The following is a 72,089-nucleotide window of genomic DNA, read 5'->3' on the forward strand; positions in this document are numbered from 1 at the left end:
GTGTTTGTGTCGTTTCTGTGTGTGTGTATGTGGTCTTTTTGTGTTTATCGTCTCTGTGTTTGTGTCGTCTTTCTGTGTGTGTCGTCTGTGTGTGTATGTCGTCTCTGTGCGTATGTGGTCTCTCTGTGTTTGTCGTCTGTGTGTGAGTGTGTCGTCTCTGTGTGTGTGGTGTCGCTATGTGTGTGTCGTCTCTGTGTGTGTTTTGTATCTCTGTGTATGTTGTCTCTATGCGTGTGTTGTTTCTGTTCATGAGTCGTCTCTATGTTTGCGTCTTCTCTGTGTGTGTTACGTCTGTGTGTGTGTGTGTCGTCTCTGGGTGTGTGGTGTCTCTCTGCGTCTGTCGTCTCTCTGTGTGTTTTGTATATGTTTGTGTGTCGTATCTTTGTGTGTGTCTTCTCTCTGTGTGTGTGGTCTCTGTGTGTGTGTGTGTCGTCTCTGTGCGTGTGTATTCTCTCTTTTTGTGTGTTGTCTCTGTGTGTGTGTCGTCTCTGTGCTTGTGTCGTCACTATTTGTGTGTCGTCTCTGTGTGTATGTTGTCTCTGTGTATGTGTGGTCTCTGTGTTTGTTGTCTTTGTGTGTGTGTCGTCTCTGTGCGTGTGTTTCGTATCTGTGTGTGTGTCATCTCTGTGCGTGTGTCATCTCTGTGCGTGTGTCTTCTCTCTGTGTGTTTGTCGTCTCTGTGTGTGTGTCGTCTCTGTGCGTGTGTCGTCTGTTTGTCTGTGTCGTCTCTGTGTGTCTGTCGTCTCTGTGTGTTTGTCGTCTCTATGTGTAAGTCGTCACTTTTTGTGTGTCGTCTCTGTGTGTTTGTCGTCACTCTGTGTGTGTGTCGTCTGTGTGTGTGTGTCGGCCCTGTGCGTGCATCGTCCCTATGTGTGTGTGTCGTCTCTGTGTGTGTTTCGTCTCTATGGGTATGTTGTCTCTATGGGTTTTTTGTCTCTGTGTGTGTGTCGTCTCTGTGTGAGTGGCGTCTCTGGTGTGTATAATCTCTCTGCGTGTTTCGTCTATATGTGTGTGTCGTCTTTGTGTGTGGGTAGTTTGTGTGTGTGTGTCGTTTCTGTGTGTTTGTGTGTGTGTGTTTGTGTGTGTGTTTGTTTTTGTGTGTGTGTGTGTGTCTTTTTGTGTGTTTTTGTTTGTGTTTTTTTGTGTGTTTGTTTGTGTATGTGTGTGTTTGTGTTTGTGTGTGTTTTTGTGTATGTGTGTGTGTGTTTTTGTTTATGTGTTTTTGTGTGTTTTTTTTTTTGTATTTTTGTGTTTTTGTGTTTGTTTGTTTTTTCGTGGGTGTTTGTTTGTGTTTTTGGTTGAGTTTGTTTGTTTGTGTGTGTTTGTGAGTTTATGTTCGTGTGTGTGTGTTTGTGTGTGTTTGTGTGTGTGAGTGTGTGTGTGTGTCTGAGGACAAATAGGACCATCGTAACTTAAATTTGGAAAAACTTCTAATGCCACCAGAGTAACCTGGCGGTACCGTAAAATCCAGTGTATTTTCTACGCGCAACGGATTTCTCCTTGTCCCGTCTCTGGCAGCTTACATAAACGTCAGGGTTCTTTGGCAAGTTTATTTTCCGCGTGGTATCAGAGTGACATACTATTTGGCCCCCATGTACCATAAAGATTGAACTCCCCTAATTCCCCCTCAAAGAAAGATCTCTGGCTTAGTATAATATTATTTTCCTATACCAAGCTAATCAAATCTCAGCCTCGCTGTACGCTCCCAGATTCCACCTAGGCTAAGAAGTCAAAGATTGTAAAGACAAGATTTTTTACTGTATTCACTTTTACGTATATACAAGAACTCAGAAAGGGAACTAGAACTAAAAACTCTTACACCTCCATTTCGTCCAAAGGCAATTTTTGACCAAAGGCAATGAATGGCCGAATCAAATTAAACTCCCAGGATCCTTTGAAGCTTTTAGGGCTGTAAAATTAAGCTGTATGATTCATCGCTCACTTGGCTTTTTCAGACATATAAGTCTGAAATAATTTTTTCAAAGAGTAGCAAAGAACTCCTTTAAACAAAAAATTAGAAAAATAAAATCAAACAATTTACCAAGCGTGAAACTACCACAAATCAGCTGTAGGGAAAGGGGTACCAGCCCCACGAGAACACATGTGCTGCCATCTACAATTTGGTCTAACGGTACCTATCCACATAGACAATGTTATTGATCCACGAAGGGGGACAGATTTCTGAGAAATTGATTTGCCTAATCGAGGGGAATCCTGATTGCACATAATTTATTCAAGGATTATCGATCCAGTCTAATGAGGTCAAGGTCGATTGATTTGTTGTTGTTGTTGTTTGGCCAAGTGCAATGATACAAGGTTTGATTTACATAATCGCTAGGGGAATGTATTGATCTAGGGGAGAGAATTTCCGAGAACTTGATTGTTGGTGTTCATCCAGGAGAATTGTCTCCGGGCGAAGTTTGCACATGTGCTTTCAAGGTCAATTGATTTGTTGGTTTTCGTCCAGGAGAATTATCTCCGGGTGAAGTTTATTAATTTCTGATGGATGATGTCAAGGTTGAAAGATTTGTTGGTGTTCGTCTAGGAGAATGGTCTCCGTGTGAAGTTTATTAATGTCTGATGGATGATGTCAAGGTCAATTGATTTGACACGGGTTTCCTATGAATTTCAAACGTTCAGAATATCTATTAAAAAGGTCAGAGATGTAAGAAAAGAAATTTTTAGAGATAAAGATACTACTAGCAGGCTCATAGTAAATATATTAGAAAATGAAATACTTTAACAGAACTTTAACCAATGTCTGAGAGAGATGAGCAGAATTTTTTCTCAAAATCTCCACAGACAAGCAAACCCTCATCCTGACACACAGCAGAGAGAATTTTAGTTTTCAGAAACAGGAACATTCAGCTTTAAAATCCATCTGTTATTACTAATAATATTTGATTTTTAATAAAACACACACAAAAAAAAACACACAAAAAAACACAAACAAAAAAACACACACACAAACACACACAAACACACAAACAAACACACAAACACACACACACACACACACAACACACACAAACACAAACACAAACACACACAAACACACACAAACACACAAACAAACACACAAACACACACACACACAAACACACACACACACACGAAAAATTCACGCACACAAACACACACACACAAACACACACACAAACACACACACACACCCACACACAAACACACAACACACACACTCAAACACACACACACAAACACACACACACAAACACAAAGACACAGACATACACTCACAAACACACACACACACAAACACACACACACAAACACACACACACACATAAACACACACAGAACACACAAACACACACACACAAACACACACAAACATACACTCACGAAAACACACAAACACACACACACACACAGACACACACAAACACCCACACACAAACACAAACACACACACACAAACACACACACACATAGACACAAAAACACACACACACAAACACACACACACACACACACACAAAAACACACACACAAACACACACAAACAAACACACACACACAGAAACGACACACACACAGAGATGACACAAACACAGAGACGACACACACATAGAGACGAGACACGCACAGAAACGATACACACACAGATAAAACACTCACAGAGAGACCACACACACACACAGACGACAAACACAAAGAGACGAAAGAAGCAGAGACACCACATACACAGAGAGACGACACACACACATAGGGATGACACATACACAGGGACGACACACACAAAGAGACGACACACACATTCGGACGACCAACACACAAAAACGACACACACAAATAGACAACTTACAAAGGGATACTGCAAACGGACATATACGACACACACACAGGGAGCACACATACAGAGACAACACACACAGAGAGATGACACACACACACAGACGACACACACAGATACGAAAAACACAGAGAGAGAAGCCACAATCACAGAGACGACACACGCACACGGACGACACACACAGATACGACACACACATAGAGACGATACACGCACAGAGACGACACACACACAAAGACAACAAACACAGAGACAACACACACACAGAGACAACACACACAGAGAGAACACAAACACACACAAACACACAAACATAGACACACAAACACACACACACACAAACACACACACAAAACACACACATAAACAAACACACACACACTAACACACACACAAACACACACACACACACACAAACACACACACACACACAAACACACACAAACACACACACACACAAACTAAAAAACAAACACACAAACACACACAAAAACACAAACACACACACACAAACACACACACACACAAAAACACACATAAACAAACAAAAAAACAAAAAATAAAACACACAAAAAAACACACACACAAACCCACACACACACAAACAAACGACATACACACAGAGATGTCACAAACACAGAGACGACACACACATAGAGACGAGACACGCAGAGAAACGATACACACAGAGAAAACACACACAGAGAGACGACACACACACAGAGACGACAAACACAAAGAGACGACACACGCAGTGAGACGACACACACATAGAGACGACAAACACACATTGGAATGACACACGCACAGTGACCACACGCACAAAGAGATGACACACACACATGGAGACGACAAACACACAGAGACCACACAAACAAAGAGACGACTTACACAAAGAGACGACACACTCACAGAGACGACAAACACACAGAGACGATACACAGAGAGACGACACACACACAGAGACGGTACACTCACAGAGACTACACACACAAAGAGACTACACACACACAGAGAGAAGACACACGCAAAGAGACGACACACGCACTGAGACGACACACACAGATATGAAACATAAACAGAGACGACACACACACAGAGACGACACACACACAAAGACAACACACAGAGACAACACACACACATAGACACACACAAACAAAGACACACACACACTAAAAAACACACACACAAAAACACAGACACACACACACACACACTTACACAAACACACAAACACAAACACGAACACACACACACACACACACACACAAAAATACACACACAAACACACACACACAAACGCACAAACACAAAAACAAACACACACACACAAACACACACACACACATACACACACACTCAAACACACACACAAAAAATCACACGAACAAACAAACATACACTCACAAACACTCACACACACAAACACACATAGACACACAAAAAAACAAACAAACAAACAAAAACACCCAAACACAAAAACAAAGACACAAATACACACATAAAAAAACACCAAAACACACACACAAACACACAAACACACACAAAAACAGACACACACAAACACACACACACAGAAACGACACACAGCTACAGAGATGACACAAACACAGAGACGACACACACATAGAGACGAGACACGCACAGAAATGATACACACACAGAGACAACACACACAGAGAGACGACACACACACAGACGAAACACACAAAGAGACGACATACGCATAGAGACGACACACACACACACAGACGAAACAAACACAGAGGCACGACACATGCACAGGGACGACACACACACAGAGACGACACACACACATAGGGAGGACAAACACACAGAGACGACACACACAAAGTGACAACTTACACATAGAGATGATACACGCACAGAGAAAAACACACAGAGACGACACACAGAGAGACGACACACATACAGAGACGACACACGCACAGAGACAACACACACACAGAGACGACACAAGCACAGAGACTACAAACGCACAGATACTAAACACACATAGAGACGACACACTCACAAAGACAACAAACACAGAGACAACACACACACAGAGACAACATACACACAGAGAAGACACACATATAGCGACAACACACGCACAGAGATGACACACACACAGATACGACACAAACAAAGAGAAAAGACACACGCACAGAGACGACACACAAACACACAGAGACGACACACACACAAAGAGACGACAGACATACAGATACGAGACACACACATAGGGACGACAAACACACAGATACTAGCCACACAAAGTGACGACTTACACATAGAGACGACAAACGCTTAGAGACGACAAACACACAGAGACGACCCACAGAGAGACAACAAACGCACAGAGACGACACACACCCAGAGACGACACACACACAGAGACGACACACACAGAAAGACAAGACACACTCACAGAGACGACATACGCAGAGAGACGACACACACATGGATGCGAAACACACATAGAGAAGACACACGCACAGAGACGACACACACACAAAGACAACAAGCACAGAGACAACACACACACAGACAACATACACACAGAAACGACTTCCAATGTAAGAGCAAGCATGGCACATCCACACATGGCAGAACACCTGCTCAGACACACACTTCTAGTGAGAGACAGGCAAAAAGTTAGGTTATTTTAGGTTCACTTAGGTTAGGTGAGAGACAGGCAAAAGTTAGGTGTATGGTTAGGTTAGGTTAGGCTAGATTAAGTTAGGTTGTTTTAGGTTAGGTTAGGTTAGCCTACGTACGCGCGCGTACGTAGGCTAACCTAATCTAACCTAACTTAACCTAAACTAACTTAATCTAGCCTAACCAAACCTAACCATACACCTAACTTTTGCCTGTCTCTCACCTAATTTAACCTAAAAAACCTAAAATGACCTAACTTTTTGCCTGTCTCTCACTATGAGTGTGTGTCTGAGCAGGTGTGCTGCCATCTATTACAACATGAAATATGCTTGCAGTTATCGCGATCGTACTCTATGCTTGCTCTTACATTGGTAGTCGTCTCTGTGTGTGTGTCGTCTGTGTGTGTGTCGTCTCTGTGTGTTTGTCGTCTCTGTGTGTGTGCTGTCTCTATGTGTGTGTCGTCTCTATGTGTGTTTCGTATCTGTGTGTTTGTCGTCTCTGTGGGTGTGTCGTCTCTATTTTTTTGTCTTCTCTGTATGTTTGTCGTTTCTGTGTGTGTGTGTCGCCTCTGTGTGTGTGTTTCGTCTCTGTGTTTGTGTCGTCTAAGTGTGTGTCGTCTCTGTGTATGTTTTGTCTCAGTGTGTGTATCTGTGTGTGTGTCATCTCTGTTTGTGTCGTCTCTATGTGTTTGTCGTCTCTGTGTGTGTGTCGTCTCTGTTTGTGTGTCGTCTCTGTGTGTGTGTCGTCTGTGTGTGTGTGTCGTCTCTATGTTCGTGTCGTCTCTGTGTATGTGTTGCACAAGTAGTGATAATAAGGGTTACTAGCCAATGTGTTCTAATATAAGAAACATAGCTAGAGAGATCTCCGTGACACACTCCCTGCACTCTAATAACGTCACACGACTTACCCCGTTTGAAAAAGTCAGGTGTAATGTGCTTGAATCAATTTTATGTAACCTTATGACAGGACCCATGGGAAATCCCTGCGTGTAACTTAACGATAGCAGACATCTTATATGAGGTAATGTAATGACAGCACAACCATAACTGCCACATCATACCTTTTTTGACATTTTAGTTTTCACCGAAAACGTTCAAAGCTTCTTTTCTTTCTTTCTTTTAACCTTATGGCGGCACACACTTTATGTAATGAAGGCGCTCATCTTACGCACTGTCATCGCGTAAGATATATAATGACAGCGCAACCATCACTTTCACATATTACTTCTTTAGCATTTTATTTTTTCTTTCATTCAAAGCGTTTCTATTTTTATTCTTTTAGTTTTTTGTCGTCGCTAGGACTTGAAAGGTCAATTTTCTTCCAATGGGTCAACGCCTCAAGCATGAGGATTAACAAGTCATTCCTCGTAATCTGTCCAATTCAATCAAACAGTTCGTTGTAACAAACTGTAAGTAAGGAGTTACCCAGCTCAATAGTAACCGTAACTCTAAAAAACGGAAGTTTGATACCAGTATATACATCAAAAGAATTATGTTTTATGCTGATTTCAAATATATAAGTCTTATAAAATTTAATTCTACCGAAAAAAAATTACGAGCCTGAAAAAATTTGATTAAGTTTCGAAAAATGTGGGGAACAACCCCTAAAAACGATAAAATCGTAATTAAAATCACACCATCAGATTCAGCGTATCAGAAAATCCTACTCTATAAGTTTCAAGCTCCTACATGCAAAAATGTGGAATTTTGTATTTTTTGCCAGAAAAAAGATCACGGATGTGTGTTTATTTTTTCCCCCAGGGATGATCGTATTGATCCAGTAGTCCTAGAATATCGTAAGAGGTTACATTCAAACAGAAATTAGAAGTTCTAGTGCCCATTTTATTGACCAGAAAACTGTAGGGCAACTCGACCCCACCTACGCTCATTTTTTCCCGAAGTCACCTGATCAAAAATTTTAGATAGCCAATTTGTTCCCGGAGTAAGAGCTGCAAGTTATGAACTATCCCCATTGTTTACATATAGTATTGGTTATTAGGAAGCATACAGACATTTTTATGAGGGATTTTTCTCGTGGAGGGGGGGTTTAAGGAGGGGGTTACGTAGGAGGATATTTCTATGGAGAATTTTTTCATGGGAGAAGGGACATTTCTATGAAGAAGGCAACGGATATCCAAGCATTATTTATAAAACGATCAAAAATTAAACTGAAATTAAATTTTTTCAACTGAAAGTAACGACCAACATTAAAACTTAAAACAAACAGAAATTATTAGGTATATGAGGGAGTTCGCCCCCTAGTCCATACCTCGCTCTTTACGCCAAAGTTTTCTTTGGTACCCTCAAAAGAGCTATCTATTCTAATTAAATGGCCTTTGTGATTCAGGGGTTTGTGATTCGAACGAAATTCGAACTTTAGTCTCATATCCGAAATAATTTCTATTCGTTTTAAGTTTTAATGTTGCTCCTTACTTTCAGTTGAAATTACAGTAAATTAATTTCTAACACTAAAGACGGAAGGGATGCTGAAAATATGTAAACACCTTAATAGTGATAAACAATAAATCTTTTAAACCCAGACACCGTAAATAAAAGTTTTATTATTGCAAACGAATTTAAAACATTATTGAAAAACTGAAAAAAAACAGTTAGCAAAACCAACAAACAAAAAATAAATGGTGAAAAAAGCATCATCGTAATTTGTACAAGAAAAAAAAACCATATATTATAGAAAGTCGGGGATCCTAGCTTTCAATACCAGGGTATACCTAGCACACAATACCAGGAGATGGCTAAAATTACTATTTCTGCTACCAATAACTCACCGCAGCACCAAGCCACCTGAAGCCAACACAGCTAAGCACGCTCTTCCTTCATCCAAATCTATTCAAAGCCTCCCTTTTTACACCCTCCCACGAAGTTCCCATTTTCTTTAAATTATTATGACATTTTAATTTTATTTAAAAGATTTTCTTTAAATTATTAAGGAGGAATTATAACGTCCTTCCACCCCGGACGAGGATGACCTGCTTTCCATTTAGTGCTAGATGGTTGACCAAAAAGAATAATCTTTGGCAATCCGTCAACCTTCATCCGCAGAACGTACCCTAGCCTCCTCAACCTTTCTTTCATTATAGCCCTAGAGAGCGGTATTGAATCACAATTTTAGTAAAGCCTATAATTGAAATACGGTCAGCCGGGTACCCAGAACAATCCTTAAGCTATTTCTCTGGAAAACATCTAGCAAATCTCCATCCACTTTTCGGAGCACCCATGTTTCAGAGCCATATTTGACCACTGTCATCACTGTAGGTTCTAACATTCTAATCTTGGTTTGCAGACTTATCTACCTATTCTTCCAACCTTTTTTTAACTGTGAAAAAACACCCTGAGCCTTGGCTATTCTACTTTTAACATTTTCACTGCTCCCAGCATCTTTACTAATAATACTCCCAAGGTAAGTTAAGCTGCTCACCATATCAATCTTGTCATTACCCAACGTCACCTTTTCATCTTCACTTATTCCTAGCCTGAATGACATAGTCTTTTTAACATTAATTCTTAAACCTATTCTAGCACCCCGAACTTGCAAAACCTCTAAAAGTTCATTCATTTGCTCACACTTTCATCTAGGATGCTTAAATGATCAGCATAATCTAAGTTCAGGAGACTTTTTCCTCCCCATTTGATTCTGCATTCTCCCATTGTCTTTCATGTGTTCCTTAAGACTAAGTCCATCAAAATAATCCATATAACAGGGGATAGAACACAACCCTGCTTAACTCCAGATTTAATACAAAACCAGCTGCTAACCTCATTCCCTACCTTAACCGCAGCTGTGTTATTCTCGTACATAGCACAAATCACTTTAATATATTTGTCTGATATATCATACAAGGGTAAAACCCTTACTAAAGCTCTTCTATCAACAGAATCGAATGCTTGCTCATAATCTATAAAACTGAGGCCCAAAGGTGTTTGACAACTCAGGCACTTCTCAATTATTAACCTAAGAGTGAAAATTTGGTCGATACATCCTCTAAGTTTTGTAAAACCGCACTCTCCTTCTCTTATAACTTTGTCTACAGCATCTCTCAGTCTAAAAAGTATCATATTACTAAGTAATTTTCTACCTACAGAAACCAAACTAATGCCACAATAGTTACCACACTCACGTTTATCAACTTTTCATATAAAGTGGCATAATTAAGGTTTTCCTAAAATCGTTAGGTAATTCCCCTTTTTCAAAAATCATATTCATAATATTCAGTAACTTATCTCTAACCTAAGAGCCACCCTCTTTAAGAAACTCATTTACTACCCTATCAGCACCTGAAGCCTTATTATTTTTTATTCCTTTTAGTGCTGTCGCTAATTCTTCTTCACAAAACATATATTCCTTCACATCCAAGGTATCACAAACTTTTTGATTTTCCTTTGTATCTTTTCCTGCAACTCTATCTCGGTTTAGCAAATTCTCAAAATGTTCTGCCCATCTTACTTTAATTCTTTCCTTATTGGTAATTGTGGCCCCATTCCTGTCTTTAACTAGGCCAAGTCCGAACTGACTACTCCCTCTCAATTTATTAACACGCCAGTACAATATTTTACTATTAAGTCCTCTAGCTGCATCTTCCATATCCTTAGCTCATATTTTCATGCTTTCTCCACTTTCTTTACATTCTTTTTGTTTTCACAAGATCTATCACTCAGATAATTCTTGTACAAGTCCTTTTTTCATTTCTATTAAACAAAAAGCTTTTTCACTATTATTCTTAGCTGCAGTCCTAGGTTTCTTCCCTAAAACACCTTCAGCAACTTCACAAATTATTTTTCTAAAATTATTTCAACCATCTTCAACATTATCAAATTTTAAACTTTCAAGTTTAGTATTCAAATGCTCCTGGAAAGTTTCTATCAAATTCTAATCCTGGAGTGTCCCAACATCATAACTTCCTGGGAGGTAATTACCCTTCAGAAATTTAAGCTTTAAATTAATCCTTGACACTACTAGATGACGATCTTTATTTTTAACATCAATAATAGCACTTCTATGTACCCTAGTACCTTGTATTGATTTTGCTAGTCTTCAGTTTACTAAAACATATTCAATAAGGTTTGCTGTCTTACCATTACGTGACCACCATGTTAACTTATGAGCCATTTTATCACCAAACACTGTATTGGTTATAACTAGATTGTTATACCTACAAAATTGCAAAAGTCTGTATCCATTACAGTTTTCCTTTCCTATACCAAATTTACCTGGGCTAGGATGCCATCTATCCCTATTTCTACCTGGTATCCTGTCTATTTGCTCCTATAACTGTAAGTAAAATTCATCTGAGTCACTAGTATCTCCGTCAGTCAGTTCTACAGGGCAATATACCAATATAACTGATACCCTGGACTTTTTAGTCATAAAATGGGTAATTATTATTCTATTATTAATACCTTCCCAACCTAAACAAGACTTAGCAGCTTCCTTATTCAGCACAAGCCCTACTCCTTGACGATGTAACCCATCCCTTCTGCCTGAGTAAACAAATTCTGTATCAACTAATTCAATGCTTCCTTCCCTTGGGATATGAGTTTCTGAAACTCCTAGTAGGATCAGTTCAAATCGTCTGAATTTGTCAGTCAAAATTTCGATACGATGGTCGTTATTTAATGTCGTAACATTTCAAGTTCCAATTTTCATGTTTTTTAAATCGAAATTATTTTGGCCTCAGGAACAGAAAATATCCCGGACACCCTTGCAGGACGGGGATCTCTTATCATCTCAAGTCTGCATCAAAGTGCTTAAGCCGGCTTAGAACCAGACAGCAAGAAGTCCCAGGGACATCCATGAATGGAGGTTTTGTGCAATCCTGGGCCCATTTTGGTCACAACATGGTTTTCAGCACTTGGCGATGCTCTTCTATCAACAAGAGTCAAAATACCGCACGGACAATGTCAAGCCTATTACATCTGACTCATTATATATTCATGCCTAGAAATATTGTGCTACTACAGAGAGCCAGCCCATAGTAGATAATTTAGCTAGGAAGAAGTTTTTCAGTCCGAAGACGCCCGTCAAAACATACCAAGGCCTAAAGAATTTTCTATTTATCAGAATCCCTTGCAAATGCTGTGTCGTTTACTAGGCTATAATTTCCTCGAGGGGCGCCACTCCTCAAGTGGGAAAAAAGTTCTCGCAGGTAGCCCGAATTAGTCAAGACAGCCCTTTGCAGAATCCGATGTTCAGAGATCTGGATATTACGCCCTAGCGCAGTTGTCCTCCTACAGAGGATCCTCCCGCGAATGTTTTTTGCATCACCATAAAATTTAACCCGTTACTGGGAGAAGGTTTGGAACTCAAGGGACTTGTGGAGACACCGGTAGGCCCTATTAAGTGTACATATGAGGGCCTTCTTCCTCCTCAGCCTGTATTTATGACCCCGGGTTAGGGTGCCCCAGTTTCTATTATGGACCCCCAGGGACAAGGCCTCCCTTGGCCCCTGCCTCCTATGGATGTACCCTAGATATCTGTAGAACGTTCCCCTATCGACACCTGGGGACACGCTGAGTGGCCTGGGGGAGGCCAGTAGCCAGAGGCTGATATTAGATTCACATATAAGCCCTATTAAGAACTTTTTAACGAAATTACATCGTTTCTTTGGGTGGTATGATGTATTTCACACCAGCGTGACCATATTCCCCATCCTCCCCTAGCAATCATTTCCAGAGGGCGCGTTGATATTAAAGTTAAATTTTAGCCATATGAGGAGCATTTAGAGACAATACACCGCTTTCTTGAGCTAAACTTTTGAATAATTCACAATATCCTGACAATACCCCTAACCCCCTAGCAATCATTTTAAGAGGTCACGTTGATATTAGAGTTAAATTTATGCCATATTAAGGGCTTTTTAACCAAAATGCATCATTTCACAGTCTGGGATGTTAGATTTCAGTCTCCTTCTGCCGAAAAACTCCTTTAACAACTCCACCCTAACTTTTAAGGTGTAAATCATATTACTCAAGTTCAAGTTCAAGTTCAATCATTTTATTATTAACATATACATGTATATAATTGACATAGGCCCATGGGGAGACAAGCTCGAAAAACTAGGCCTAGACAAAGATACAATAAAAAATTACGCTACAATACAAAGATAATTACGACGGCAAAGATAAGATAATACAACAATAATGTGAAAGTAGCAGCTAGTCCAGGATCCAAATATAAATATAAATATATAAAAAAAAAGAGAGATCAATATTATTAAATATAAATTTATACTAAAAGATAGCCGAGAGGCCCACATTCACTTAGAACAAAAATCCAAACAAATAACTTAATCATATTAAAAAGACACTTAATTAAAAATAATCCTGAACTAAATGAAATTTAAGATTCCTTTTTAGTAAATGGATAGAAGAAAATTTATCAATAAAATCCTTGTGAGCATCCCAGCACCGGGCTATTGACACAAACGGGGCGAATTTAGATCTCTCAGTACTATACTTTTCAATGTAGATACTCTTTTTTTGTCGCGTGTTATAACGATGTAAATCTTGTGATCGGGAGAACAAACTTTGAGTGAGGTAATATGGCGGTAATTTATTAATGTCATAATTAAATTTGAAAATAATTGCTCCAAAAGTAAATTGTTGAGAAACTGGAAGTATATCTAAATAAGTATATAAAGATGCTGTAGAAGACTTATTTGGAAGTGAAATAGGTGATGAAATAAAAAGTTTCAGGATTCTTACTGCTTTATTTTTTAAAATCTGTATTGTTTGAATATGGCTTTTAAATGTAGATGAATATGCTAGAGAAAAATAATTAATATTAGACTGAATCAGAGCAAAATAAATGCTTCGTAAAGCAGAGTAGGGCAAATAATGCTTCAACCTTCGCATTAAACCAACATACCTTGAAATCTTAAGCGTATATTTTGAATGTGTGTTTTAAAAGATAATCTTTCATCAATCATAAGTCCAAGGTACTTTATCACATTCACCCGAGATATTGATAATAGATACTTTGAAGAAGTAACTCGGGTAATACGAGGGCATATATTTGACTTCCTGCCGTAAATTATGAAATTAGTTTTTGATAAATTCAAAGCAACAAAATTTGCAGAACACTATTCTAGAACATTAGAAAATGCAGCATCAAGTTTTACCTCCAACTCCTCATCATTCCTATCAGGAATTGAAACTGCCGTATCATCAGCAAAATGTTTGCTGAGACTTGGGAATGCCAAAGCCCGGTTAAAACCATTTATATAAACTAGAAAAATCAGAGGACCTAGGACAGAGCCCTGAGGCACCCCAACTATCGAAGACTGAGGAACAGGCGAAGAGAGAAAATTACCTCCATCTATTCGTTACTTTATTTTATCAAGATAAGATTTAACTAGATCCAACGCTGGTCCGCGCACACCACAATTATCCAATTTACGAAAAAGAATACAATGGGATATTGTATCGAATGCTTTTTTAAACTCCAAGTATATTGTTGCTGGAATTTCACCTCTATCTAAGCATTCATGAATATATTGGATGAGAGCAATGATAGCGTGCTCAGTATTGTGTCCAGACCTAAAACCAAACTGGGAATTTGTGAAAAAATTAAACGATTTAAGAAAGTCATAGATCCTCTTATAAATTGCCTTCTCAAATATTTTAGAAAATGCTGACAAAATAGAAATAGGGCGGTAATTTGATGGGTTTTCAGGAGAGTCACCTTTGTGAAGTGGAATTATCCTCGCTTCTTTAAAAGCAGACGGGAAAACTCCATTTTTAAATGAAAGATTAATTATATGCTGTAATGGCAAAATTACTGCAGACAATATTTCATTAACAATTATAGAACTAGACCCGTCAATTCCCGCTGAATTACATGGATTTAGATCACACACTATTTTTGTTATTTCAGACCGAGAAATAGGCGCAAGAAAAATTGAATTACATTGAGGAGATGGAAGGTATGAAGAAAAATGTTTATTACTAGGTGAATCAAACTGGTTCATCACAGATGAAACAATTTTCTCTCCAATACTAGCGAAATAAGTATTCAAAACATCAGCCACTTTCTTCAATTTGTTAGTAGTCGATCCATCTTCTAAACTAATAACTTCAGGCAACTTAGAATTCCTTTGTTTTTTAATAATAGAATTAATTAAAGACCACGTTTTGCGAGGAGAATTTTGAGCTTCTTCGAAAGACTGTTTATAATACCTATGTTTCGACAATCGTATCAGTGCGGTTAATTTATTTTTGAAGATTTTAAAATTTTTAATATTATAATCAGTTGGATTCTTTAACTGCTTTTTAAATAACTGTTTTTTTTTATTAACTGATATCAAAATTCCAGACGTTATCCACGGACTTATAGGAAATTTTTCTCTGCACATTTTCTTCGGAACAAATGGGCAACTAGAGTCAAGGCAGCAATTGAAATTTCTTAGGAAAGTATCAGTTGCCACATCTGTATCCTCCGTGGATATTACATCCTGCCAATCCAATAGACCAAGGCTTTCATTCAGGTGCTTTAATGTTATTTTATTTATTAACCGTACTTGACATTCCCTACTTACCTGCGGTATTTTATAAGCAAAAGCCAAATCGGAAATCACCAGGAAATGATCTAATGTATCACTTAAAACAACAAAATGTGTTCGAACTGGTAAGGATGTACAAATATTATCAACGAGAGAAGCAGAACAAGGTGATATTCTTGTAGGTATCAGGCAAGTAGGGAGCAGATATGCAGAAAAGCAAGAAGACAATAAATCAACAGAAGCTTCATTTGAAGCTTCTGGAAGGTTAATGTTGAAATCTCCCGAGAGGACAACATCTTTATTTTGAAAATGAGGTTGATGCAAAAAATCATTGAGTTTAGAGAGGAAAGACTTGACTGAAGAAGAAGGAGGTCGGTATACTATGCAAAAAACTATATCTTTTTTTCCAAGACTAATTTCAGTTACCATTACTTCAAAAATCATTTCCTCATGAAAACCTTCTAGATTTACAAGGCGTCGAAAAGAGATACCATCTTTAACTAATACTGCCAAACCACCTTGGTGCCTTGTCAGTCGGTTTTTGAAATTAAATTGATATCCAGGAAAAGCAATATGAGGAGCCGTGTCTATGAGAAAAGTCTTACAGAATCCAACGACATGACAAGATAGCTTATGAACTACATCGACAAGATCATCCTGTGAAATAAAAAAACCTCTACAATTTAAAAATCCTGTTCTCACAACCCCGGTACTGGGAAGATCAGAAACTTTGGAAGGTAATTTATATTTACGTTTTGGAAAATTAATTAGCCAACCATCATTTATCTCATTTCCAAAAAAATTATCATGGCTTTGGAAAATGAAAAAATCAAAAGGGTTAGACTCTAGGTCTCTCAGTCTATCCGCAATACAATTATCATCCAATGTAAATAATCAGAATTATGATCAGGACTAGCAGAAACTTACGCAAAATGCACACCGTCTGAGTCTTAACGTAGCAAAAACAACTGAACCAGCGAGAACTCGAAAATAATGATGAAAGAAAAGGAAACTGCTTGAAAATAAATAGAAACAAGAGAAAGAAACTGAACTTATTCATTTTAACATAAAATGCGGATACAGAAAAAATTATTGTACTCAATTACTTCATATAAATAGAAACACACAAAAAAGACAGAAAATAAACTTATAATAAGCTACAGAGGGACAAAAACCTCACAAGAAATAAAAATAATAGAAACACACAAAAAAGACAGAAAATAAACTGATAATAAGTCTACAGAGGGGCAAAAAACCTCACAAGAAATAAAAATAATAGATCCTATGAACAGAGAAACATTACATAAAGTAATAAAAATAATTTCACCAAACGAATGTCATTATTAATCACCGTAACTAGTCAATCTTAACCCACTGCGAAGACGGAGACTTTTTACACTCGAGCCATAATTTACTCCCTTTTTGTTTAATACGTGTAAGATGAACCAAACCCTAATCACGCATGTCCTTTCCCTTAGATAATAGCTCATTCTGTAGAAAATTTAGCTTTGGTGGGAGATCAGTGCAAATGCGAATTCCACTACCCTCCAACTTATTCACCTCACTGAGAATCGCCTGAATGCTATGATCTGTATCTAGTGATATAAAAACAGGGGCCGGTCGAACACTAGTTTTCCTACTAGTGATGTTTGAACTTCTATTTCTCGCAAGGCGATAACACTTGGTAAGAGAAATGTCCTCGGTAACTTGCAATTTGTCAGAAAGAAGAGACTTTACGTTGCTAGTCACTGATTGATTATGCTTTTCAGTAGGCAGACCATGAACAATCAAATTCAACTTTCTTTCTCTCACTTCGATGTCCAAAAGCTTACTCTCCAAATCTTTATTCCACAATTTTTCTTGCTCTAGATCATTTCGAAGCTTTTTAGATTCCTCTCGTAGATTTGCATTTTCAGCTGATATTTGCCTAACTTCATCTTGAAGGGAAATTATTGAGACAGAAAAACTTTTCTGCTCTGCTAATATTTTATCCAGCAACGCCTGAAGCCGTTTCATTCTTTCATAAAATTTTGGTTGAGTGACAGCCATAATAAGTGCTATAATCTGCAAGCATAAGTCTATACTTCCATAAGAGTACTGAATGGCAAATTTCAAAATAACATCAAATTTAATCCTTTTAACTTGAAAAAGTAATCCGATTATAGGAGTTCACTCTTCAATAGGTAGATACTCCGAGGCAATACACACCATCCTGGAAAACTAAGGATGACATACGGCACCCTCTGGCACTCTTATTATTTCAAGGACATTTAGAGATATTTTCACAGTAAAAAAACTTTTAAAACCAATGACTTATTTTTTTAGCAATCCCCCCTCAAAATGATACAAATCGGTTATAAATTACAAATCTGACTCTGAAGTTGGAGTTTTAGTAATTTTTACGGAATGGAGTTGGAGTTGGATTTGGTATATTGCAAATGTCTGGATTTAGAGCCGAAATCGGTTATAAGTTGCAAATGTAGTCAAGAGAACTTATTGATGGGGGTTCTGAAGTTGGAGTTTTAGTAATTTTTTACTGAAAAGATTGCAATTGGACTCGACATAATAAAAATGTCTGGAGCTAGATTCAAATCAGTTATAAATTAGAAATGAAGTTAAGAAACCCTTTAAAACAGGATTCTGAAGTTGGAGGTGTACAGCTGCCCCCTCCCCCCCCCACCTCCCTAACAATCGTGTCCAGAGGAAAGGATTGATATTAGCTGCAAATTTTAAGTATTGTTGAGATGTCTCCGAGAGCCTTAAACGAAAATTCTGCGTTTCTTTGAATGCAAGTTAGATCCCCCCCACGGTAAAAATTCTTTAATGCCCCCCCCCCTCAGTTTTAAGCTGTAGAATATGATATTCCATGCGATTTACACCAAAGTGCCATTACTTGAAGGCCCAACTGACATCACATCATCACCTCAAAGATATATTCCAGACATTCTTGTTAGAAAATTATGCTTGAATCGGGTGATTCAAGTTTTTGCAAGCCAAGCTTATCATAATAACCTCTATAACACTCCACTCCACCGTGGCATTACAAATCTCCCCTTTCCATCATCCACTTGGCACCAACCCCTCATCATTCTCCCTGCTAGAGCATTTTCAACCTTTTTTCAGGGAAAATTAGCTCATGAATCTAAACTAAACACCGGTTTTACTTGAACAGTGGAACTCAGCATTTCATTGCTAGAGTATGATAATCCAAGTAATTCATGCCACAATGCCAAACTATTACCGCTCTATGGCACCCCTCTGACATCGCTTGATCGCCCCCAAGACATTTTTACAGATATTTTTTGTTAAAAAGCTATACTTAAATCGGGTGATTAAAGTTTTTCGTGAGCCTGGACTTACATAATAACCACCAAAACACTCCAACCGGCCTAACATTACACGCCCACTCCCCACTATCCAAGTAACATTGAACAGTGGAACTCATGATTTCACTACCAGAATATGGTGCTCCAAGCAATTCACGCCACACTACCACACTCTTACTGCCCTGCGACACCTTGCGACACCCGTCATGAATATTTTAAGCATCTTCTAGCTTTTGAACAACCTCAATGGATACATTTTCTATTGCTATTATTTTCCTAAGATTCCTATCTTTCTTCCAAATTAATACTGCTCTGCGGCACCCTCTGACATATCATTATTATTCCTAAGACATTTTTCAGACATATATTGTTAAAAATTATGCTTTCAATCTATTGATTTGAGTTTTTGCTACCCTAGCCTTTAATAATTACCTCCAAAAGACGCCCCCCCCCAAACAAGAGATTCCATATCTATCATGCATTTCATTATCAGAACGTAACACTCCAAACGATTTCAAATGGCGTGACACACTATAACTACTCTGCAACACCCCTCTGACATCACATCATTATTCCTAAGACATTTTAAATCATTTCTTGTTAAAACTATACGTTCAACCCATTGATCTAAGATTTACACTAGGCATAACCATCATGATAGCTTGGAAAACATTTCCACACCACCACGCCATTACAAGCCAGCCATCCATATGACAAACCCCCATATCACCCCTAGTATATTTTAAACCTTTTCCCTCCAAAAATGAGCTTATGAAACTAAACTAAACACTGTATTTTTTTAACAATGGGACTTGATTTCTTCAGAAGCAACAAGTTATTTCTTATTAAAAATAAAGGTTTTACTCAATACTAACAAATTTATCATTGAAGTAACAAGTAGTTTTTTTCTTAATAGTAAAAACTTTTTTTTCATATAGCAGCAAGTTTTTCGTCAAAGATAACAAATTTCTCTTAGAAGTAATAATTTCTGATAATGATAACAATTTTCTGTTAGAAGTAGCAAGTTTTTTTCTTAACACTAACACAGTTCTACTTAATGCTATCAAATTTCTCTTGGAAGTAACAGGTTTTTCTAAATATTAAAAGCTTTTTCTAATAGGAGCAAGTTTTCCGTCAAGGACAACAAAGTTCTCTTAGAAGTAACAACTTTTTGTTCATGCTAATAAGTTTTCGGTCAGAAATAACAAGTTCTTCTTAACACTAACAAATTTTTTCGTAGAATATAGAAAAAGTTCTACTTCAATTTTGAATTTCCTCCGGAGTTGATAGCCTACCCTCAAAATATTAGAAACAAGACACAGTAATGCAATAAAATATTTTTATAGAAATAATTGTTTGTTAAGTATCATCATAAGAAATGAACACCTTAAATCTGCTCATAAAAATACTTCACCATGTTTTCTTACAAGATGTTAAACATTTCTTTTTCTTGGAGGAAGGGGGGTATACACAACTTTTAACAACCTCGTCATACATTTTATTTTCGATAACAACGGCTTCAAGAGCTGCATCTGTGTGTAATGTATTACCAAAAGCATTAGCCAGAAGTTGACCTTCGTTGTCAACTAATCAAAGTTAACTACGTTTAAGTTATATTTATTTAGCTTAGGAGGTAACCATGACCGCGTCATGGTCACCTAAGTTGAATAAACCTAACTTAAACGTAGTAAACTTAATGTAGTTAAGAAGCTATGTAACAGATGACTTGTTGATGACTAACAGAGAAATGTCTTATCTTTGACGGAGAACTTGTTGCTGTCAGAAAAATTTCTTAATATTAAGAAAAAACTGTTACTTCCGAGAGAAATTTGATAGTATCAAGTAAAACTAACAAGTTTTCTAAAAGAAACTTGTTAGCGTAAACATAAAATTATTACTTCTAAGAGAAATTTGTTAACTTTGCCAGAAAACTTGCCGCTATTAGAATGGTCATGTGGTACATAATAAGAAAGATGATACAATCTTGAGTGACCTTGCTTCAGTATTAAAAGAGAGTTCACTGTGTCAACATAGATTTTCTTCAACTTTTATTAATTTTTTCGGTGTGATTGAATATATCAGACTGAAATATTCCTCGACTGGTGTTATTTTCGAAGTGGCACTCCAATTTTCAGACGAACAATGCCGTGAAGTTTATAGCTATAAATGGAATTTCAAATAAAATATGTTTAAGTATGATATAAAACGATTGCGTGCAACATTAAATTTTATAAACCGAAACGGCTTTTAAGGTAGGATCATAAGAACATGCAATGAAAATGATTATGAAATAAAACAAGTACAAGAAGAAATTCCAGAAATACGCAGGTTTTTTGGTGTGCGAGCTGTATAAGTTAAAGCGACATTCTATTATTCAACTTGGAAAATATCAATTGTGGTAAATGTGGTACAGTGGTGATGTGGTACATAAAAGAGAGATGATACAATCTTGAGTGACCTTGCTTCAGTATTAAATGAGAGTCCACTGCGTCAACATAGATTTTCTTCAACAGTTATTAATTTTTTCGGTGTGATTGAATATATCGGACTGAAATATTCCTCGAATTTTGTTATTTTCGAAGCGGCCCTCCTGTTATTAGATGAATAATACCGTGAAGTTTATAGCTATAAATGGAATTTAAAATAAAATGTGTTTAAGTGTGATATAAAACGATTGCGTGCAACATTAAATTTTATAATCCGAAACGGCTTCTAAGATAAGATCATAAGAACATGCAATGTAAATGGTTATGAAATAAAACAAGTACAAGAGGAAATTCGAGAAATATGCAGGTTTTTTGGTGAGCAAGCTGTATAAGTTAAAGGAAACGTGCCGACTGATGAGCTCTTAATAGGAAAATGCGATAGCGACATTCTATTAATCAACTTGGAAAATATCAATTGTGAGATATACCCAGATTCAGTTAATGACCATGAAGATGAAGTTCGGTATTTCACTCAATGGGTACTTTAAAAGATACCTGATATGGGAAAATTCATCAGACACCCACAGACCTAAACTTTTGCTCCCTCTATCAAAAGGACTGAAAAAGCTGACTCCAACTTCGGTCCCTGATTCCACCAATTCTCTTCCAAGTTCCATCACTTACAATATTTTTTTCATTCGTCATTTCCTCAGTTGTAATCTATGGCTGTTCATCCAGAATATATACTTAATTATAAGTTTTTGATCAGTTACACTTGTGAATTGGAAGGAAAAAATGTCTAAATCATATTTAAAAAAAAGATGAAGATGAAATATTCTGAGAAGACGTGTGCACATGATAAAGATATTGTTGCAATAAATGCCGTGAATGAGAAATACTTGAATTATGAAACAAGTGCTAGTAGCGATCTTATTGAAAATGTATGCGTGCGTTGTCATGACACTAAGGAGTTAAATTCCTTTGGAATACCAAAAAATTTCATTATTACTAATAGTGGATATGCAAGACTGACGTTTACAGAGATGATAGTGCTCAAAGGGAATGCAAGTCTAGAACTTTTAGTTGACGACGAAGGGAAAATTCATGCTTATATTTCTGGTAACACATTGCCTCTTGAAAAACCTTAAGGTCATCTTTGAGGAATTAGCATTCAAAAGAATAGAATAGGAATACAGGCCTACTTTTCTATCAATATAATAAACTACATCATATCCAGATGTCAAAACTGGGACCTTTGCAAAAATAATGTCAAATTAGACAATGAAAACTGGAAGTAAAAGAAAAATAAATGCTAGCACAAATTATCAGCATGGAGAATAAAAATGATTTGATGAAAAACAACTCTATGCAAACTTTACTAGCACCATCATGAAAAAGGTGAAGATGAAGTATTCTAATAAAGCCTGTCCACCTAATAAAGTTATCATAACATTAAATGCTAGCAAACAGAAAAATTTGAATTATGAAACGAGTGTTATTGACGATCTTATCGGAAATGTATCCTTGCGCTGTCATGACACAAAGGGGATACATTTCTTTGGAGTACCAAAGAATTTCTACCGTCAAAAGGGTGGATATGCGAGAGCATTATTTCCAGAGATGTTAGTGCTCAAAGAGAATCCTATTGTAAACCTTTTTGCTGACAGCGAAGGTCAACTTCTTGGTACTGCTTACGGCAATAATTACCTGTTGATAGATTCTATCGTCATCTTTCAGGTATTACAATTCACAAGAATACAAGAAGTAAAACTGTGACCTATGGAAAAATAATATTGAAATAGACAATGAAACTGCAAGTAAAGTAAAAAGTGCATTGACAGGTAATATCACCAAGGACATTAAAGATGAATGATGAAGAACAAACCATCAGCAAACGTTACTGTTACCATTATGAGTTTACCAACTGATGCAGTTCATAAAGCCGGTATTAGCGACAATAAACTGAAAGACAAGATTGTTAAAAGTTGTGCAAACCACCTCCCCCCTCCAATAAAATTGAAAAGTTTGATATCTCACAAGAAAACACGATGAAGTATTTTATGAGTAGATTTGAGGTGTTCAATTTTATGATGATATTCAAAACGCAATTATTTCGATAAAAATATTTTATTGTATAACTTTTTCTTGTTTCCATTTTAGGGTATGTTACCAACTCTGGAGAAAATTCAGAATGTAAGTATAACTTTTTGTATCTTCTATGCAACAATTTTTAAGCGTTAAGAAAAACTTGCTACTTCAAACAGAAAACTTGTTAGCATGAACCGAAAATTATTACTTCTAAGAGAAATTTGTTATCTTTGACAGAAAACTTGCTGCTATTACAATAAAAATTGTTACTATTAAGAAAGACCTAGTGCTTCCAAGCGAAATTTGACAGCATTAAGTAAAACTTTGTTAGTATTAAGGAAAAAAGAGTTAGTTGTAAGAAATAATTTGTAAGTGTTAAGAAAAAACTTGCTACTTCTAATAGAAAATTGTTAGCATTAACAGATATTGTTACTTCTAAGAGAAATTTGTTATCTTTGACAGAAAGCTTGCTGCTATTATGAGAAAATTTGTTACTATTAAGATAACAAAAAAAACCTGTTACTTACATGATAAATTTGATAGTATTAAGTAAAAATTTTGTTTGTTTTAAGAAATAAATTGTTTCTTCTGAGGAAATCGAGTCTCGTTGTTCAAAAAATAATATAATGTTAAATTTAGATTCATAAGCTTACGTTTTGAGTGAAATGTCCATAATATCCTAGGGTTGATGTGGAGGTTTGTCATATAGAATGCTGCCGTGTAATGCTGTGGTAGTGTGGAAGTGTTTTGAAGGTTATCATGATGGGCATGTCTCGTGAAAAACTTGGATCAATGGGTTGAACGTATAACTTTAAACAATGAATGTTTGAAGAATGTCTTAGAAATAGTGGTATGATATCAGAGGAGTGTCGCAGAGTAGTAATAGTGTTGCATACTGCCAGAAATTGCTTGGAGCTTCACGTTCTGGTAACGAAAAGCATGACAGGTATGTAATCTAGTGGTAGGAAGGGGGTGTCTTTTGGAGGTTATTATGAAAGGCTAGAGCTGCAAAAACTCAACTCAATGGATTGAAAGCATAATTTTTAATTAATTTTTAATGTCTGAAAAATGTCTTAGGAATAATATTGAGATGTCAGAAGTTTTATCAAAATGATAATTGTGTGACACAGGGCTGGGATTTCTTGGAAAATAATAGCAATAGAAATTATATTCATTGAGGGTGTACAAACACTAGAAGGCACTAAAATGTCGATGACGGCTGTCGCAAGGTGTTGCAGGGTAGTAAGAATGTGGTAGTTTAGCGTGAATCGCTTGGAGTATCACATTCTGGTAGTGAAATGGATGGTAAGGGTAGGCGTGTAATATGACGATGATGTGAAGTGTATTGGTGGCTATTATGAAACTCAAGGCTCGCAAAAAACTGGAATCACCTGATTGAAGTATAATTTTTTTGAAAGAAATATCGGAAAAAATGTGTTAGGAGCAATGAGGTGATGTTAGAGGGGTGCCAAAGAGTTATAATAGTGTGGTATTGTGGCTTGAATTGTTTGGAGTATCATACTTTAGCAATGAAATTCCGGGTTTCAATGTTTAACTAAAAACAGTGTTCAATTTAGGTTCCCAAGCTAATTTTTCCTGGGAACATGTTAAAAATGTCCTAAGGGGGGGGGGCTGATGAGGGGTTGGTGCCACATGGATGATGGAGGGGGCGGTGTGTAATGCCACGGTGGTGCGGAGTGCCTTAGAGGTTATTAAGATAAGCTTGGCTTGCAAAAAACTTGAATCGCCCGATTGACGCAAAATTTTTTAACAAAAAATGTCTAAAAAATGTCTTGGAGTTGATGATGTGATAACAGGGGGGCAATCAAGTAATGTCACTTTGGTGTGAATCGCTTGAAGAATCATGTTCTACAGCTTAAAAGTTAGGGTGGAGGCATTAAGAATTTTTACCGTTGAGGGGGCGAATATCTAACTTGCACTCAAAGAATTGCTGTATTTTCCTTAAGGGCTCTCGAAATTATCTCAACAATACCTAAAAGTTGCACCTAATATCAATCCTGCCCTCAAGAAATGATTGCTAGTGAGGTGGGTGGCAGCCGTAAGACTCCAACCTGTTTTAAAGGTTCCTTTAACTTCATTTATAATTTATAACCGATTTGACTCTAGCTCCAGACATTTTTAGTATGTCGAGTCTGATTCCACCTCCATTCAGCAAAAATTACTAAAACTCCAACTTCAGAGCCCCCTTCTAAAAGGTTCTTTTGACTACATTTGCAATTTATAACCAATTTTGACTCTAACTCCAGACATTTTCCATATACCGACTCCAACTCCGACTCTATTCCGCAAAAATTACTAAAACTTCAACTTCAGAGCTTCGTTATAAGAGGTTCCGTTAACTAAATTTGTAATTTTAAACCAATTTTGACTCTAAATCCAGACGCTTTCAATAAACCCAGTCCAACTCCGACTTCATTCAGCGAAAAAATGCTAAGCCTCCAACTTCAGAGTCCAGTTTTAAAGGCTCTTTAAACTAGATTTGTTATTTAAAACCGATTTGTATCATTTTAAAGATGGATTGATAAAACATAAATCATTGGATTTAAAAGCATATTTTTATTATGAAAATATCTTTAAATCCCCTTGGAATAATGTTAGTGCCAGAGGGTGCCTGGAGTAATCCATAGTTTGCCAGGGTGGCGTGTATTGCCTTGGAGTAATATGTTTATACACCTTAAAAGTTAGGGTGGAGGTGTTAAAGAAATTTTTCGCAAAGAGGACTTAAATCTAACATTCCAGTCTATGAGATGATGCATTTTCATTAAAAAGCTCTTAAAATGGCATAAATTTCACTCTAATATAAGGTCACCCTCTGAAAATGAATATTAAAGGGTGGGGTGAGGTGTATTGTCAGGATAGTGTGAGATATTCATAAATTTAGCTCAAAGGAACGGAGTATTATCCTTAAAAGCTCCTAATACGGCTTAAATATGAATCTAATATCAACGCGCCCTCTGAAACTGATTGCTAGGAGAAGTTTGGGGCATATTGTTCCGATGGTGTGAAATCTAACATTCCACTCAAAGAAACGATGTATTTCTGTTTAAAAGTTCTTAATAGGGCTTCAATGTGCATGTAATATCAGCCATATCCCCTGGTATTGCATGCTAGGATCCCCAACTTATTATAATTTACGGTTCTTTTTTTACATAATTACGATGATGCTTTTTTCAATTCAATTCAATTCAATTTATTAAATACTACAATAATTACATAAATAGACTTAGGCACTAGAGGTCCCAAGAAGCATAGCTTGTGGAGGAAATCATATCAAACACAAAATCCACACAAAACAGGACAAATAAGGGAAGAAAAACAATACAACAATACCTCGAAAATATAAAAAAAACTGCTACACAATAACCTTATGCTTAATTTTCACCAAACTGAAAATTTCCTGTAATTTAAGTAAATTCCAAACCATTAATAATAATATTTGACAAAAGGGTTCTAATCTGATCCAACATAATAAGAGAAGAAAAAAGAAAAGAAAAGAAAAAAAACTAGATAAAGTAAAGCAAAACAAAATAGATAAAGCAAAATGAATAAACAAATAAAGAAAACGAAATTACTTCAAGCCTTAGAGAATATTTTTCTGCAAAGGGAAGAAGAGTTTTTGATCAGCATAATCTAAGTCCAGGAGACTTTTTCCTCCCCATTTGATTCCACGGTCTCCCATTGCCTCTCATGTGCTCCTGACAAAGTCCATCAAAATAATCCATATAACAGGGGATAGAACACAACCCTGCTTAACTCCAGATTTAATACAAAACCAGCTGCTAACCTCATTCCCTACCTTAACCGTAGCTGTGTTATTCTCGTACATAGAACAAATCACTTTAATATATTTGTCTGGTATACCATAGAAGGATAAAACCCTTACTAAAGCTCTTCTATCAACAGAATCGAATGCTTGCTCATAATCTATAAAACTGAGGCCCAAAGGTGTTTGACAACTCAGGCACTTCTCAATTATTAGCCTAAGAGTGAAAATTTAGTCGATATATCCTCTAAGTTTGGTAAAACCGCACTGTTCTTCTCTTAAAACTTTGTCTTCAGCATCTCTCAGTCTAAAAAGTATCATATTACTAAAAAAATTTTTACCTACAGAGACCAGACTAATGCCACAATAGTTACCACTCTCACTTTTATCAATTTTTCTTATAAAAAGGCTTGATTAAGGTTTTCCTAAAGTTGTTAGGTAATTCCCCTTTTTCAAAAATCATATTCATAATCTTCAGTAACTTATTTCTAACCTCAGAGCCACCCTATTTAAGAAACGTATTTACTACCCTATCAGTACCTTAAGCCTTATTATTTTTTAATCCTTTTAGTTCTGTCTCTAATTCTTCCTCACAAAACAAATATTCTTTCACATCCAAGGTACCACAAACTTTTTCATTTTCCTTTTTATCTTTTCCTGTAACTATGTCTTGGTTTAGCAAATTCTCAAAATGTTTTTCCCATCTTACTTTAATTCTTTCCTTATTGCTAATTGTGGCCATATTCCTGTTTTTAAGTGGGCCAAGTCCGGAATGACTACTCCCTCTCAATTTATTAACACGCCAGTACAATATTTTACTATTAAGTCCTCTAGCTGCATCTTCTAGATCCTTGGCAATTTTATCCATGGCCTCGATTTCACACCTCCTTAGCTCATATTTTCATGCTTTCTCCACTTTCCTTACATTCTTTTTGTTTTCACATGATCTATCACTCAGATAGTTCTTGTACAAGTCCTTTCTCCTTTCTATTAAACAAAAAGCTTTTTCACTAAAATTCTTAGCTGCAGTCCTAGGTTTCTTCCCTAAGACACCTTCAGCAACTTCACAAATTATTCTTCTAAAATTATTTCAAGCATCTTTCACATTATCAAATTTTAAATTTTCAAGTTTAGTATTCAAATGTTCCTGGAAAGTTTCTATCAAATTCTAATCCTGGAGTGTGCCAACATCATAACTTCCTGGGAGGTAATTACCCTTCAGAAATTTAAGCTTTAAATTAACCCTTGACACAACTAGATGTCGATCTTTATTTTTAACATCAATAATAGCACTCCTATATACCCTAGTATCTTGTATTGATCCTGCTAGTCTTCGGTTTACTATAACATAATCAATAAGGTTTGCTGTCTTACCATTACGTGACCACCATGTTAACTTATGAGCCATTTTATCACCAAAAACTGTATTGATTAAAACTAGATTGGTATACCAACCAAATTGCCAAAGTCTGTATCCATTACTGTTTTCTTTTCCTATACCAAATTTACCTAGGCTAGGATACTACCTATCCCTATTTCTAACGACCTGGGCGTTAAAATCTCCTAGTAAAAACATCACATTTCTACCTGGGACCCTGTCTATTTGCTCCTGTAACTGTAAGTAAAATTCATCTGAGTCACTAGTATCTCCGTCATTCGGTTCTACAGGGCAATATACCAATTTAACTAATACCCTGGACTTTTTAGTCATAAATTGGGTAATTAGTATTCAATTATTAATACCTTTCCAGCCTAAACAAGACTTAGCAGCTTCCTTATTTATCAAAAGCCCTACTCCCTGTCTACGTATCCCACCCCTTCTGCCGGAGTAAACAAATTCTTTATCAACTAATTCCATGCTTCCTTCCCTTGGGATATGAGTTTCTGAAACTCCTAGTAGGATCAGTTTGAATCGTCTGAATTTTTCAGTCAAAATTTCGATACGATGGTCGTTATTTAATGTCGTAGCATTTCAAGTTCCAATTTTCATGTTTTATAAATCATTGAAATTATTTTGGCCTCAGGAACAGAAAATATCCCGGATACCAGTTCAGGACGGGGATCACTTATCATTTCAAGTCTGCATCAAAGTGCTTAAGCCAGCTTAGAACCAGACAGCAAGAAGTCCCAGGGACATCCATGAATGGAGGCTTTGTGCAATCCTGGGCCCATTTTGGTCACAACATGGTTTTCAGCACTTGGCGATGCTCTTCTATCAACAAGAGTCGAAATACTGCACAGACAATCTCAAGCCTGTTACATCCGACTCATTTTATATTCATCCCTAGAAATATTGTGCTACTATGGAGAGTCAGCCCATGGTAGATAATTTAGCTAGGAAGAAGTTTTTCAGCCCGAAGACGCCCGTCAAAACATACCAAGCCCTAAAGAATGTTCCATTTATCAGAATCCCTTGCAAATAATGTGTCGTTTACTAGGCTATAATTTCCTCGAGTGGCGCCACTCCTCAAGTAAGAAAAAAGTTGACCCCAAGTCCCCTGTCTCGCAGGTAGCCCAAATTAGTCAAGGCAGCCCTTTGCAGAAGCCGATTTTCAGAGATCTGGATCTTACGCCCTGCCACAGTTGTACTCCTATGGAGGATCCTCCCGTGAATGTTTTTTGCATCAGCATGCAATTTAACCCGTTACTGGGAGAAGGTTTGGAACTCAAGGGACTTGTGGAGACACCGGTAGGCCCTATTGAGTGTACATATGAGGGCTTTCTTCCTCCTCAGCCTGTATTTATGAACCCGGGCTAGGGTGCCCCAGTTTCGATTATGGACCCCCAGGGACAAGGCCTCCCTTGGTCCTTGCCTCCTATGGAGGTACCCTACATATCTGTAGAATGTTAAACCTATCGACACCTTGGGACATGCTGAGTGGCCTGGGGGAGGCCAGTAGCCAGAGGCTGATATTAGATGAACATATAAGCCCTATTAAGAACTTTTTAACGAAATTACATCGTTTCTTTGAGTGGTATTATGTATTTCACACCATCGTGACCATACTCCCCACCCTCCCCTTGCAATCATTTCCAGAGGGTGCGTTGATATTAAAGTTAAATTTTAGCCATATGAGGAGCTTTTATGGACAATACACCGTTTTCTTGAGCTAAACTTATAAATAATTTACAATATCCTGACAATACACCTAACCCCCTAGCAATCATTTCCAGAGGGCGCGTTGATATTAGAGTTAAATTTATGCCATATTAAGAGCTTTTTAACGAAAATGCATCGTTTCACAGACCGGGATGTTAGATTTCAGTCCCCTTCTGACGAAAACTCCTTTAACAACTCCACCTTAACTTTTAAGGTGTAAATCCTATTACTCCATGGCAATACACGCCATCCTGGAAAACTATGGATGACATACGGCACCCTCTGGCACTCTTATTATTCCAAGGACATTTAGAGATATTTTCAAAATAAAAAATACTTTTAAAACCAAGGATTTATTTTTAGCAATCCCCCCTCAAAATGATACAAATTGGTTATAAATTACAAATCTGACTCTGAATTTGGAGTTTTAGTAATTTTTACGGAATGGAGTTGGAGTTGGATTCGGTATATTGACAATGTCTGGAGTTAGAGCCAAAATCGGTTATAAATTGCAAATGTATTCAGGAGAAATTTTAGATGGGGGTTCTGAAGTTAGAGTTTTAGTAATTTTTTACTGAAAGGAGGTGCAATTGGACTCGACATATTAAAAATGTCTGGAGCTAGAATCAAATCAGTTATAAATTAGAAATGAAGTTTAGAAACCCTTTAAAACAGGACTCTGAATTTGGAGTTTTACAGCTGCCCCCTCCCCCCCCTCCCTAAAAATCATGTCCAGAGGGCAGGATTGATATTAGCTGCAAATTTTAGGCATTGTTCAGATGTCTCCGAGAGCCTTTAACGAAAATTCAGCGTTTCTTTGAGTGCAAGTTAGATCCCCCCCCACGGTAAAAATTCTTTAGTGCCTCCCCCCTAAGTTTTAAGCTGTAGAATGTGATATTCCATGCGATTTACACCACAGTGCCATTACTTAAATGCCCGACTGACATCACATCATCACCACAAAGATATATTACAGACATTCTTGTTAAAAATTTATGCTTGAATCGGGTGATTCAAGTTTTTGCAAGCCAAGCTTATCATAATAACCTCTAAAACACCCCACACCACCGTGGCATTACATATCTCCCCTCTTCATCGTCCACTAGGCACCAGCCCCTCATCATTCCTCCTGCTAGAGTATTTTCAACCTTTTTCCAGGGAAAATTAGCTCATGAATCTAAACTAAACACCGGTTTTACTTGAACAGTGGAACTCAGCATTTCATTCCTAGAGTATGATTTTCCATGCAATTCAAGCCACACTATTACCGCTTTATAGCACCCCTCTGACATCGCTTGATAACCCCCAAGACATTTTTCCAGATATTTTTTGTTACAAAATTATACTTAAATCGGGTGATTAAAGTTTTTCGCGAGCCTCGACTTACATAATAACCACCAAAACACTCCAACCATCGTGACATTACACGCCTACTCCCCACTATCAAAGTAACATTGAACAGTGGAACTCATGATTTCACTACCAGAATATGATGCTCCAAGCAATTCAGGCCACACTACCACACTCTTACCGCCTTGCGACACCTTGCGACACCAGTCATCAACATTTTAAGCATCTTATAGCTTTTGAACAACCTCAATGGATACATTTTCTATTGCTATTATTTTCCTAGGATTCCTATCTTTCTTCCACATTAATACTGCTCTGCGGCACCCTCTGACACATCATTATTAATCCTCAGACATTTTTCAGACATTTCTTGTTAAAAACTATGCTTTCAATCCATTTATTTGAGTTTTTGCGAACCTAATTTTTCATAATAACCTCCAATAGACACCCCTCAACCCAGAGATTCCATATCTATCATGCATTTCATTATCAGAACGTAAAACTCCAAACAATTTCACATGGTGTGCCACACTATTACTGCTCTACAACACCCCTCTTACATCACATCACTATTCCTAAGACATTTTTCAAACATTTCTTGTTAAAACTATGCGTTCAACCCATTGATCCAAGTTTTAAACTAGGCATAACTATCATGATAACCTGGAAAATATTTCTACACCACCACGCCATTACAAGCCAGCCATCTATATGACAAACCCCCATATATAATTTTTCCCTCAAAAAATAAGCTTATGAAACTAAACTAAACACTATGTTTTTTTTTTAATGGGACTTGATTTTTTCAGAAGCAACAAGTTATTTCTTAATAAAAATAAAGGTTTTACTCAATACTAACAAATTTATCATGGAAGTAACAAGTAGTTCTTTTTCTTAATAGTAAAAACTTTTTTTTCAAATAGCAGCAAGTTTTCCGTCAAAGATAGCTAATTTCTCTTAAAAGTAATAATTTCTGATAATGCTAACAATTTTCTGTTAGAAGTAGCAAGTTTTTTTCTTAACACTAACAAATTCTTTCTTACAAGTAACAACTTTTCCTTAATACTAACACAGTTTTACTTAATGCTATCAAATTTCTCTTGAACGTAACAGGTTTTTCTTAATATTAACAGCTTTTTCTAATAGGAGCAAGTTTTCCGTCAAGGACAACAAATTTCTCTTAGAAGTAACAACTTTATGTTCGTGCTAATAAGTTTTTGGTCAGAAATAACAAGTTCTTCTTAACACTAACAAATTTTTGCGTAGAAGATAGATAAAGTTCTACTTCGATTTAAAATTTCCTCTGGAGTTGATAGCCCACCCTCAAAATAGTAGAAACAAGACAAAGTAATGCAATAAAATATTTTTATAGAAATAATTGTTTGTTAAGTATCAGCATAAGAAATGAACACCTTAAATCTACTCATAAAAATACTTCATAATGTTTTCTTGCGATATGTAAAACATTCCTTTTTCTTGGAGGGAGGGGGGGGTATACACAACATTCAACAACCTCGTCATACATTTTATTTTCGATAATAGTGGCTTCGTGAGCTGCATCTGTGTGTACTGTATTACCACAAGCATTAGCCAGAAGTTGACCTTCGTTGCCAACTAGTCAAAGTTAACTACGTTTAAGTTAGATTTATTTAGCTTAGGAGGTAACCATTACCGCGTCATGGTCATCTAAGTTGAATAAACCTGACTTAAACGTAGTTAACTTAATGTAGTTAAGTTGCTATCTAACAGATGACTTATTAGCGTAAACAGAAAAGTGTTACTTTTAAGAGAAATGTCTATTCTTTGACGGAAAATTTGTTGCTATCAGTAAAATTTATTAGTATTAATAAAAAACCCGTTACTTCCAAGAGAAATTTGATAGTACCAAGTAAAACTAACAAGTTTTCTAAAAGAAACTTGTTAGTGTAAACATAAAATTGTTACATCTAAGAAAAAGTTGTTATCTTTGGCAGAAAACTTGCCACTATTATAATGGTGATGTGTTACATAAAAGAGAGATGATACAATCTTGACTGACCTTGCTTTAGTATTAAATGAGAGTCCACTGCGTCAACATAGATTTTCTTCAACAGTTATTAATTTTTTCGGTGTGATTGAATATATCAGACTGAAATATTCCTCGACTGGTGTTATTTTCGAAGTGGCACTCCTATTGTTAGATGAATAATACCGTGAAGTTTATAGCTATAAATGGAATTTCAAATAAAATATGTTTAAGTATGATATAAAACGATTGCGTGCAACATTAAATTTTATAAACCGAAACGGCTTTTAAGGTAGGATCATAAGAACATGCAATGAAAATGGTTATGAAATAAAACAAGTGCAAGAGGAAATTCGAGAAATATGCAGGTTTTTTGGTGTGCGAGCTGTATAAGTTAAAGGAAACGTGCCGACTGATGAGCTCTTAATAGGAAAATGTGATAGCGACATTCCATTATTCAACTTGGAAAATATCAATTGTGAGATATACCCAGATTCAGTTAATGACCATGAAGATGAAGTTCGGCATTTCGCTCAATGGGTACTTCAAAAGATATCTGATTTTCAAGGAAAATTCATCAGACACCCACAGACCTAAACTTTTGCTCCCTTAATCAAAAGGACTGAAAAAGCTGACTCCAACTTCGGTCCCTGATTCCACCAATTCTCTTCCAAGTTCCATCACTTACAAGATTTTTTTCATTCGTCATTTCCTCAGTTGTAATCTATGGCTGTTCATCAAGAATATGTACTTTATTATAAGTTTTTGATCAGTTTCACTTGTGAATTGGATGGAAAAAATGTCTAAATCATATTTAAAAAAAAAGATGAAGATGAAATATTCCGAGACGACGTGTGCTCATGATAAAGTTATTGTTGCAATAAATGCCGCGAATAAGAAATACTTGAATTATGAAACAAATGCTAGTAGCGATCTTATTGGAAATGTATGCGTGCGTTGTCATGACACTAAGGAGTTAAGTTCCTTTGGAATACCCAAAAATTTCATTATTACTGATGGCGGATATGCAAGACTGACGTTTACAGAGATGATAGTGCTCAAAGAGAATGCAAGTCTAGAACTTTTAGTTGACGACGAAGGGAAAATTCATGCTTATAGTCCTGGTAACACATTGCCTCTTGAAAAATCTTAAGGTCATCTTTGAGGAATTAGCATTCAAAAGAATAGAATAGGAATACAGGCCTACTTTTCTATCAATATAATAAACAACATCATATCCAGATGTCAAAACTGGGACCTTTGAAAAAAAAATTGTCGTATTCGACAATGATTACTGGAAGTAAAATAAAAATAAATGCTAGCACAAATTATCAGCATGGAGAATAAAAATGATTTGATGAAAAACAACTCTATGCAAACGTCACTAGCACCATCATGAAAAAGGTGAAGGTGAAGTATTCTAATAAGGCCTGTCCACATAATAAAGTTATCATAACATTAAATGCTAGCAAACAGAAACATTTGAATTATGAAACGAATGTTATTGACGATCTTATCGGAAATGTATCCTTGGGATGTCATGACACTAAGGGAATAAATTTCTTTGGAGTACCAAAGAATTTCTACCGTCAAAAGGATGGATATGCGAGAGCATTATTTCCAGAGATGTTAGTGCTCAAAGAGAATCCTAGTGTAAACCTTTTTGTTGACAACGAAGGTCAACTTCTTGGTACTGCTTACAGCAATAAATTACCTGTTGATAGATTATATCGTCATCTTTCAGGCATTACAATTCAAAAGAATACAAGAAGTAAAACTGTGACCTATGGAAAAATAATATTGAAAATGACAATGGAACTGCAAGTAAAGTAAAAAGTGCATTGACAGGTAATATCACCAAGGACATTAAAGATGAATGATGAAGAACAAACCATCATCAAACGTTACTGTTACCATCATGAGTTAACCAACTGATGCAGTTCATAAAGCCGGTATTAGCGACAATAAACTGTAAGACAAGATTGTTAAAAGTTGTGCAAACCACCCCCCCCCCCCCCAATAAAATTGAAAAGTTTGATATCTCACGAGAAAACACGATGAAGTATTTTATGAGTAGATTTAAGGTGTTCAATTTTATGATGATATTCAAAACACAATTATTTCGATAAAAATATTTTATTGTATAACTTTTTCTTGTTTCCATTTTAGGGTATGTTACCAACTGTGGAGGAAATTCAGAATATAAGTATAACTTTTTCTATCTTCTATGCAACAATTTTTTAGCGTTAAGAAAAACTTGCTACTTCAGGCAGAAAAATTGTTAGCCTGAATAGAAAATTATTACTTCTAAGAAAAATTTGTTATCTTTGACAGAAAACTTAATGCTATTACAATAAAAATTGTTACTATTAAGAAAAAACCGGTGCTTCCAAGAGCAATTTGATAGTATTAAGTAAAACTTTGTTAGTATTAAAGAAAAAAGAGTTAGTTGTAAGAAATAATTTGTAAGTGTTAAGAAAAAACTTGCTACTTCTAATAGAAAATTGTTAGCATTAACAGATATTGTTACTTCTAAGAGAAATTTGTTATCTTTGACAGAAAGCTTGCTGCTGTTATGAGAAAATTGTTACTATTAAGATAACAAAAAAAACCTGTTACTTACATGATAAATTTGATAGTATTAAGTAAAAATTTTGTTTGTTTTAAGAAATAAATTGTTTCTTCTGAGGAAATCGAGTCTCGTTGTTCAAAAAATAATATAATGTTAAATTTAGATTCATAAGCTTACGTTTTGAGTAGATGTCCATAATATGCTAGGGTTGATGTGGAGGTTCGTCATATAGAATGCTGCCGTGTAATGGCGTGGTAGTGAGGAAGTGTTTTGAAGGTTATCATGATGGGCATGTCTCGTGGAAAACTTGGATAAATGGGTTGAACGTATAACTTCAAACAATGAATGTTTGAAGAATGTCTTAGGAACAGTGATATGATATCAGAAGGGTGTCGCAGGGTAGTAATAGTGTTGCATAATGCCGGGAACTGCTTGGAGCTTCACGTTCTGGTAACGAAAAGCATGACAGGTATGTAATCTAGTGGAGGGGAGGGGGTGTCTTTTGGAGGTTATTATGAAAGGCTAGAGCTGCAAAAACTCAAATCAATGGATTGAAAGCATAAATTATAACAATAAATGTCTGAAAAATGTCTTAGGAATAATATTGAGATGTCAGAGGTTTTAGCAAAATGATAATTGTGTGACACAGGGCTGGGAATCCTTGGAAAATAATAGCAATAAAAATTATATTCATTGAGGGTGTTCAAACGCTAGAAGGTGCTTAAAATGTCGATGACGGGTGTCGCAAGGTGTTGCAAGGTAGTAAGAATGTGGTAGTGTAGCGTGAATTGCTTGGAGTATCACATTCTGGTAGTGAAATGGCGAGTTCCACTGTTCAATTTCACTTGGATGGTAAGGGTAGGCGTGTAATATGACGATGATGTGAAGTGTATTGGTGGCTATTATGAAACACAAGGTTCGCGAAAAACTGGAATCACCCGATTGAAGTATAATTTTTTTGAAAGAAACATCGGAAAAAATGTGTTAGGAGCAATCAGGTGATGTCAGAGGGGTGCCACAAAGTGATAATAGTGTGGTATTGGGGCTTGAATTGCTTGGAGTGTCATACTTTAGCAATGAAATTCCAGGTTTCAATGTTCAAGTAAAAACAGTGTTCAATTTAGGTTCACAAGCTAATTTTTCCTGGGAACAGGTTAATAATGTCATAAGGGAGGGGGGCTGATGAGGGGTTGGTGCCACATGGATGATGGAGGGGGAGGTGTGTAATGCCACAGTGGTGCGGAGTGCCTTAGAGGTTATTAAGATAAGCTTGGCTTGCAAAAAACTTCAATCGCCCGATTGACGCATAATTTTGAAACAAGAAATGAAACAAGAAATGTCTAAAAAATGTCTTGGAGTTGATGATGTGATAACAGGGGGGCAATCAAGTAATGTCACTTTGGTGTGAATTGCTTGAAGTATCATGTTCTACAGCTTAAAAGTTAGGGTGGAGGCATTAAGAATTTTTACCGTTGAGGGGGCGAATATCTAACTTGCACTCAAAGAGTTGCTGTATTTTCCTTAAGGGCTCTCGAAATTATCTCAACAATACCTAAAATTTGCATCTAATATCAATCCTTCCCTCAGGAAATGATTGCTAGTGAGGTGGGTGGCAGCCGTAAAATTCCAACTTCAGAGTCCTGTTTTAAAGGTTCCTTTAACTTCATTTGTAATATATAACCGATTTGACTCTAGCTCCAGACATTTTTAGTATGTCGAATCTGATTCCACCTCCATTCAGCAAAAATTACTAAAACTCCAACTTTAGAGCCCCTTTCTAAAAGGTTCTTTTGACTACATTTGAATTTATAACCGATTTTGACTCTAATTCCAGACATTTTCAATATACCGACTCCAACTCCGACTCCATTCCGCAAAAAGTACTAAAACTTCAACTTCAGAGCTTCGTTATAAGAGGTTCCGTTAACTAAATTAGTAATTTAAAACCGATTTTGACTCTAAATCCAGACGCTTTCAATGTACCCAGTCCAACTCCGACTTCATTCGGCGAAAAATTACTAAACCTCCAACTTCAGAGTCCGGTTTTAAAGGCTCTTTAAACTAGATTTGTTATTTAAAACCGATTTGTATCATTTTAAGGATGGATTGCTAAGACATAAATCATGGGATTTAAAAGCATATTTTTATTATGAAAATATCTGTAAATCCCCTTGGAATAATGTAAGTGCCAGAGGGTGCCTGGTGTAATCCATAGTTTGCCAGAGCGGCGTGTATTGCCTCGGAGCCTTATGTTTATACACCTTAAAAGTTAGGGTGGAGGTGTTAAAGGAATTTTTTGCAAGGAGGACTGAAATCTAATATTCCAGTCTGTGAGATGATGCATTTTCATTAAAAAGCTGTTAAAATGGCTTAAATTTCACTCTTTTATCAATGCGCCCTCTGGAAATGATTGTTAGAGGGGGGGGGGGGGGGGTGAGGTGTATTGCCAGGATATTGTGAGGTATTCATAAATTTAGCTCAAAGAAACAGAGTTTTTTCCTTAAAAGCTCTTAATATGGCTTAAATATAAATCTAATATCAACGCGCCCTCTGAAACTGATTGCTAGAAGAAGTTTGGGGCATATTGTTCCGATGGTGTGAAATCTAACATCCCACTCAAAGAAACGATGCATTTTCGTTAAAAAGTTCTTAATAGGGCTTAAATGTGCATCTAATATCAGCCATTATTATAATGTACGGTTCTTTTTTTGCATATACCTTTTGCATAATGCTTTTTTCAATTCAATTCAGTTCAATTCATTAAATACTACAATAATTACATAAATAGACTTAGGTGCTAGAAGTCCAACAAGCATAGCTCGTGGATGACCTCGTACCAAACACAAAACCTCCACAAAACAGGACAAATCAGGAAGGGGAAAAAACATACAACAATACCTCAAAAATATAAAAAAAATGCTACACAATAACCTTATACTTAATTTTCACCAAACTGAAAATTTCCTGTAATTTAAGCACCCCTTCCATCTTTATTGCAAGAAATAAATTTAGAGTACTTTCGTATAAAAAAAAAAATATTGCCTCTGCACGTTTTGCATCATAGATGTTACACCTAGCCTAGAGAAGACTGGCACGAGCTTGGAATCCTGCCACTTGTGTCATGGAATAGACAAAGGTGTGTCTTGCGACGTGACGGGAATGTGTTATTTCTTGAAAGTATTGAGTAGAACAGATTACGGAAAATGGTGTGTTAGTCCTCTCTCTTGTAGCGATGACCAGCTGGAAGAAAATTGACCTTTCAATTCCTAGTGAGGAAAAATAACTAAAAAATACGGGCTGATATTGCGTTAAATGAGGACCATCATTACATAAAGTGTGTGCCACCGATAGGTTTAAAGAAAGAAAGAAAAAAAACGCTTTGAACGTTTTGGGTGAAAAATGAAATGTTAAAAATACGTTTTATGTGACAGTGATGGTTGTGCTGTCATTACGTGACCTCACAGAAGGTGTGCTATCGTTATGTTACAAGCGGGGATTTCTCATGGGTCCTTTTGCAATGTTACATAAGGTTGGGTCAAGCACATTACACCTGACCGTTTAAAATGGGATACGTTGTGTGACGTCATTGGAGTGCAGGGTTTGTTCGTGGGGATCTCTCCAGCTGTGTTCCCCATATTAGAACACATGGGCTAGTAACCCTTATTATCACTACTTGTGTATTATCCTAACCACACTCTGATTAATCATACAAAAAATTCTGTAATTCATGGATTCTTGTCAGGGGTGGGAGTCTTGCCAGCTGACCGTATTTGCACAGGTGCTAGTAACAGCATTTATTACTGCTCGTGTATTATCCCAACCACACTCCGATTAATTATACTGAAAAAAATTGCGTCATTGCACCTGGAATTCTTGGAAGCCTGTAAAGGGTTGGAATCTTGCCAGCTGGAAAAAGGGCTCTCATAGGAATCTTGCCAGTGCTGTTATAGTAATCTTGCCAGGGATGTCGTGACGTCAAGGGCTGTCGTATAAATCCGGGGGATCGCTCTCATGGAAATCTTGCCAGGTCATGTTGCGGAAATCTTGCCAGCTGGAAACGCGGCTCTCATAGGAATCTTGCCAGGGCATGTTGCGGGAATCTTGCCAGGGATGTTGTTATGTCACAGGACTGTCGTGGCGTAGCAGGGCATGCCGTCGGAGTCCCAAGGAAAAAGGGATAAGGCTGTGCTTGGAATCTTGCCAATATCAAAACAAAATTAGAATCCAGGGATTCTTGCCAGCTGACCGTTTCGCCCAGGTGCGAAAGATTAGGAGCTCCACTTGTACACCCATAATGAGCTTCCAGAAATCACATGTTAATCTGCTAATGGGCTTCCAGGAGGACTTATGACGATACTACTTACCCCCCGCTATGTAGCCCCAGAAAAATACCTCACCTTTCCCGTAAAAAATAAGACTTTCAAAATTTGAGAATTTCATTTGAGTTATCTTTTGTCCATAGGGGGAAGGAATTTCAGTTCTTGTGTATTATACGCCACTCACTCAAGTTTACTCTGTGTAAAACTCGAGAGCAAACCAGTTTCTTCGTTAGTTTCTTTCGGCTTAGCGTGAGACAAGACAAATAAAAGTGACTGAATAGATGGGAAATATATAAGATAAGATAAGATTTATTGCTGAAAAACGGCTTCCACAAGCCCCAAAGGGCCGAATTCACACTTTAGCGTCAAATAAAGCGAAAAAAAACAACAAAAACAAACAATAAAACAACGACAGAAAATTATAAAAGAGTCAATGTCAAATTCGTAAAAATTTTAAAAACAAAAACAAATTAAACTACTAAAATTAGAAGGCCAAAGTCAAGTCAGCAAAATTGCCAAAAAAAATGAAAACTCGTAAATTTAACAAGGGGATAAAAAGAATTAAAAACAAAAGTTAGTTAGTGACTAAAACACATAAATAAAAACCTCTCTATTTGCAAAATGGGCATTAAGATAATAACTAGGAGTTAAAAAGTGTTTAAGGGGAGGGGGGAGGAGGCTGCAGAGATTCACTGATTGTAAATGCCAACTATGAAAGGGATAAAGGTTATTCTATATCTTTTAGTGCAAACTCTTATTGGGGCAAGAAGGGGGATTTTTGTTGACATAGAACACAAGAGGCGAGGTCGAAGGGGTCAATATTAATCAGGAAAAAGGGGACTTGTTCGAGGGTTATGAAGGACATTGTTGGCAAAACGCTAGGTAATTTTTGCTTTCCTTTCCTTAAGGGTGACAAGATTAGCTCTCCTAAGAAGGGAAATATAAGGTACTTTACCCTCATTGAAGATAATTCTTAGGCACCTTTTTTTGGACTGCCTCTATTCTGTCCGACAATTCAATGGAAATGCTAGGATGCCAAACAGGACAAGTGTACTCAAGGATTTGGCATACAAGTGACAGGAAAATCCTCAAACATTGCGATTTATGGCATTTAAATCTTTTAAGGAGTTTAAGGAAGGAAAATGCTGCATTTGCACGTTTAAAGATGTTAGTAATATGATAATCCCATTTTAAGTCGCTTGAGATGGTAACGCCCAGTAATTTCATATTGGTAACAGTCATTCCAGGAGGGATCGGACAGGAGAAAGAAGGGGGAGTTTTAAGGAAATTAATAGTAAGAACAGTTGATTTTAAGGGTTGACTTTCATATCATCAGTTAGAGCTTTGGCTGATATCAATTCCAAGATGTCCATTGGGTTGCTTTTTAAAATTTTGAAACATGTCTCTGAGACAATTAGATCAACAACGAATTTCCATTTATCCGGAAAATAAACACCAAGGTTGTTTATCATTGTAAGAAATAAAATTGGACCTAAGAGGGTTCCTTGGGGAACACCATTATGAATTGGGAGGGGATCAGCATATACATTCAGGTATTTCACGACTTGCGTTCTATTAGGGAGGAAAGACGCAATTATTCTAATTAAATAGGGGTCAACTTGAAAGTCATTAGATAGTTTTTCTAATAGTATATTGTGGTTGATTAATTCAAAAGCTTTTTGTAAGTCAACAGCGATAACATTGAGCAAGGTATTGGGTTTTTCGAGTGCGTTACATATTGTGTCCATAAGGTGAACCAGATAGTGAGTGGTAGATGTAGAGTGTAGGTTTCCGAATTGTCTTTTGTCAACATTTGGGATTATCTTTACTTTCAACTACTCAGCTAAAAAGCTATCATAAAACTTCGAAAAAACTGGAGTAAGGGTAATGGGACGGACGCCGTCAAAATTTCGATTGTTACCTTTCTTTTTTACGGGAGTAATAAAACCTAATTTCCAACAATTTGGAAACTTACCAGTAGAGGTAATTTCATTAAAAAGTAAGTACAAAGGCCCTGAGAGATTGTCGGCAAAGGCTTTAATTAGCACAATTGGGATGTTTAGTGGACAATTACTACATTTTTAAATGTTCTTATTTTTTGCCTCCACATCCGAGGGTGAAATAACGGGAAAATTGATAGAGCATAAATCATAAGGAATGTCAAAAGAAAGAGGAGGGAGGTTCTGAACTATGGAAGAAAGAAATTTGTTCAGATTATTGACTGTAGCTGAAGGGTCTTCTTGGAAACAGAAATCTATATTATTATGTGTTTTCCCACAAATTTTCTTTATTCTATTGTACCATTGTCTTGGCTTTGTAGAAAATAAATCCTGGACTTTGCATTTGTAATATGAAGAAGTAGATTTACATATTTTCTTTATTATATGTTTAAGCAATGAATTAGCTTTGGATGTTTTACCATTCTTAAGTAGATTCATTTTAATTCCATTTGTTTTCAAATGGCTAGTAATGTATGGTTTGTCATTAGAAAATGTTTTAACTTTTTTCACAGGGAAGGAATCTATGTATTCTGTTTTAATCAGATTTTGGAATTCAGAGACTTTAAAATTAATTTCATTTTTCCCTTTGAGAGCCAGCCAGTTTTCATTGGTAATCCAAGATCCAAATGTGAAAACGCCATCATTGGAAATTGGGCAGTAAGAGAACTCAGTAACAGAAAAACTTTGATTAAAGCTGTTGAGAGACTTCATTAATAAACAAAAACGGTAACTTCTTCCAAACGGGGGCAAGGGGACAGGAGGGGCATAGAAAGCCTGCATATTGGTGCGAATCAAATCAAGGGCAGAATATCCTATTGTTGTTGGTATTTTTACTATTTTTTTTAAGTTTAGGGAACTACAAAAGAGAATTTAACTTTAGATCATTCACATCACCCACTAAGAAAATACCAGCGTTCGGGAATTTGCATAGGACAAAGTTGGCACTACTATGCAGTTGTTGGTAGAATCGCTGTCTTTGTGCAGCGTTTTGAATTGGGGAAAAATAGAAGCAGCAAAACACAATCAAATTAAAGGGGCGTGGTAAAACTTTGGGTCTTACATTTACCCAAATGAATTAATCGTAATCTGAAAGGTTGGGAGCAAGAATTAATTTAAGAAAGGGATAATTATTTACAAATAATAGTATTCCACCTCCCTTTTTACCCAGGGGGTGATCATGAGGACGAAGTTTTATGAATTGGCATTTTTTCAGGATGAAGGCTGGGGTTCCTTTGAAAAGCAGGATTAATAGTAGGGACTAGACTGGGCTTGAGAGAAAAGGAGGACAGCGGACAAATTATGGGGATATTATTAAATTGGGATTTGGGGGGACACAAGTTATAACTAAAACACTGGTTTACACTAGAGTAACGTAATTCGATGCTTCCATAACCCGAAGTACCTGGGAACGCATGGATGGAAGTAGGGTGCTCTTTGTTGTGATAGAATACAGTGGGGGTCTTAAATTCCCCGGAATGAGCTGGTGGTGGTGCTTCAATGCATACTGGTGTGTTACTTGACCGGCTCGGTGACTCTCATTTCTTACAGAGTTTTCTTGGTGCTGTTTTCGAATTTGTTTTTGTTGAGCTGAACTGCTTGCGGTATCTCACTGACCTTTGATGTAATGGTGGGAACTTACTTAACTTAAGGCTCCTGCCGAGGGTTCAGCGTAGAGAACTATGAGACTAGGCACCTCCAGGTTGACATATCGCTTGCAGGGCTCGCAGCTTCTTCCACCGGGATGTGGGCTTGGGTGAGGAATTCATCGGCTTTGTCTTTCCACCTAGTGTATGGAGGTCCTCTGGGTCGTTCCCATCTGTGTAGGTTGGTGTCAAAGTTGAATGCGACCCGTGCTGGGGTGTCACGTGGCATGCGAAGGAGGTGGCGGTACCACCGAACAGTACGCTGGGCAAGCTGCGTCGAGAAAGGAGTTTGAGTGGTACGTGACAGGAGAGTCAGGTTGCTAACGAAGTCAGTCCAGTGAAGTCCTTCGATTCTTCGGAGATGCTTTGTCTGAGTGACATCGACGGCGCTGAGGATTGATTTGATAATGGATATTGGATAATGGTGGGAAGGTTTGATAAAAATAGTTTTTGATAGGTCAAAACTGATGAGAGAAGGAATTAGAGGGGGTGCTGACTGTGGTTTAGAATTTTTTTCGGCACAATTTAAGAGTTTTTTAAAAGATTTGTATCCATATTTCAAGTGGATTTGACTACATTCACTGAAGCAACGCCTACTTCTAAAACTGTCACACACACTGGAATGCAAGAGTTTGCAACCAGGGACATTACATTCATTCTTGAAATAAGAATTCTTGCACAAATGAAAGTATTTACACGACTCTTTCTTCTTGCAAACCCCTTTCCAGGCATATTTGCATATACCTTTATTAGTATTAACTTGCTTCCTGGATAGCTCATCACTAGTTTTGAACTCACACCCGGTTTTACATGTAAAATTAAGGCCAATTCCAGAATAAACTTGACCTTGAACACTTCTTCCTGAGAGGGGATTAAAACCAAGATAATTTAATCCATTAAACACACAAACTTGTCTTTTTATCTTAGTGGAACCGGAAATCACTGTATTCGTAACAATAATTTTGTCGTTGACCTTGTCTTCTGTTAATTTTTTATTTTTGATGAATTTATCAGGAGCCACATTAGCATCAATAAGTCTTATTTGAATATTGGTTTTAACAGAACTTGGGAATTTCTCCTTTTCTTGGATTGGAAAAGACTGGGGGTTACGAACTCTAACACTTTTTGAAGTGGTTAGGGTGGACATTTCTTTAAAGACATTTTCAAGCTCACTCATCAATGATAGTAACCACCGCATTGGAGGGAAGAGATGTCTTATTTTAGGTGCAGTAGGAACGTTGTTTAACAAGTCGGACTGGCGGGAAGCACAGCTCTTGAACACTGCAGCTTGGTTAGAGGTTTTACTACTTAGAACGTTCTATACCGGAGTAATGTTCATGAAAGTAAAACTCAGAGTTACTGCACTGAATAGAGTTAATAATAACTCTTAATCTGCATTCCTAGCATACTCTCTTTGCCATTTTTGAACCGGAATGGGTATTAATATATTATCAAAGAAAATTTTTAACCGGTGTAGGTGTATCTTGCAAGAACGCAAAGACGCAAAGAACGCAAAGAACGCAAAGACATTAAAGACGGAGACGCTGATTACTTGCTAGAGAAAACTTCACAAGCACATATAATTTGGGCTATATAGTTGCACATAAGGGTTAGGGGGAAAATTTTTTGGACAGTCTGAAATCAGAAAACAATTCTTATTTTATAATATGCAAAATGGTTGTACCTACCACATTTTGCATGCAGACCAGCTTTACTGACCCCCCCCCCCCCAATATGCAAATAAATAGCCCAAATTTAATTCTACTGTAACGAAGAAACTAACAATGAAACCACTTTGTTCTTGAGTTTTCCACTTTGTTAACTTGACTGAGTTACGTATAATACACAAGTACCGGAAATTTTCATGGAGAGAGAGAGGCAGATTTCCCGGTATTATTAACATACGATCAGAAATTAAATTAAAACAAACTAATTTTTCCAACTGAACACTTTTAATTTCAGGAGCAACATCGAAACTTATAATGAACAGAAACTATTACGTATATGAAAAGAGGTACTCCTTCCACAAGACCTTGCTCTTTACGCTAAAGTTTTGACTTTCTGCCCTAATTCTTTATGAACAATTCCTGAAAGACAATGGCCGTTTAATTAGAATAATCAGCTTTGTTTTAAAATTAAAAAGAAAATAGCGTACAGAGCGAGGTCTTGAGGAGGAGGCGAACCCTTTCATGTACGTAATAATTTTTGTTCGTTTTAAGTTTTGATCTTGCTCCTTACTTTCAGTTGAAAAAAGTTATTTTAAAAATTTAATTTCTGATCGTTTGTAAATAATACCAGGATATCCGGCCCTCTTTCCATGAAAAATTCCGGTACTTTTGTATTATAAGCCACTCACTCAAGTTTACTATGTCTAAAACTCAAGAACAAACCTGTTTCTTCGTTAGCTTCTTCTTTACTTTTGAAACACATTTGGGTTATATACTTGCATACTAGGAGGGGGGGGATAAAGTTAAGCGGATCCGCATCAAAAATGCATTGGGTACAATTATTTTGCACATTTGGAACTAGAAATTTTTTCCGACATCAAAATGTCCAAATACTTTACCCCCCCCCCCCTTTTGTGAAAATTATATATTTTCGATCTATTCTGTCACTTGTCTTTGTCTTGTCTCCCGCTAAGCTGAAAGAAAATAATGAAAAAATGAGTTTGTTCTCGGGTTTTACACATCGTAGACTTGAGTGAGTGACTTATAATACACAAGTACCGAAATTCCCTCCCCCTAAGGAAAATAAAGAAACAAAGCTCAAATAAAATTTCCAAATTTTGAAAGTCTTATTTTTCACGGTGGGGGGGGGGTAAGAGTAATTTCCAGAAGGGGGTATTTACTGGTGATGGGGGTATTTTCCGGGGGTTATTTTCCTCGGGGGATATTTTCCGGTGGAGCATTTTCCGGGGCTGTTTTCTGCAGGGGGTATTTTCCTGTGGGATGGGGAGGGTTAATATCCACATCGGGGGTATTTTTCGGGGGGATTTTCCGATGGGTTTCCGCGGGGTTTCCGCGGGGGGGGGGGGGTCCGCGTGGGGTTTCCGCGTGGGTTGGGGGGGACGGGGTAAACACTGGGGAAAACACCGAGAATCAAATGTTGAACTGCCCCTGTGTATAGTACCTTGGTGACTTCTTGCTATTTTCGCTTTTCTAAATATTTCTTTTAACCAGCTCAAAAAAAATGACACAAATATGCTAAGAATGATGACTCAAATTAGTCGCATTTCACTCAATACCAGCACTACTTGTGTGAAATTTATCTCTGCATCACCTTGCTGTACGATATGTGTGCTGAGAATAGAATAAATCAATTAAAAAAATATATATGTAAATTTTTCTCGAAATTTAGAAATTTTGTACCGACCTATTCTCTTTTTCTATTTTTATCAATTTTATCATACAGTGCTAGGAGATTGAATTTTGCTTCTGAAAGGAATCATAGACATAAAAACGATATTCAGTGTAACCCCCATAAGGAAATATATCTACACAAGAAAAATTTTGCTTAACTTTTATAAAATTCGTTTATTTTTTTTAGATACAAAGGGAAAGGTAATTTTCAAACCCTTGGAGTCTATTTTCCCTTCCAATTGGCATCCGTGGCAATTTTTAATTAAATTCAAGTTTCTGTCGCAATGATGACAAGATTTGTTCTGGTTTTCTTGATATTCTTTGTCAAACATACCCAACAGATAACTTAATAACTTTAATTTTATTTTTCGAATACTTCCAAATTTGAAATACAGTCACTATTTAAATGTGGGGAATGTATCACGATATAATGTTGCAAAATTTGTGATAACACTTTAACTTATCATGTATCTTTACTGAGATAGCATTGTTGCGCTTCATATGATTTTTGTTTCTGCTGTGTGTGGCCCACTAATATCAATGCTGTTTATCAGCCCTTAACTGGTCGGTTTTTTTTTCCATAACTGGTAGCAAAATGCAACAATCCTGAAAATATTTTTCTGACATTCAAAACACGGAGAAATACCCCCTAAATCTCAAGGAATGTTAATGAAAATCACGCCATTAAAAAGAGCGTATCAGAAAACTATACTGTAGAAGTTTCAAGCACCCAACCAGTAGTGCGAGGGTGACAGACTCTGGAAATCAGATAGAGAATTAGCATGGGATTTCTGGAAGTCAGATAGGGGATGAATAAGTGGAGCTACTACTCCCTCAGGACATCGCACCTGTACAGTGTGGTCCCTGTTTCTACCAGCCGGCTGGCAAGATTCTCAAGACACACCCCTGTTTCAAGTTGTTATGATGCAGTCTTGTTTCCGTGACCAAATTGACGTGATCTTGTTTCATTATTAAAAGGAACACAGCTGGCAAGATTCCCATGACAGCCGGGATTCCTGTGACCAGGTGTAATAGAAGATGACGCCACCGTGTGCAACTTAATAGATTTGTTTAGAGTGATGTAATCATACATTGATTTATTGGGAATAACTTAATCAAAGAACACACCTTACGCAAATGTTGCGTAATGACGGCACAAACGTGGGTCTTATGTAATGACTGAACAAACATGAGTCATATGTAATGACGGCACACACGTGGGTCTTATGTAATGACGAAACACACGTAGTCTCGCGTAATGACAGTGCGCATCAATGAACAGTGCTCAAAATATGAACAATAAACTAGCTTTTGTCGATGAGCAGCCATAGATTACCACGGAGGTAGCCGTTTACAAAATCTTGGAAAAGTCGGAACGTGGTACCGAATTGGTGGAATCAGAATTGTGGAATCGGGGTTAGAGGTGGGAAATCCAGAAATGACCTAACTGGAGCATAATTTTGAATCGGGAACGGAGGGGGCATAGATGGAGCTGGAGTAAGTTTTAGCGGGGTAGAAGCCAGCAGAAATTGAGATAAAAGCATTGTTACTGGGGGTCAGAAGCGAAACTATCACCCTATTAAAGAATATCTTGAAATGTCTTCGGAATGATGAGGGGATGTCAGAGAGTGCCAGAGGGATGTGGCACGGTGGTGTGAATTGACATGGTGTATCATGTAGGGTTTGGTTGCGAAATCATAAATCAATGGATTGAATGTATGAGTTTTATTAAGGAACGTCTGAAAATGTCTTAGGAATGAAGATGGGCTGTCAGAGAGTGCTAGGGGACAAGTAATGGTGTGGTACGGTATCCTGAATCGACATAGTGAATCATTCAGGGTTGGGTTGTGAAAACAATTAATCAATGGATTTAATGCGTGATTTTTTACATGAAAATATCTGAAGAATGTTCTAGGAATGATAATATGTATCATAAAGTCGTCAAGGGGCATTAATAGTGTGGCACGGTGGCGTGAATTGACATGGTATATTACGGAGGGTTGGGCTGCGAAAGAACATGAACCAATAGATTTAACGCGTGATTTTAAATAAGAAACTATTTGTAAAATGTCTCAGGGTTGTGAGGGGCCAGTAACAGCGTAGCAGAGGATGGGAATTGAGATGGTGTGTTACGGAGGGTCCGGTTGCGAAAAAATGAGCTAATGGATTTAACTTGTGATTCTTAGCAGGAAAATATCTGAAATGCTCTCTTTGGAAGGATAATGGGGGTGTCAGAGAGTGCCAGAGGACCAGTAATATTGTGGCATAGGTTGGGAATTGTCGGAAAGTAATAACAATAGAAATTATATCCATTTGGGGTATTCAAGCGTTAGGAAAAATGCATAAATGATGATGACAGGTGTCACAGGGTGACATCATGTTGCTAACTTTTATTGAACCAGCGAAAATAAGAAGTAGGATCGTTCAAGAAATGTTTTAAATTCTCTATGGATTGAATTGCCTGGGAGAATCACATTCTAGCAGTGAAATACCAAGTATCTGCTTTTCAAATTTAAAACGATATTTAATTTAGATCCAGAAACTTAATTTTGGAGGGAAAGGGTTTAAAATGTCCAAGGGGTGATAATTGGAGGGATATCAAGTGGAAGAGAGAGGGGCAGGTGTGTAAAACTGAGATGGTGTGGGGATGCTTTGTGGAACATCATGAAAGGCTTGGCTTGCAAAAACATGAATCAATGGGTTGAAATATAATTTTTAACCAAGAATTTCTAAAAAATGTCTTAGGAATGATGAAGGGGATGACAGAGGGTGCCACAGAGCAGTAATAGTGTGGTGGCATTGTGGCGTGACTCGCTTGTAGTATCACACCCTACCAATGAAATTTCGAGTTCCGCTACTTAAATAGAAAAGCGTTTAATTTAGATCCAGAAACTGAATTTTGGAGGGAAAGGGTTTAAAATGTCCAAGGGGTGATAGTTGAAGGGATATCAAGTGGAAGAGAGAGGGGCAGGTGTGTAAAACTGAGATGGTGTGGGGATGCTTTTTGGAACATCATGAAAGGCTTGGCTTGCAAAAACATGAATCAATTGGTTGAAATATAATTTTAACCAAGAATTTCTGAAAAATGTCTTAGGAATGATGAAGGGGATGACAGAGGGTGCCACAGAGCAGTAATAGTGTGGTGGCATTGTGGCGTGACTCGCTTGTAGTATCACACCCTACCAATGAAATTTCGAGTTCCGCTGCTTAAATAGAAAAGCGTTTAATTTACATTCAGAAGCTTAATAACGGTGGGAAAAGGTTCAAAATGTTCTAGGGGTGAAGAAAGGTGGTGCCAAGTGGATAAAGTAGGGGAGTTGTGCGATGCCACGATGGTTTGGAGCGTTTTGGAGGTAATTATGATGAGCTCTGCTTTAGAAAATTTTGAGGGTGATGAAATGATGTCAGAGGGTGCCATAGAGCAGTAACAGTGTGGCATTGTGGCGTGAATTGCTTGGAGTGTCACACTTTTGCAATGAAATCCTAAGTTCCGCTCTTCAAATAAAAACAGTGTTTAATTTAGATTCATAGGCTCATTATCAGTGGAAAAAGGTTGAAAAGGTCCTAGAGGTGATGATGGGTGGTGCCACGTGGAAGAGAGATGGGGGCAGGTGTGTAATGACACGGTGGTGTGGAGTGTTCTGGAAGTTATTGTGATAGGCTTGGCTTGCGAAAGCTTGATACACCAGATTGAGGCATAATTTTTAACAAGAAATGTTTGAAAATGTCTAATGAATGATAACGAGGGTGTCAGAGGGTGCAACAGAGCAGTAATAGTGTGAAGTTGTGGGATGAATTGCTTGGAGTATCACACTCTATCAATGAAATGCTGAGTTCCGCTGTTCAAATAAAAAAAGTGTTTAGTTTAGATTCATAAGTTTATTTTTGGTGGTACAAGGTTGAAAATGTCCGAGGGGTGACGAGGGGTGGTGCCACTTGGATGACGGAGGGGGAAGGTGTGTAAAGCTGTGATGGTGTTTTGGTGTTTTGTGGAGCATTATGATAGACTTGGCTTGCAAAAACTTGAATCAATGGGTTGAAGCGTAATTTTTCGCAAGAAATGTCATAAAATGTCTTTGGGGTAATAGGACGATGTTAGAGGGTGCCGCAGACCAGTAATAATGTGGCACTGTAGCGTAAATTGCTTGGAGTATCACACTCCAACAATGAAATTCCGAGTTTCCGCTGTTTAAAAATAAAAACAGTGTTTAATTTAGGTTCAGAAGCTTATCTCAATTGAGAAAGGTTGAAAATGACCTACGGGGTTGATGAGGGGTGGTGCCACGTGGATGGCATGGGGCACGTGTGCAGTGCTATGGTGGTGTTGAGTCATTTAGGAGTTATTATGATAGGCTTGGCTTGCAAAACTTGAATCACCGGATTGAAGTATAATTTTTAACAAGAAATGTCTGAAAATGTCTTAGGAGTGAGTAATTTAGAGGTAATGAATGGGGAATCAAAGGGGCAGTCAAATTTTTTGCTGTGGTGTGAATTGCTTGGAGCATCACGTTCTAAAGTTTACAAGTTAAGGTAGAGGTGTTAAAAGAAATTTTTCCGTGGAGGGTGAAGTGAAAAGCTAACGTGCACTCAAAGAAATTATGCGTTTTCATTAAAAGTTCTTTAAAAATACCTGTTAATACGTTTAAATTTATCTTTAATATATGCTATCCTCTGGAAATGATTGCTAGGGGATGGGGGCAGCCATATTTTAACACGGGGGTGTGGAGTATTCATAAGCTTGGCTCAAAAACACTGTATTTTCGTTAAAGGCTCTTGGAAATACATTAATAGTGCCTAAGAATATATCTCTAATATCAAACCTCCCTCCCTGGAATTGCATGCTAGGATTCATACCTATCTTCTTTTCACGCATGTTTTTGTTTTTTTTTTTCCATTTGTCATGTTTAATGACGGTTTTTTCTGTGTTTTACTTATGTTGTAAATTTGTTTTTGTTAAAAAATTTATATGTGTAAAGCCCTGTGTTTTTTTTAGATTCTTTGTTTAGAACGAATCCACAATACCTAAGCGTTTACACAATTTAAGTATCTTGTAGTCCCCTTTGGTCCTTAGTACTAAAAATACATTCAGAACAATCAACAATATTATCTGCTATCACTCCCTAAAAAGCACTACTTAATGAACATATGGAATTTCTGGAAATAAATATTCTCCATTTGCGTGCCAATTATCACAGATATAAGAAACACGTTATTCTAAAATGCACAAAAATGGGAATTTCTCTCACATGGAGTAGGTTATTTGTAGAATATATTAGACAGGACAAAATAATGGAAATAGTCTGCTGGTCCCTAAACTTGGGGCGTTTTTCCATTGGGTTGAGATTGACCTTTTGAGTCCTGCCAAGGACAAAGAAACACAGAAAAGGAATCTTGCCAGCTGTGTTCCTTTTAATACTGAAACAAGATTGAGTCAACTTGGTTACGGAAACAAGATTGCATCATAACACCTGGAAACAGGGGTGTGTCAAGGGAATCTTGCCACCTGGCCAGTAGAAACAGGGATCACATTGGACAGGTGCAACGTCTTGAGGGAGTAGTAACTCCACTTATTCACCCCATATGTGACTTCCAGAAATCCTATGCTAATTCCCTATCTGATTTCCAAAGTCTGGAAACCTCTCATTACTCCAATCTTGCACAATTGTGAAATTTTGAGTTTTCTGTCCGAAAAATGACCAGAAATGTTTTTTTTTTCTTATCCACAAGGGTGATGGTATCGAACCAATGACTCTAGAAAACCAAAAGAGGGCACATTTGAAACGTAATTAAAAGCTGCCTTTTTAAGCGGGCGAAAACGATTAGAGGGTAACTAGTCCCCCCAAGCATCCCTTTTTTCCCCAAAACTATCCGATCAAAATTTTGAGATATCAATTTTGTTAACCATAGGTGAAAAGCCAAGAGATTATGTCTTTAGAGATAATATGACCCCTCCCCCTGTAGATAGGTCTTTAAATTATTAAATTTACAGATTGTTTACGTATATTGTTTCTTATTGGGAAGTATGAAGACAATTCTTGGGGGAAGGGAGGAATTTGTGCTTGATAACTTACCGTGTGAAGAGAAATTTTGGGTTTGAGCTTTCCAGGGGAAATTTTACACGGGGGAGATTCGACATAATTCTTATACGAAATTCTTTTTATTTGTTATATTTTGTCTTTGCCTACTCATTTTGTATGCGGAGATGCTCTAGGGGAATTGTCTGGGGGAAAATTCCTGTATGTTTGGATTTCCAGAAAATAATTTCCACGAAAGGAGGAATTTCAAGGGGGATCATAAAAACTATTAAAATTTAAAGACTTTTTCAAATGATAGTTTGTTAAGGAGACATTTTCAGGCTCAATATTCTGCAAAGAATTTTACGGAGGAGTATTTTCAGTAAGGATAGAATTGTCCAGAAGAAATTTTACGGGGGGGGGGGATTTGCGAGGATAAAATTCTCCGAGGGGGAGTTTTCTATGAGGGGAGAGAATTTTTCATGGAGAGTGAGCCATATTTAATGCCATCATTTAAAAACAATCAGAAGTTAATTAAAAAAAAAAACAGTTATTTTAAACAACTGAAAAAAAGGATCAACATTAAAATTTAAAATGAATAGAAATTATTCCTTATATGAAGGGGTTGTCTCCTCCTAAATTTATTGCCCTTATAATAAAGCTTGACTGTTTGTCCCAATTTTTAAAGAACGACTCTTGAAACACATTGGCAGTTTAATTAGAAAAGGAATCTTTTTTATTCCTATTCTAAGTGCTACAAACTTTAGCATGAAGAGCAGGGTATTGAGGTGGGGAGAACCTCTTTATGCACGGACTAATTTCTGTTCGTTTCAAGTTTTAATATTGCTGCTTCTATCAGATGAATAAATTTGTTTTTGTTTTCTATTGAATCTATTCAAGTGTCATAATTGCCTATAAGAGCTATGAGGTTTCTATGTTTTATAATTTTTTTTGCATTGCAGTGCCTCTGCCATATGCAGAGGCACTTCATATGTAAGGGGTGGTCATATAAACTTTGGAGTGGGCTCATTTGATCTAAAATCAGAACTTCTAGTGCACTTTTTAAGAGTCAAATGGGATTGGAAGACAGCTACCCTCTCCCCCCCCCCTTCATAGACCTCTTGTTTTCTGCGAGTGTATCTAACAAAAAAACTTCGAAATAACCATTTTGTTCAAAATAGGCCAGAAACCACGAAACTTTGCCTCAAAAACTGAAAATACCCCCACAGCACCTGGGACAAGGGCCGTAAGTTATGCAAGTTACCCTTTGTTTATATATGAGGTTATATCTAGAATAGATGGTCGTAAACACTTTTGAGGAAGCTAATTCAAATATAAATCTAAAATTTTTAGTTCTCTCTCCAAGAATCAAAAGTCATCAGATGGCAACTATACCCTCTTCAATCTTTTCCCCCCAAATGGGTCTGATCAAAATTTTGACATAAAATTACGTTCAAAATAGTCCAGATGTCAAATAATTATGGTTTGAGGTTTGATAACCCCCCAACCCTCGGGGTAAGGGCTATAAGCTATGCTAGTTTCCCTATAGCAGCATATAAGGTCCTTATAGAAAGGCTGGTCGTTTAAACTTTGACTATAGAAAGGCTGGGGGTTCATTCAATTGGAATCAATGGTTCTAAATCAAAATTTTGGAACATACATTTTGTTCAAAATAGTTAAAAGGCCAAATAACTATATGTCAATGGTTGACAACATCCCCCCCCCAGCTCCAGATGCAACGGCTGTAGGCTTTGCAAGTTTCCAATTGTTAACGTACAAGGTCTTTTATGAAGGGCATGTTTTATCCTGGATCTCCAAAAAAAGCTGAAGGTATTACGGTGAAAATTTGACACACTTTGATCTTGCTGATACTGAAAAGGAAATATTAGCAATGTTCAAGGAACGGCTGAAGGTTTTAGGTTGAAATTTTCAAGATTAGGTTCAGGAGATGGTGTAGAAGGATTTGAGGGTAACCAATCCCCTTTCTTGCCATTTTTATGTACCCCCTCTCCTCATCATTAGATAAGAACATTATAAAATGAAATAAGAGGTTCCAATTAGAGGAAGCAGGGGGGGGGGAGATTACTCCTCTAAACTTTGAAAATACCTTCATATTTCTATAACATTGCTATTTTCTATTTTGTTGTTGCTAATTGGTCGTTTTGCTCCCTCTCCCCCCCCCGACAATCCCTGCCTCACCCCTCCCTAGATGATATTTAATTGTTGCCATTGAATGAGACAGGATTTATCATTGGTAAAAGGGTAAGGTTTTGATTCTTAATAAGTCTGAAAAGTCCAAGGACGTTAAGGTGATTCTTTGGAGAATGTTGAGGGGTCATTTTACACTAAATCAGAAGGCTTTATGATTTTGAAAATACCTAGACTTTGAAAAATACCTTTTTTGCTATTTCATTGTTATTTTCTATGTTTTAGCTGCTAACTGGTCGAAGAGAGATGAGAAGGCTGAGGGATATTTCAAACTAAATCAGAAGGAACTTTGAGCATCCAGCTTATCAAAAAGTGGATCTTCAATACCTTAAGAACGATTGAGTTGAAAGTTTCAAAATATGGTGGGGGGTATGTTTAAAAGTCGCTGGAGGGATACCAGTTCCCCTCCTATGCCCTATTTAGTTTCCTCTCTGCATAAGCATTCAATAAAATTTTTAAAATATCTATATTCTATAAAATAGTCTTAAGGGCATGTTTGATTAAATCAAAAGACACTATATGCATCAAGTTTTTCAAAATATCGTATTTGCAATATTTCGAATACGGCTGAAGGTACTAAGTTTAGAATTTCGGGCTACTTCATATCTTTGTACCATTTTACAGTAATCCCGTTGATGGGAGTGATGAAAAATGGTGGGAGGTTAACCAGTTTCCATACCCTTTTTACCTGCAATAGCCCCAAAGACATCCGATCAGAATTTTAGAATGGCCTTCTTGTTCAAAAGAGTTAGAAAATCAAATAACTATACTTCCAGGGATTACAAAAATCTCTAGAGCCCTTTGGACAAGTCTTATAGGTTGTATAAGTTGCCCTTTGCCTATATAAAAGGGGGTAACTTTATTCTGAGTCTCAAAAAAGCCTAAGGTTATTAAGGTAAAACTATTACAAAATACCGAAGGAAGGGAAGGGGGTGGTGTCAAACAGAATTGAAAGACAATATGCAGGAAGGCCGTCAAAAGGGTACAAAAGCAATATCCAAGGAATGCCAAAGCGTATTAGTATGAATGACAGTGCCAGCGTGGAAAGAGATGGCTGATGCCATCTATAATTGAGTCTAACGCCGACAGGTTAAAATTTATTCAAGGATTATTGATCCACGAAGGGGGACAGATTTCTGAGAAATTGATTGCATGATTGAGGGGAAGTAGATTTCTGAGAAATTGATTTACATAATCGTCGGGGAATGTATTGATCGAGTCTAACGGAATTAGCAATGACATCACTTGTTTTCTAGGAATTATGCAGGACTCTAAAGAGATAGAAATTCCATTTTTAAATATGGCTTCTTTGGTCTTAGTGACAGAGATAAATTAATCTTCTATTTTTAAATATGGCTTCTCCGATCTTTAGGTCAGAGTGACAAATTGATATTCTATCGAAACTATAATAGTGTAGCTAGGAACATCTTATAGATGAAGAGATTAATGCGAGAATTTTTTCCTGGGAATTTCAAATGTGACAGCGCAGGGATGACAAATCATAAGGAACACGCAGAAATTACTTTTAGAAGATTATTTGGGCGATACCGTTTGAGACATTTTAGAAGATGATTTAGGCGAAACCGTTTGAGACATTTTAGAAGATGATTTTAGAACATGAATTAGAAGATGATTGGAGGTGAAACTCTGTGGTCGTTATAATACACAAGCTCCATTTGAACAGTGTTGTAAGGTCTCCTACCCCAACCCCAAAGGGGCCCCCGATCACAACACCAAAGGGCCCCCCGGGCCCCCAGAAGCTCCTGGGCCCCCAAAGGCCCCTCTAGCCCCCAAAGGCCCCACGGGCCCCAAAGGACCCCGAGCTCCCAAAGACCCCCCGGGCCCAAAAAAGTCCTCCGCACCCCCAAAGGCCCCTCGAGCCCCTCCCCTTCCTCCCTCCCTTTTTTTAATCTTTTTTAAGTTTTTTAGGACTGAATTTCTTAGACTTAGAAATTATCCAACATTTTTCCGGTTTTTTGTTTAACCCATAGGCATAGAGTTTTAGCCTAGAGTCTTAGCTTAGTTTTATTTAGAGTTGAAGTTTAGTTTAGTTATAGTTAAGAGTTAAAAGTTTTACGTTAGAGTCTTAGCTTAGAGTTTTTGTTAGAGTTCTAGTTTAGTTTAGTTTTAGTTAAGAGTTGAGAGTTTTAACCTAGAGTCTTAGCTTAGAGTTTTAGTTAGAGGTGAAGTTTAGTTTAGTTATAGTTAAGAGTTTAGAGTTTTAGCCTAGAGTCTTAACCTAGAGTTTTTGTTAGAGTTATTGTTTAGTTTAGTTTTAGTTAAGATTTTAGAGATTTACCTTATAGTGTTAGTTTATATTTTTAGTTAGACTTTAAGTTTAGTTTAGTTATATTTAAGAATTTATAGTTTTAGCTTGGAGCCATAGCTTAGAGTTTTAGTTAAAGTTGTAGTTTTATTTAAGTTTTTGTTAAGAGTTTAGAGTTTTAGACTAGAGTCTTAGCTTAGAGTCTTAGCTTAGAGTTTTTGTTGAAGTTCTAGTTTAGTTTAGTTAAGAGTTTAGAGTTTTACCTTAGAGTCTTAGTTTAGAGTTTTAGTTAGAGTTGAAGTTTACTTTAGTTTTAGTTAAGAGTTTAGAGTTTTAGCTTAGAGTTTTAGCATTGAGTTTTTGTTAAAGTTCTAGTTTAGTTTAGTTTTAGTTAAGAGTTTAGAGTTGTTAGTTTAGAGTCTTAGCTTAGAGTATTTGTTGAACTTTTAATTTAGTTTAGTTTTAGTTAAGAGTTTAGAGTTTTAGCTTAGAGTCTTAGCTTAGAGTTTTAGTTAGAGTTGAAGTTCATTTTAGTAATAGTTAAGAATTTAGAGTTTTAGCTTAGAGTCTTAGCTTAGAGTTTTTGTTGAAGTTCTAGTTTAGTTTAGTTAAGAGTTTAGAGTTTTACCTTAGAGTCTTAGTTTAGAGTTTTAGTTAGAGTTGAAGTTTAATTTAGTTTTAGTTAAGAGTTTAGAGTTTTAGCTTAGAGTTTTAGCATTGAGTTTTTGTTAAAGTTCTAGTTTAGTTTAGTTTTAGTTAAGAGTTTAGAGTTGTTAATTTAGAGTCTTAGCTTAGAGTATTTGTTGAACTTTTAATTTAGTTTAGTTTTAGTTTTAAGTTTAGAGTTCTAGCTTAGAATCTTAGCTTAGAGTTTTAGTTAGAGTTGAAGTTCAGTTTAGTTATAGTTAAGAGTTTAGAGTTTTAGCTTAGAGTCTTAGCTTAGAGTTTTTGTTAGAGTTCTAGTTTAGTTTAGTTTTAGTTAAGAGTTTGGAGTTTTACCTTAGAGTCTTAGCTTAGAGTTTTAGTTAGAGTTGAAGTTTAGTTAAAGTTAAGAATTAAGAGTGTTGGCTTAGATTCATAGCTTAGAGTTTTAGTTAAATTTGTAGTTAAGTTAAGATTTAGTTAAGAGTTTAGAGTTTTAGCTTAGAGTCTTAGCTTAGAGCTTTTGTTAGATTGGAAGTTTAGTTTAGCTATAGTTAAGAGTTTAGAGTTTTAGCTTAGAGTCTTAACTTAGAGTTTGTGTTAGAGTTTTAGTTTAGTTTAGTTTTAGTTAAGAATTTAGAGTCTTACCTCTTAGAGTCTTAGCTTTGAGTTTTAGTTAGAGTTGAAGTTTAGTTTAGTTATAGTTAAGAATTTAGAGTTTTAGCTTAGAGTCATAGCTTAGAGTTTTAGTTAAATTTGTAGTTTAGTTAAGTTTTAGCTAAGAGTTTAGAGTTTTAGCTTAGAGTCTTAGCTTAGAGCTTTAGTTAGAGTTGAAGTTTAGTTTAGTTATAGTTAAGAGTTTAGAGTTTTAGCCTAGAGTCTTAGCTTAGAGTTTTTGTTAGAGTTCTAGTTTAGTTTAGTTTTAGTTAAGAGTTTAGAGTTTTAGACTAGAGTCATAGCTTAGAGTTTTAGTTAGAGTTGAAGTTTATTTTAGCTATAGTTAAGAGTTTGGAATTTTAGCTTTGAGTCTTAGCTTAGAGTTTAGTTAGAGCTGAAGTTTAGTTTAGTTACAATTAATAATTTAGAGTTTAAGCTTAGAGTCATAGCTTAGAATTTTAGTTAAAGTTGTAGATTAGTTAAGTTTTAGTTAAGAGTCTAGAGTTTTAGCCTTGAGTCTTAGCTTAGAGTTTTTGTTGAAGTTCTAGTTTACTTTAGTTTTAGTTAAGAGGTTAGAGTTTTACTTTAGAGTCTTAGCTTAGAGTTTTTGTTAGAGTTCTAGTTTAGTTTAATTATAGTTAAGAGTTAGGACTTTTACCTTAGAGTCTTAGCTTAGAGTTTTAGTTGGAGTTGAAGTTTAGTTATAGTTAAGAATTTAGAGTGTTGGCTTAGAGTCATAGCTTAGAGTTTTAGTTAAATTTGTAGTTTAGTTAAGATTTAGTTTAGAGTCTAGAGTTTTAGCTTAGAGTCTTAGCTTAGAGCTTTTGTTAGATTGGAAGTTTAGTTTAGCTATAGTTAAGAGTTTAGAGTTTTAGCTTAGAGTCTTAACTTAGAGTTTGTGTTAGAGTTTTAGTTTAGTTTAGTTTTAATTAAGAGTTTAGAGTCTTACCTCTTAGAGTCTTAGCTTTGAGTTTTAGTTAGAGTTGAAATTTAGTTTAGTTATAGTTAAGAATTTAGAGTTTTAGCTTAGAGTCATAGCTTAGAGTTTTAGTTAAATTTGTAGTTTAGTTAAGATATAGCTAAGAGTTTAGAGCTTTAGCCTAGAGTCTTAGCTTAGAGCTTTAGTTAGAGTGGAAGTTTAGTTTATTTATAGTTAAGAGTTTAGAGTTTTACCTTAGAGTCTTAGCTTAGAGTTTTAGTTAGAGTTGTAGTTTAGTTTGGTTTTAGTTAAGAGTTTAGAGTTTTACCCTAGAGTCCTAGCTGAGAGTTTTAGTTAGAGTTGAAGTTTAGTTTAGCTATAGTTAAGAGTTTGGAGTTTTAGCTTTGAGTCTTAGCTTAGAGTTTAGTTAGAGTTGAAGTTTAGTTTAGTTATAATTAAGAATTTAGAGTTTTAGCTTAGAATCATAGCTTAGAGTTTTAGTTATAAAATTGTAGATCAGTTTACTTTTAGTTAATGGTTTAGAGTTTGATCATAGAGTGTTAGCTTAGAGTTTTTGTTGAAGTTCTAGGTTAGTTTAGTTTTAGTTATGAGGTTATAGTCATACCTTGGAGTCATAGCTTATAGTTTTAGTTAGAGTCCTAGTTTAGTTTAGTTATAGTTAAGAGTTGGGAGTTTTACCTCATAGTTTTATCTTAGAGTTTTAGTTAGCGTTGAAGTTTACTTTAGTTTTAGTTAAGAGTTTTAGCATAAAGGCTTAGCTTAGAGTTTTTGTTAGAGTTCTAGTTTAGTTTAGCTTTAGTTAAGAGTTTAGAGTTTTTAGATTAGAGTTTTTGTTGAAGATCTAGTTTAGTTTAGTTTTAGTTAGGAGTTTAGAGTCTTAGCTTAGAATCTTATCTTAGAGTCTTAGTTAGAGTTGAAGTTTAGTTTAATAATAGTTAAGAGTTTAGAGTTTTAGCTTAGAGTCTTAGCTTAGAGTTTTTGTTAGAGTTCTGGTTTAGTTTAGTTTTAGTTAAGAGTTTAGAGTTTTACCTTAGAGTCTTAGCTTAGAGTTTTAGTTAGAGTTGAAGTTTAGTTATAGTTAAGAATTTAGAGTTTTAGCTTAGATTCATAGCTTAGAGTTTTAGTAAAGTTGTAGTTTAGTTAAGAATTTAAGCTTAGAGTCTTAGCCTAGAGTCTTAGCTTAGAGTTTTAGTTAGAGTTGAAGTTTAGTTTAGTTATAGTTAAGAGTTTAGAGTTTTTAGCTTAGAGTCTTAGCTTAGAGTTTTAGTTTAAATTGTAGTTTAGTTAAGAGTTTAGAGTTTTTGTCTAGAGTCTTAGCTGGGAGCTTTAGTTATAGTTGAAGTTTAGTTTAGTCATAGTTAAGAGTTTAGAGTCTTTAGCTTTGAGTCTTAGCTTAGAGTTTTTGTTAGAGTTCTAGTTTGGTTTAGTTTTAGTTAAGATTTTAGCTTAGAGTTTTAGCTTTGAGTTTAAGTTACAGATTAAGTTAAGTTTAGTTTTAGTTAAGAGTTTAGACTTTTACCTTAGAGTCTTAGCTTAGAGTTTTAGTTAGAGTTCTAGTTTAGTTTAGTTTTAGTTAAGAGTTTAGAGTTTTAGACTAGAGTCTTCGCTTAGAGTTTTTGTTAGAGTTCTCGTTTAGTTTAGTTTTAGTTAAGATTTTAAATTTTTATATTAGAGTCTTAGCTTAGACTGTTAGTTATAGTTGAAGTTTAGTTTAGTTACAGTTAAGACTTTATATTTTTATCTTAGAGTTTTAGCTTAGAGATTTAGTTAGAGTTGAAGTTTAGTTTAGTTATAGTTAAGAGTTTAGAGTTTTAGCATAGAGTCTTAGCTTAGAGTTTAGTTAGATTTGAACTTTAGTTTAGATATATTTAAGAGTTTGGATTTTTAGCTCTGAGTCTTAGCTTATAGTTTTATTTAGAGTTGAGGTTTTATTTTACTATAGTTAAGAATTCATAGTTTTAGATTAGAGACATAGATTCGTGTTTATGCTAGACTTATAGTTTAGTTTAGTCTTAGTTTAGTGTTTTAAATTAGAGTATTAACTTAGAGTTTTAGTTATATTTATAGTTTAGTTTTAGTTAAGAGTTTAGAGTTTTATCTTGGAGTCTCAGCTTAGAGTTTTAGTTAGAGTTCTAGTTTAGTTTATTTTTAGTTGTGAGTTTAGAGTTTTAGCCTAGAGTCTTAGCTTAGAGTTTTAGTTAGAGTTCTAGTTTAGTTTAGTTTTAGTTAAGAGCTAAGAGTTTTACCTTAGAGTCTTAGCTTAGAGTTTTAGTTAGAGTTGAAGTTTAGTTATAGTTAAGAGTTTAAAGTTTTAGCTTGGAGTCATAGCTTAGAGTTTTAGTTAGAGTTCTAGTTTACTTTAGTTTTAGTTAAGTGTTTAGATTTTTACCTTAGAGTCTTAACTTAAAGGTTTAGTTAGAGTTCTAGTTTAGTTTAATTATAGTTAAGAGTTTAGAGTTTTAGCTTAGAGTCTTAGCTTAGAGTTTTTGTTAAAGTTTTAGTTTAGTTTAGTTTTAGTTAAGAGTTTAGAGTTTTAGCTTAGAGTTTTAGTTAGAGTTTTAGTTGGAGTTGAAGTTAAGTTATAGTTAAGAGTTTAGAGTTTTAGCTTGGAGTCTTAGTTAGAGTTGAAGTTTAGTTTAGATATAGTTAAGAATTTAGAGTTATTGCTTAGAGTCATAGCTTAGAGTCTTAGTTAGAGTTGTAGTTTAGTTTTGTTTTAGTTAAGAGTTTAGAGTTTTAGCCTAGAGTCCTAGCTTAGAGTTTTAGTTAGAGTTGAAGTTTAGTTTTAGTTATAGTTAAGAGTTTAGAGTTTAGAGTTTTAGCTTAGAGTCTTAGCATAGTGTTTTAGCTAGAGTTCTAGTTTATTTTTACTCAAGAGTTTTAGCTTAGGATTTTAGCCTAGAGTTGAGGAGGGGGACAATAGATATTGATGATAATACTAAACTAACATAACCACAAAATTCCACATTATTACATAGAAATACCAAAACCATAGGTTAGAAGTTAGGTTTCTCCACGTTTGAGTTAGGTTAGGTTAGGTTAGCTTATCATGACCGCTCATGATAAGCTAACCTAACCTAACATAAACATGGAGAAACCTAACCTCTAACCTAACCTCATCTAACCTATGGTTTTGGTATTTCTCTGTAATAATGGGAAATTTTGTGGTTATGTTAGTTTAGTACTATCATCAATATCTATTTTCCCCCTCCTCAACTCTAGGCTAAAACTCTAAGCTAAAACTCTTAACTATAACTAAACTAAACCTCAACTCTAACTAAAACTCTAAGCTAGGACTCTAGGCTAAAACTCTAAACTCTTAACTAAAACAAAACTAAACTACAACTCTTACTAAAGTTCTAAGCTAAGACTCCAAACTAAAACTCTAAACTCTTAACTATAACTAAACTTTAACTCTAACTAAAACTCTAAGCTAAGACTCTTAGGTAAAACTCTAAATTCCTAACTAAAACAAAACTAAACTGGAACTCTAACAAAAACTCTAAGCTAAGACTCTAAGCTAAAACTCTAAACTCTTAACTATAGATAAACTAAACTAAAACTCTAAGCTAAGACTCTAAGGTAAAACTCTAAACTCTTAACTAAAACTGAACTAAACTACAACTATAACTAAAACTTTAAGCTATGACTCTAAGCTAAAACTCTAAACTCTTAACTATAACTAAACTTCAACTATAACTAAAACTCTACGGTAAGACTCTTAGGTAAAACGCCAAACTCTTAACTAAAACTAAACTAAACTAGAATTCTAACTAAAATTTTAACTAAAACTTTAACTAAAACTCTAACTAAAACTTTAAGTGAAGTTTAGCTAAACTAAACTTCAACTCTTACTAAACTCTAAGCTAAGACTCTAGGCTAAGACTCTCAACTCTTAACTGTAGCTAAACTAAACTTCAACTCTAACTAAAACTCTAAGATAAGACTCTAAGCTAAAACTCTAAACTCTTAACTAAAACCAAACTAAGCTAAAAAACTATGACTCTAAGCTAAAACTCTCAACCCATAACTATAACTAAACCAAACTAGAACTCTAATAAAAACTCTAAGCTAAGACTCTAGGCTAAAATTCTAAACTAAAACGAAACTAAACTAGAACTCTAACTAAAACTCTAAGATAATACTCTAAGGTAAAACTCTAAACTCTTAACTATAAATAAACTAAACTTCAACTCTAACTAAAACTCTAAGCTAAGACTCTAGGCTAAAACTATAAATTAAAACTAAACTAAACTAAACTTCAACTTTAACAAAACTCTAAGCTATGACTCTATAGTAAAACTCTCAACTCTTAACTAAAACTAAACTAAAGTAAAACTCTAACAAAAACTCTAAGCTAAGACTCTAAGCTAAAAACTCTAAATTCTTAAATATAACTAAACTAAACTTCAATTCTAACTAAAACTCTAAGCTATGACTCTAGGGTAAAACTCTAAACTCTTAACTAAACTAAAACTTTATCTAAAACTCTAAGCTATGACTCTAAGCTAAAACTCTAAATTCTTAACTATAACTAAACTAAACTTCAACTCTAACTAAAACTCTAAGCTAAGACTCTAAGGTAAAATTAAACTAAACTAGAACTCTAGCAAAAACTCTAACCTATAACTCTAAGCTGAAACTCTAAACTCTTAACTATAACTAAACTAAACTTCAACTCTAACTAAAACTCTAAGCTAAGACTCTAAGCTAAAACTCCAAACTCTAAACTATAGCTAAACTAAACTTCAACTCTTACTAAACTATAAGCTAAGACTTTAGGCTAGAAATCTCAAATTTTAACTATAACTAAAATAAAATTCAACTCTGACTTAAACTTTAATCTCAAACTCGTGGATAAAACTATAGTCTTATCTAGTAGGAAAGTAAAATTAATTTTAGACTAACACTCTAAACTATGAATCCAAACTAAAACTCTAAGCTCTTAGCTAAAACTAAACCAAACTAGAACTCTAATAAAAACTCTAAGCTAAGACTCTAGGCTAAAATTCTAAACTAAAACTAAACTAAACTAGAACTCTAACTAAAACTCTAAGCTAAAACTCTAAGGTAAAAGTCTAAACTCTTAACTATAACTAAACTAAACTTCAACTCTAACTAAAACTCTAAGCTAAGACTCTAAGATAAAACTATAAAGTAAAACTAAACTAAACTAAACTTCAACTCTAACTAAAACTCTAAGCTATGACTCTAAGGTAAGACTCTAAGCTCTTAACTAAAACTAAACTAAACTAAAACTCTAACAAAAACTCTAAGCTAAGACTCTAAGCTAAAAACTCTAAATTCTTAAATATAACTAAACTAAACTTCAATTCTAACTAAAACTCTAAGCTATGACTCTAAGCTAAAACTCTTAATTCTTAACTATAACTAAACTAAACTTCAACTCTAACTAAAACTCTAAGCTAAGACTCATAGCTAAAACTCCAAACTCTTAACTATAACTAAACTAAACTTCAACTCTCACTAAACTCAAAGCTAAGACTCTAGGCTAAAACTCTAAACTCAACTAAAACTAAACTAAACTAGAAATCTAAGCTAAAACTATAAAGTAAAACTAAACTAAACTTCAGCTCTAACTAAAACTCTAGGCTAAGACACTAAGGTAAAACTCTAAACTCTTAACTAAAACTAAACTAAACTAGAACTCTAATAAAAACTCTAAGCTAAGGCTCTAATCTAAAAACTCTAAACTCTTAACTATACTTAAACTAAACTTAAACTCTAACTAAAACTCTAAGCTAAGACTCTAAGGTAAAACTCTAAACTCCTAACTAAAACTAAACTAAACTACAACTTTAACTAAAACTCTAAGCTATGACTCTAAGCTATAACTCTAAATTCTTAACTAAATCTAAACTAAACTTCAACTCTAACTAAGACTCAAAGCTAAGATTCTAAGGTAAAACTCTAAACTCTTAACTAAAACTAAAGTAAACTTCAACTCTAACTAAAACTCTAAGCTAAGACTCTAAGCTAAAACTCTAAAATCTTAACTATAACTAAACTAAACTAAAAAGCTATGACTCTAAGCTAAAACTCTCAACTCTTAACTATAACTAAACTAAACTTCAACTCTAACTAAAACTCTAAGCTAAGACTCTAAGCTAAAACTATAAACTCTTAACTGCTACTAATTTAATCTTCAACTAAAACTAAAACTTTAAGCTATAACTCCAAGCTAAAACTCTAAACTCTTAACTAAAGCTAAACTAAACTAGAACTCTAACAACAACTTTAAGTTAAGACTCTAAGCTAAAACTCTAAACTCTTTACTATTACTAAACTAAACTTCAACTCTAACTAAAACTCTAAACTCTTAACTAAAACTAAACTAAAGTAAAATTTCAACAAAAACTCTAAGCTAAGACTCTAAGCTAAAACTATAAACTCTTAACTAAAACTAAACTAAACTAGAACTCTAACAGAAACTCTAAGCTAAGACTCTAAGCTAAAACTCTAAACTCTTAACTAAAACTAAAGTATACTTCAACTCTAACTAAAACTCTAACCTAAGACTCTAAGGTAAAACTCCAAACTATTAACTAAAACTATAACTAACATAGAACTCTAACTAAAACTCTAAGCTAGGACACTAGTTTAAAAGTCTAAACTCTAAACAAGAACTGATGGAAACTCCCATTTCAACTAAAAATCTAATCTAGAAATATTATCTAAGACTCTATGATAAAACTATAAAATCTTAACTAAAACTTAAATGAACTACAACGTTAACTAAAACTCTAAGCTATGACTCTAAGCTAAAACTATTCATTCTTAACTAAACTACACTTCAACTCTAACTAAAACTCTAAGCTAAGACTCAAAGCTAAAACTCAAAACTCTTAACTATAGCTAAACTAAACTTCAACTCTAACTAAGCTCTAAGCTAGGACTCTAGGTTAAAACTCACAACTCTTAACGACAACAAAACTTAAACTCTAACTACAGCTCTAAGTGCAGACTCTAGGCTAAAACTTCAAACTCTTAAATATAACTAAAGTAAACTACAACTTTAACAAAAAATCTAATTTAATACTATAAGGTAAAACTCTAAAATCTTAACTATAACTAAACTAAACTAAAAAGCTATGACTCTAAGCTAAAACTCTCAACTCTTAACTAAAACTAAACTAAACTAGAACTCTAATAAAAACTCTAAGCTAAGACTCTAGGCTAAAACTCTAAACTAAAACTAAACTAAACTAGAACTCTAACTAAAACTCTAAGCTAAGACTCTAAGGTAAAAGTCTAAACTCTTAACTATAACTAAACTTAACTTAAACTATAACTATAACCCTAAGCTAAGACTCTAAGCTAAAACTATAAAGTAAAACTAAACTAAACTAAACTTCAACTTTAACAAAACTCTAAGCTATGACTCTAAGGTAAAACTCTCAACTCTTAACTAAAACTAAACTAAACTAAAACTCTAACAAAAACTCTAAGCTAAGACTCTAAGATAAAAACTCTAAACTCTTAAATATAACTAAACTGAACATCAATTCTAACTAAAGCTCTAAGCTATGACTCTAAGCTAAAACTCTAAATTCTTAACTATAACTAAACTAAACTTCAACTCTAACTAAAACTCTAAGCTAAGACTCTAAGGTAAAACTCTAAACTCTTAACTAAAGCTAAACTAAACTAGAACTCTAACAACACCTCTAAGCTAAGACTCTAAGCTAAAACTCTAAACTCTTTACTATTACTAAACTAAACTTCAACTCTAATTAAAACTCTAAACTCTTAACTAAAACTAAACTAAAGTAAAATTTCAACAAAAACTCTAAGCTAATACTCTAATCTATAAACACTAAACTCTTAACTAAAACTAAACTAAACTAGAACTCTAACAAAAACTCTAAGCTAAGACTCTAAGCTAAAACTCTAAACTCTGAACTAAAACTAAAGTACACTACAACTCTAACTAAAACTCTGAGCTAAGACTATAAGTTAAAATTCAAAGCTCTTAACTATAAATAAACCAAACTAGAACTCTAACAAAAACTCTAAGCTAAGACTCTAAGGTAAAACTCTAAACTCTTAACTAAAACTAATGTAAACTAGAACTTCAACAAAAACTCTAAGCTAAGACTCTAAGCTAAGACTCTAGGCTAAAACTCTAAACTCTTAACTAAAAGTTAATTAAACTACAACTTTAACTAAAACTCTAAGCTATGACTCTAAGCTAAAACTCTTAATTCTTAACTATAACTAAACTAAATTTAAACTATAACTAAAACTCTAAGCTAAGACTCAAAGCTAAAACTCCAAACTCTTAACTATAGCTAAACTAAACTTCAACTCTCACTAAACTCTAAGCTAAGACTCTAGGCTAAAACTCTCAACTCTTAGCTATAACTAAAGTATACTTAATCTCTAACTAAAACTCTAAGCTAAGACTCTAAGGTAAAACTCTAAACTCTTAACTAAAACTAAAGTAAACTAGAACTTCAACAAAAACTCTAAGCTAAGACTCTAAGCTAAAACTCTTAGCTAAAACTAAAGTAGACTTCATCTCTAACTAAAACTCTAAGCTAAAACTCTAAGGTATAACTCTAAACTCTTAACTAAAACTAAAGTAAACTCGAACTTTAGAAAAACTAGAGTTTTAGAAAAACTCTAAGCTAAGACTCTAAGCTAAAACTATAAACTTTTAAATAAAAGTTAACTAAACTACAACTTTAGCTAAAACTCTAAGCTATGATTCTAAGCTAAAACTCTAAATTATTAACTATAACTAGACTAAACTTCAACTCTAACTAAAAGTCTAAGCTAAGACTCTAAGCTTAAACTCTTAAGTAAAACTAAACTTAACTAGAACTCTATCTAAAATTGTAAGCTAAGACTCTAAGCTAAAAACTCTAAACTCTTAACTATACTTAAACTAAACTTCAACTCTAACTAAAGCTCTAAGCTAAGACTCTAGGCTAAAACTCTAAACTCTTAACTAAAACTTAACTAAACTACAACTTTAGCTAAATCTCTAAGCTATGACTCTAAGCTAAAACTCTAAATTCTTAACTATAACTAAACTAAACTTCAACTCTAACTAAAACTCAAAGCTAAGATTCTAAGGTAAAATTCTAAACTCTTAACTAAAACTAAACTAAACTAGAACTCTAACAGAAACTCTGAGCTAAGACTCGAAGCTAAAAACTCTAAACTCTTAACTATACTTAAACTAAACTTCAACTCTAACTAAAGCTCTAAGCTAAGACTCTAGTGTAAAACTCGAAACTCTTAACTAAAAATTAACTAAACTACAACTTCAGCTAAATCTCTAAGCTAAGAATCAAAGAAAAAACTCCAACCTCTTAACTATAGCTAAACTAAACTTCAACTTTAAATAAAATCTAAGCTAAGACTCTAGGCTAAAAATCTCAACTCTTAACTATAACTAAACTAAACTACAACTCTAACTAAAACTCTAAGCTAAGACTCTAAGCTAAAACTCTAAACTCTTAACTATATCTAAACTTCAAATCTAACTAAAACTCTAAGCTAAGACTATAAGCTAAAACTATAAACTCTTAACTAAATATAAACTAAACTAGAACTCTAACAAAAACTCTAAACTAAGACTCTAGGCTAAAACTCTAAACTATTAAATATAACTAAACTAAACTTCAACTCTAACTAAAACTCTAAGCTAAGAATCTAAGCTAAAACTATAAAGTAGAACTAAACTAAACTTAAACTCTAACTAAAACTCTAAGCTATGACTCTAAGCTAAAACTCTAAACTCTTAACTAAAACCATACTAACCTAGAACTCTAACTAAAACTCTAAGCTAAGACTCTAGGCTAAAACTCTAAACTCTTAACTATAACTAAACTAAACTTCAACTCTAACTGAAACTCTAAGCTAAGACTCCAAGCTAAAACTATAAATTCTTAACTATAACTAAACTAAACTTCAACTCTAACTAAAACTCTAAGCTAAGACTCTAGGTAAAAACTCTAAACTCTTAACTAAAACTAAGCTAAACTAGAACTCTAACAAAAACTCTAAGTTAAGACTCTAAGATAAAACTCTAAACTCTTAACTATTAATAAACTAAACTTCAACTCTAACTAAAACTCTAAACTCTTAACTAAAACTAAACTAAACTAGAACTTCAAAAAAAACTCTAATCTAAGACTCTAAGCTAAAAACTCTAAACTCTTAACTAAAACTAAACTAAACTAGAACTCTAACAAAAACTCTAATCTAAGACTCTAAGCTAAAACTCTAAACTCTTAACTAAAACTAAAGTATACTTCAACTCTAACTAAAACTCTAAGCTAAGACTCTAAGGTAAAACTCTAAACTCTTAACTATAACTAAACTAAACTAGAGATCTAACAAAAACTCTAAGATTAGACTCTAAGGTGAAACTCTAAACTCTTAACTAAAACTAAACTAAACTAGAACTTCAACAAAAACTTTAAGCTAATACTCTAAGCTAAGACTCTAAGCTAAAACTCTAAACTCATACCTAAAACTTAACTAAACTACAACGTTAACTAAAACTCTAAGCTATGACTCTAAGCTAAAACTCTTAATTCTTAACTATAACTAAACTAAATTTAAACTCTAACTAAAACTCTAAGCTAAGACTCAAAGCTAAACCTCCAAACTCTTAACTATAGCTAAACTGAACTTCAACTCTCACTAAACTCTAAGCTAAGACTCTAGGCTAAAACTCCCAACTCTTAACTATAACTAAACTAAACTTCAACTGTAACTAAAACTCTAAGCTAAGACTCTAAGCTAAAACTCTAAACTCTTAACTATAACTAAACTAAACTAGAAATCTAACTAAAACTCTAAGTTATGATTCTAAGATAAAACTCTAGACTCTTAACTAAAACTGAACTAAACTTCAGCTCTAAATGAAATTCTAAGCTAAGACTCTAGGTTAAAACTCCACGCTCTTAACTAAAGCTAAACTAAACTAGAATTTCAACTAAAACTCTAAGCTAAGACTCTAAGCTAAGACTCTAGGCTAAAACTCTAAACTCTTAACTAAAAGTTAACTAAACTACAACTTTAACTAAAACTCTAAGCAATGACTCTAAACTAAAACTCTTAATTCATAACTATAACTAAACTAAACTTCAACTCTAACTAAAACTCTAAGCTAAGACTCTAAGGTAAAACTCTAAAATCTTAACTAAAACTAAACTAAACTAGAACTCTAACAAAAACTCTAAGCTAAGACTCTAAGCTAAAAACTCTAAACTCTTAACTATACTTAAACTAAACTTCAACTCTAACTAAAGCTCTAAGCTAAGACTCTAGTCTAAAATTCTAAACTCTTAACTAAAAATTAACTAAACTACAACTTTAACTAAATCTCTAATCTATGATTCTAAGCTAAAACTCT

Source organism: Artemia sp. Qi Xiang Cuo, chromosome 15, assembly GCF_049724085.1.
Source record: "Artemia sp. Qi Xiang Cuo chromosome 15, ASM4972408v1, whole genome shotgun sequence".
In the NCBI taxonomy this organism is placed as follows: domain Eukaryota; kingdom Metazoa; phylum Arthropoda; class Branchiopoda; order Anostraca; family Artemiidae; genus Artemia; species Artemia sp. Qi Xiang Cuo.